This window comes from Quercus lobata, chromosome 3, assembly GCF_001633185.2.
Source record: "Quercus lobata isolate SW786 chromosome 3, ValleyOak3.0 Primary Assembly, whole genome shotgun sequence".
Lineage (NCBI taxonomy): Eukaryota > Viridiplantae > Streptophyta > Magnoliopsida > Fagales > Fagaceae > Quercus > Quercus lobata.
In genome coordinates, this window is record NC_044906.1 from 14301801 (window position 1) to 14373889 (window position 72089).

The window sequence follows — 72089 nt, forward strand, 5'->3', positions numbered from 1 at the left end:
TGTTTGAGAAATTTTGGCTCTTTCTTTGTATTCAATATTTGAAGTTAGGGTATGTAGATTAGTAGATATATAGTTTAGTGATCTAGGGAGGTGGATGAAAATTGTGACTAAGATACTTGGAAGATTCTTCCAAACATTGTGCTTTCAACCGGGGTGAGTAATTGGTTGCCATACATAGAGCTGAACTTGGAAATTGGTACTGAAATATGTTCGAAGAACTTCATCTTTGAGACTTATTTAAGTTTTTATGTCGCTCCTCTTTCAGATAATGATTCAAAGTAGTTGATTCTTCAAATGGTTTTTATTTGAAACTGATGTAAATTACTTATAGTTTTTTATAACGTTTTAGAGAAAAAGAATGATTGAACTTTTACTTTTAGTTTTAATATAGAGCTATATTCCATTTGCAATGGGATGCTGACTCATATTCCATTGACGACTTACATTAGTCCCCTCTCTATACCTGTCATCAATAAGTTATTTATGGAATGTTTTCCATATTATCATTTGACCCTTTTCAAGTTTTATACAGGTAATTTCCATTATTAGCAAGTATGCAGCCATGAAATGCAACAATGACTTTTGTTCATGAGCTACAATGCCACTTGGGTTGATTACTTGATGGACAAAGTAGTCTCTTAATAGTTCTTTTAGCATTTTCTTTTACTATGAGGTTGATTAATTATCTTTTTATTTAACTATCCCGTGCATCGCACGGGTTAACGACTAGTTATCAATTAATAGCTAGCATTGATCGATCAAAGTTCTTTATGTGTCTATTAATTTCCACAATTAAATGTTTGCTAAAAATTAAAAATTCCAAACATGCATAACTAAATGAATTCCAGTAAACATTAAAAACTATTGTCTGTAAATCACATCCAGCACTTTTACTTTTAGTTAACTTTGTAACATGGTAGAGTGCTCCTAACTGTCCACTGCAATGTTGTCACAGGTATGAAAGGACACACCAAAAAAATTGACAAATTTTCATGATGGAAACAGAAATTGCTTTCAATGCAGTATCTATACATTCATGTGGTTAGTCCAAAGTCTTTTGGACTCTGGAATTCCAGTCAGGTTTCTGCGATTACTTTATTTTTTTTATTTATATATAATCCTGCCACTGTAATGACCTCAGAGAACTTATAATTTATATCTCATGGCTGGAACTATATTCCTGATTCACAGGAAGCTGTGAATCTTTAGTCTGAGTAGTAACTCACAACTCACCAGTTAGAACTATGGCTTTGATTGGGACATTATCTCAAAAATCTTTTCATTGGCACTATGATGATGAGACATTACAATCTATGTTTCTAGTTAATTCCTTCATTTAGGAACTCGGCATAGAGTATGTGTCCAGAACTAAGATGTGGGTTGCAGGATTTTCCTAATTTGATAATTTTTTTTTTTAAATTATTACCTTTTTTACTCATGATTATTTTTATAAGTACGAAAAGAGAGAGAGCTTAGATAGCAAAGCAAACAAGTCTGGTCGGTGACTTAGGGGTGTTTGTTAGTATTATTTAAACAATAGTTTTCAACAGTTAAATAATATTTTCACACATTTTTTTCAACTTACTCGTATTTCCACAAAACAACAACTACAACAACGTTACTATAAATTTTTTTGCAAACGTGCCCCCTAAGTGTCGGTTGGTTAGTGCCAAATAGGAGGAAATTCCAAATCAACTTTTGAAACAAAGTTTAACCAACAACACCCAAATCTCCTATCAAAATAATAAAAATAAAAAACCCAAATCAATTAATGGCATTAGTGGATTAGTAACAATGAATAAAACTAAAGACAAATCATGCGTTGATAGGCAAAGAAACGTTAATAATTCGTATATTAGTAGTAAAATCAATTTAGTCTGAGAGAAAGACAAAGACAAAGACAAAGACAAATCTATTTCTAATATCGTCGCCGGGGAAGAGAATGGCTGGTACTGTTTCTTTCTTTGAGTTTTGTTCAGTTGCCCTGGGTTCTTGTGGTTGATTAGTAAAAGAAGAAGCCAGATAAACCGAAACCGAAGCGTGATAGAGAGAAGCAGAGGCGTAGAGAGAATTTTGTTTTTGAGAAGGAGAGGCGCATAGTGAATGGTGAATACTGGCTTTTTTTTTCCTTTCCTTTCTTCGCTTTAATTTTTAGGATTTAGTCATGAATTTAACAAAGTCCATACCATTAATCTAATAAGGTCATTTTTTCTATCCCAAAAAAAAAAAAAAAAAAAAAAAAAAATTTTTTTTTTAAAAAAAAAAAAATAGGGTTAAAATTGTAATTTAACAAAAATTAAAAAAAAAATTACCAAAGAAACTTTTTTTACTTAAAAATTAACACACTTTCTATCTAAACATGAGAGGTGCTACGTCTACAATATTTTCACAACAAATCATAGGTGTTTAATTGTTATTGATTCAAATTTGAAACTAACACTAAGATTTATCTATCTTTGGAATGAGGGAAAAAATGGGTTTATAGAGTAATGGTAGAAAAAATATGAATAGAATGACATTTAATGAGAGTTGACAAAGGATTAAAGAAAATAATGAACCTAGACTCTATTTCAAACTTTAGGGAAAGCTGATGCAATAAATTTGGGGGTTGGTGGGAGTGATGAGCAAGAAAAATGTTTAACTTCTCGGTTTTTCCCGTAGCTCCTATAACATTTTTTAGAGCTAATTTCGAAAAATCATATTTGTCTCAATTCGGATTTGAATTGTCTCATTCTTGTACTCAAATTGATGCCCTAGATGTCTAGTTTTTGGAAATATTAACCTCACTCACAAATTCAAAATATTCTGAGAGATATCAATGAAATGATGAACAGAGGTCATTTGTTGGAAAAAATTTCAGCACAACCTATATATCTATATATATAATAATAGGTGAAGTTAAGAGAAACTCAAATTAGAATTCCAAATTAGAGTTATCACTTTTGTGTCATGTGTCTAGATTTATGTGGGAGCCCACACTATAATTAACTAGTATGTAACCCGTGCCACCGCACGGGAATGGATATAATTAAATAAGACAATGAAAAAAAAAATTGCATTTTATTAGTTAAGTGTTACTATTGGTTTTTTTTTTTTTTAATTATTAATCATGAGTTTATTCATGTTTAGAAGGCTTAGTTAAGTCTAAATTCATATTATTAACCAGAAAATTTTATTAACAAAACTTAGCATTATGTACATTGGGCGTATATGAAATGCTGTTTGTATTGTCTATCTTCTAGCTTAGATGAGTATAGTTTGATAGAATTCGTATAATTGATTTCTGGGAGGTATGTGATGTGTGATCAGTGGATGGTTTCCTTTTATTTTTTTATTATTATTGTGTGGTTCCACATGAGTATGGTTCAGTGTCATCACAGTGACATAAAATATGCTTTGGACAAGAAAGATTGTGCTTTATTATTTAGTAGGTATTGTTTGGTAGATTAGATGTATAAATTCGGAGATTTTAAGTTACAAATGATGGTTCTAATTTATGATTTAGCAAACTTTATTAGAAAATGCAGATGATTCAAATTTTATGGTTCTAGCCTGTAACCCCATGCATATGCATGGATATACTTAAAAAATACACATTGAGGTGCATAGTATAATTCCTATATATATAATTTAAATACTATTGATATATAGTTATTCTTATTTTTTGTTAACTCTTTAAAAAATCTTGTAAGAATATTATTAGGTAGAAAATGTAAATTGTCCATATTGTTTTTTAAAAAAATTTATTAATTCTTAATTTTTGATATTGTGAAGCACTTTTTTTTTCTTTTTTTGCTTGCTTATTTTCTAAGTGATAATTGCCTGCTTCATAATGTTTTTTTAATTATTATTTATATATAATTCAAAAACAAAATTTTCACAAAAAGAAAGGAAAACGTTTACTCACCTTTTCTTAGGAGTGTGTGATTTGTTTTGTTAACGGAGACTCTGCTTTTTTGATCTTCATCATACCACTAAAAAAAAAAACGATTGCACAAATTGCAGCCCAAATTGGGGAAAACATAAGAATATGAAAGCAAGGGAGATAGAGAGAAACTACCTTCAATGCCTTTAAAAACTCAGAGAAAAGATTATGCATTTGAGAAATAGACGAAAGTTAAATGTGAAGATCTATGCGAGAGTGAAAGTTTGTGTTAGTTTTAACTTTTAAGTGGTGAAGGCGTAGGAATTTTTTTTTTTTTTTGGTGGAAAATGTGGCTGAATGTTTTTGGAAGGTTGTATGTTTATGCTTATATGAACAATGAATGGGATGGTAGGGATTTTTATAGTGTGCAAGTTAAATGTTTTTGCTTAGGTGAATGAACTTGATTATTGTGGTTTTCTAACTTCCGTGTTAGGTGTTAATGCATGCACAAAAATTTAAAATTTTAGATAAAATACATGATGCAAAATTAACTATCCAATTTAGAATTTAAATTATATTTTCTCTTAGTTTTGATTTTATAAATATATATATTCCTTTGGCACAAAAAATTAGAAAGGATTTTAGCGTGATTGGGATTGATAAAAAAAAAAAAAAAACAACGTGAAGAGCCAAGAGACAGAGAGAGTCATTAAAGACTCCTACGTGATTTGAGGAAATTTGTATATTTATGTATGGTGTGGTCTTCACTTGACACCTAAATTTAGAAAAATATATTGGGACACATGGCTTAAAATTAGAACTCTAATTTGGAATTCTATATTTGAATTTAATTGAAAAATCTAATGTAATGTACTTAAGATATTGTACATAAATTTTACCCTATTTAAAAATATTTTAAAAAATCCTTACCATCATCTAATTGATGAAAAATGTTGACATATATAGTAAATGAAATTCATGAAGCCAAGGTCACTTTGACAACTGAAAGTATGAAGAAATATTTTACTGTATAAGAATGGGTTTGAAATAAGAGTAAAGGTGGAAGACCAAATTTTTAATTTTTTAGCATAGAACTAATGGCTTCCTTTTTACTATTAAGTACAAACGAAAAATTGCATTTTATTGCTCAGTGACAATAGTTGTATGTGTATTGTTACTAATTAATCGCTTGTATTGTTATTTTAAGTATTCAAACAAAAGTACCAAACATAAGTTCTAAGGCATACCATGTTTGTGAAGGACTCCCTTCTGGGGTAAGAAATGAGACCCAATATTGCCCAATACTTTGTCCATTAACCCAAGCTTCCCCTTTTCCCATAGAACCAAGGTTTAATGCAACAGGGTCATTTCCTTTGGGTGCATCAAATTGAGTCTATAAAGACAATCCATGAAGATAAGGTTAGTGCTGATTAAGTATACAGAAATAGTTCAGGCAAGAATAATTAGCATGACAAAGCATTAGCAGAATTTATACCTTGTACCATGTGAGTCTTTGATGATTAGAGTTTCCAAACCTTCTCCATTGAATATTACTTGACCCTTGTTCTGTGTGAATATTTAATTTCTCTCCTGACAGCCCAACCTCCATGAAATTATTGCATGGAATTAGCTAGTTCGAGATCATAATCTCATTAGTTATAAACTTTGTAGATGAAAAATGGGTTATGACAATCTTTGAGTGAGCACTTGATATGAAAGAATAATATGAAAATATAATTTGTGGATAAATAAAGCATTACAGATTGAAAATACAAATATAATATAAGAAATGAACCTGGTATCCCCATGTATAGTCTGTGAAATCTTGGCATCATTTTTGTTTAGTATCCTTACTCTACGTAATCCAAGTAACTCTTCTCTCAAGAAATGATCCTGAGTCCTTCATGCCACAAATAAAAAGTAACTCAATACAATTTTTGAACTCGAAAGCATATATATAAGATAAATGTTACAGAATATACACTGATGGGGATGAAACAATAAAGGCATGACTGGATGCAATTTTCTGAAAAAATGGAATCTAACGAAAACTTAATTCTCCTCATTCATGTGGCTGAATGTTTCTGGAAGGTTGTATGTTTATGCTTATATGAACAATGAATGGGATGGTAGGGATTTTTATAGTGTGCAAGTTAAATGTTTTTGCTTAGGTGAATGAACTTGATTATTGTGGTTTTCTAACTTCCGTGTTAGGTGTTAATGCATGCACAAAAATTTAAAATTTTAGATAAGATACATGATGCAAAATTAATTATCCAATTTAGAATTTAAATTATATTTTCTCTCAGCTTTGATTTTATAAATATATATATATATATATATATATATAATTCCTTTGGCACAAAAATTAAGAAAGGATTTTAGAGTGATTGGGACTGATGTAAAAAAAAAAAAAAAAAACAAATGTGAAAAGCCAAGAGACGAGAGAGTCATTAAAAACTCCCACGTGATTTGAGGAAATTTGTATATGTATGTATGGTGTGGTCTTCACTTGACACCTAAATTTAGAAAAATATATTGCGACACATGGCTCAAAATTAGACTCTAATTTCATATTGAAATTAGTGTGATCCTCACATAAATCTAGACACATGTCACACAATTAGAGTTCTAATTTGGAATTGCAATCTGGACACGTGGAACAAAATTAAAGTTCTAATTTGAAATAACAATTTGAGTTTCTCTATGCTTCACCTATTATTTTATATATAGATTATCCACTTAAGTTTATGTCATATGTCCACTTAAGTTTTTTAATCTTTGTGCCAAGTGATTTAATGAGTGCAAAATACTAAGAATCAAATATTAATAAACTATAAAATTTAAAATAAAAAACTAATCACATATAATCAATAAAAATTACTACACATTCTATCTTATTAAAAATTAGAAAAATTTTTTTATCATAAGTAGTATTAAATTATAATATGTGACTAATTACGTTTACTTTTTAAAAAAAATATATAATTTGACTAATTATTTATATTTTTATGATAAAAATTGTATTTAATTTAAATGTATCCATACATATGCATGTGTTACATGTTATTTTTTAAAAATAATTTGACTAATTATTTATATTTTTATAATAAAAATTGTGTCTAAATTTATGCGGGAACCATACTATAATTATTCACTTAAGTTTGTATCATGTATCCACCTAAGTTTTTTAATCTTTGTATTAAGTAAGTTAATGAGTGCAAAATATTAAGAATCTAATATTAATGAGCTATGAAAAAAAAAAAAAAAAAAAAAACAATCACATATACTTCTATAGATGTAATAATAGATGAACCTGAGAAAAACTCAAATTTGAATTTCAATTTAGAGTTTCCAATTTTGTGTCATGTGTCTAGATTTATGTGGGGATCACACTATAATTAATTATCCACTTAAGTTTGTTTCATATGTCCACTTAAGTTTTTTAATCTTTATGCCAAGTGAGTTAATAAGTGCAAAATACTAAGAATCTAATATTAATGAATTATAAAATTTAAAATAAAAAAACTAATCACATATACTCAATAAAAATCACTACACATTCTATCTTATTAAAAATTAGAAAAAAAAATTATCATAAGTAGTATTAAATTATAATATGTGACTAATTACGTTTACTTTTTAAAAATATATATAATTTGACTAATTATTTATATTTTTATAATAAAAATTGTGTCTAAATTTATGCGAGAACCACACTATAATTATTCACTTAAGTTTGTGTCATGTGTTTACTTAAGTTTTTTAATCTTTGTATCAAGTGAATTAATGAGTGCAAAATATTATGTATCTAATATTAATGAGCTATGAAATAAAAAAAAATAAAAAATAAAAAACAATCACATATACTCAATAAAAATCACCACATTACAAAAATTACCACACGTTCTATCTTATTAAAAATTAGAAAAAAAATGATCATAAGTATTATTAAATTTAGGTAAAAATTTTAATATGTGACTAATTACGTACATTTACGTTTTTAAAAATAATAATTTGACTAATTATCTATATTTTTATGATAAAAATTATGTTTAATCATAAATGTAACTATATGTATGCATTAATGGATGTGTTGGATTCAGATCCTCTAGATTTCCTAGGGTACTCTACCAAATAGATTTCTTTAAATCTTAACCATTCTTTAATGATTTAATGGTTTAGATTCTGCCATGTCAGCATTCCACTAACAATAATCTTAATTGTTTTGTTTGCAACATTATTTTATTATTTTAAGAATATTGTTACTGGAATGCTGACATGACAGAATCTAGACCATTAAATCATTAAAAAGTGGTTAGGATTTAAGGAAATCTACTAGTAGAGTTCCCTAGGAAATCTAGAGGATCTAAATCCTGGATGTCTTACATGCTATTTTTTAATAATAATTTGGCTAATTATTTATATTTTTATAATAAAAATTGTGTTTAATTTTATATGTATCCATGTGTTTGCATGGGTTACACGCCAATATATATATAGGTAAACCTTAGATAAAATTCAATTAGATTTCAATTGGATTTTTAATTTTGTGCCACATGGATCACCTAATTTTTAATTTTTGTGCCAAATTCAATTAGAATCCAAATTGAGAGTCCAATTTTATGCCACTTATCTTGTTATTTTTCTTAATCTTGTTGCAAAGTATTTATATTGAATTCAAAAACCGAGGAGTCAAATGAAACAAAACTTAAATGAAACTCTAGAGAAGAGGGAAAAAGCAGAGAGAGATAAGAGAAATGGTCAACTCTTCATTAGCTTTTGTATAAGTTTAAATTTCAAACTCTTTATGTTTATACAAAACTCTTCATGTGTATCTGTACAAAACAACCCTATAAATGAGATAATTATATATTCATGAGCCTTAACCATAGTATGGTAAGGCAACACAATAACAATTTGTTTTCAACTTTTACACAAGGCCAGCACAACACGTAGTCGACTAAGTCTCACTGAGAAAATTGGAGGTGCTTATTCTGATCTGCCTACTAATTATGTTGTTTCAAAGTGGTTCCGTTGTTGAAGAAAATGGAACAATCACCGCCTATTGTGGTGACAGTACAAAGACGAAACAACTTTTGATCTTCACTCCTTTTTTTTCTTTTTCTTTTTGGCCTAGATTACAGATATCCACTTTTGGTTCAACATTTGGAGAGAGACATCAAAGAGGCAGAGGTTTGGAAGGCCTATAGAAATATTTGTTTTCATAGTTTTACACTTTTACTCCTACATCCTAACATTTTCTTTTATTATACAAACTAACCTCAATTCACAAGAAAATGCTTGAAATCATTATTACCCTTTTTGTTTTCTAGGCTGTTGGATAACTCTTAAGTTGAAATGGATATCTATTGTGTTACCAATTTGTTAATGTTGCACCTGAGAATTTGACTTAGTTTGCAATTCATCAAAGTTAATTTTGCAGCTCTAGAGCAATTTCCATTGTTATTGATGATGCCAAATATATCACCAATAAGTCTCATAGCACTCGCGACTCAAAGTAGACCTGCACAACAACAAAATAATAGAAGACCTTAGAGAGCACCGGTGTGATGCTGGCCAAATACCCTCTGAAGGTCAAGTTAGAATTATTCTCACAACTCTAGAGTGCTAGAGAGGGTAAATTATGCGTACCTTCACTTGTGAGGGTATTGGGCTTTTTCTAGTAGTAGATGATCAGCTACTCCTCCTTGGTGCGAAAGTCTTTTCCTTATAGAACTCTACTTGAATATTTCCGAGCGTGGTGAGCAAGGTTTTTCCTTGTAGAGGAGATATTCCTTTAGTATGCGTATCTTCTAGAATCCTCCTTGTGTTAGGATTTCCACTTTGAGATTCTAGAGTAATTCTGAAGTAAGCAATAGAGACCTTAGATCAAGGGCCCTTATTGTATCCATCAGTGATGGACTTTACCGAGTGCTGGACCAGCTCCATATTGGCCCAAAGAACCGGATCCGTCAGGCCCATTACAACAGGGCCGTCAGGTCATATTTTATCCTCTTCAGTTATATTTCAAATAAATATATTATTGTAATGGATTGACAAATTTTTTTCAATATATTGATGAAAAAGTAGTAGAACTCTTTGTATAATTTAAAGGATGCTTTTATTCACACTCTCTGTTGCATTAACATTTTTATTTGAGACTTTAAAGACAAATTCGAAAGGAGGAGTAAAAGAAGTAGTCGTTACTAATCTTTTTTGAGTGAAGACTGAAGAAATCTAATCTTCTTGGAGTGAAGAAGTCTATGGAGTAAGATCCATCAGTTTTGATTTTTTTTTTTTTTTTTTTTTTTTTTTTGTGTGTGTTTCTTTTATTTTGGAATAAATAGATTTGTATAGTAGCAAATATATGTTTATCTTATTTTTTTATCGTAGCAAATCTATGTTTATCTTATCTCTAGCTATACCTCTACTTTTTCCACCACTCCTACACCTTCTAAAAAACCAAAATAACTCAATGACATCATTTAATGCAACCTCTTTTAAATTAAATAATTGACATAATAAAAAATGATGAAAAATATCATAACTTTGTGATGAAATTCAAACATTTGGCAATTCAAACGCAGGCTCTCACTCACCAGGGGCAACGATAGTTGCAATAAGAGGCACAATTGAATTGTTACATTTCGGCTCAGTGTGTAACGCCATCACTAAGCACTATCCTTGTGAAAAACTTAAATCATGAGTCTGATTTCGAGGCCAATCCAATAATAGCCTAAACAAACTGTTTTGTGTACCTAAGAACAACAACAAAAATTCACTAATTATCAAAACAATTAAACAACCGAAAAGGAAAACAATTTCTTTCAAACTGAATAAACAGCCCCTTTGGAAATGCAGTAAACGAAGAAGAAGTAACAGAAAATCCTTTTGGAAACTAATTATAAATCAAAACCTTAATTAAAACCAAATCTAACACTTAAGAGAGCAGTGATTAATTGCCACTGACACCAAGAAATGTGCCAAGTGTATAAGACAAACACTAAACTTTATACTCAATGAATGACAGTTTCACCATCTATATAAAAATAAACTTCTTTTATATGTATAGAAAACAAACAAATCATTAGTCACAAAAATAGACACACAGAGTGCATAGTAATTGTAAAGAGACAAACAAATATAGACTGAGAGAGAAATCGTCAAAGTGTCAGACTACCATCCATTGGCAAGGCAGTCTCTTACCAACATCAGACCGCCTAAACCACTACCAGTAATATTTTTAAAAACAAATCTGGTAATTAAAAGGTAACAAAAAAATAAATACACTTGGGTTAGATTTAGATTTTTTTTTTTTTTAAACTAAGGTCTTTGGGTTAGAATTGATTTTGTTTTAGTAGAAGAGATTGAAACGATGTCACCTCAAAGTAAACTATTCATCTTCTACATAGAAATCTCCCTCCCACACAGAATAGAAGAAGAAGAAAGTTCCACAAACGAAAAGGTGTCTTAACTTTTTTTTAAATAAAATAAATAAATAAATACGAAAAAGAAACAACAGTGATTTATGAATGTCAAGAGACGAAGCCCACGTAGAATTTAATCTTCTATAGGGTTTCCCTAGGTTCAACGAAGCCAACATCGTATAAATCCGTAGTTGATAGCAAACCCTCATCTTAGAGAATTTATAAACAAAGTAGAATCTTTACTTTAATGAAATTTGGAACTCTAACTTCAGATTGTTACTTATCTGACCTTAAATTGTAGAGACATTGAAAGTTGAGAGAGACTTGGGGGTTGTGTGAGGATTTGAATAGGATTGGAGTGATCGGTGTTTGTGTGAGATTTTGAATATGTTTTGGAGAGAGGCTGTGGTTGTGTAAGATTAGACTCGCAAAAAAATAGTGGTTTGTGGGAAGGAGTAATGAAACACCCAAAAGTCAAAATTTATAAAACACTGGGTCTAATAGTTTTTTTTTTTTTTTTGGATAGAGGGTCTAATAGTTTTTAATATCTATTTCTTTGGTTATTTATCAAAAAAAAAAAAAATATATATATATATATATATACATACATATGGGTCCATTTGAATACAATTTATTTTTACTGAAAACACTGTAGCAAAATAATTTTTAAATATATGAATAGTACCATGAGACCCATTTTTAATAAAAAAGTAGCTGAAAAGTGAAGTTTGTAGGACCTGTGAACAGTGCATGGGTGCACTGTTCACAAGAGAATAGTCAAAAGTTGCGGCTTAAAAAAAAAAAAAAGGAAAAAAAGAACAAAACGTGATGTAAAATGCAAATGCGCAAATAAGTCGAATCCAAACACTCACTATATCTCTTTCTCTAGTAGTTTTTTCTTTGTTTGTTTCAATATATACCTTATGCCAAACGTTACAAGTTAGTGAAACTGAATAAGCAAACCATCGAAAAGACACCATTGTTAATGGCCTGTTTGGATGGAGGGAGGAAGGAGAGGAAGTAAAGGGGAGTAGAGTAGAGTTGGCTAAAAATAACCTAATTTTGTGCTAATTCTATTCTACTCTACTCTATTCCCCATCTCTCTCCCTCAATCCAAACGGACTATTATGGCATGTTTGGATGGAGGGGGGAAGGAGAGAGAGTAGAGGAGAGTAGAGTAGAGTAAATTTGGCTAAAAATAAGCTAATTTTATACTAAATCTACTCTACTCTACTCTACTCCCCCTCCCTCTCCCTCAATCCAAACGAACCATTAGTGTTTTAAAGAGAATGTGGCAGTAAGTTATGTAATCAAGTGGCGTAATGAGTAATGGTCAACAAAAAGTCAAACGTTTCGGCTATTAGTTATTATCTATACTATTATTTAAGGGGCTTCTCTTATTTGGATTCCTCATTTGTTTGTTCAAAAATGCCCCTACACTCCTATATTTAAGTAGAGACAAAATTAAAGGACAATTTAGTAAAAATACAACTCTAACTCCCACTAAAATATTGCCTAAAAAATAAAGTCACTCTCCTAATAATTTTAAAATTGCTTTATCCACTTATAAATTAAATTTCAAAAAAAAAATTATATATAAAATAGAGTCACTCTCCTATTATTATTATTATGCATGTGTTTGTATAAAGGGTTGGAAAACTGTGTTTTGAATTTAATATCTCTACTATTTGTAGGGGTGATAGGCTCAGGAGCCCATATCTATGTATATATTGGGCAAGGGGCCCAATCCGAGGATGTTAGGCAATCTGAGGACGGGTAAACACTTTCATAAGGACCCGTGTTAGTAAGTAAAGAAGTGAGGTCCGATCAAAATTGTCTAGAGGGGTGGTCCAAGGAGGAATACCTTCTCGGCTGAGCAAAGCCGAGGTCAGAGGGTGTGGTCTACCATCAAGAGTAATATTCTCGATCATTCCATTGATGAGGATAAGTACTAAGAAGGAACGGGACAGAGGAAAGCTACGAAATATCTAAGGAAATGTTGCTACCACCGTATTGAATGTCCTGCAGCTAACTCTCTGGCCAGATTAATGAGGAAATGACACTTGAACAATAGTTTTCAACCTTACAACTATTACCCAAAGATTTCAGGAGGGTGCTGATGTGACAAAGACCAACACCAACAATCTAATCTACATGTGGAGGGTAGAGATGAAATGAAAAGATAGTATAAAATATAAGAGAGACCCTAAGAGAGAGGAATCAAGAAATTAAGAGAAAAACACTATAGCAATCAAGAATTGAACTTGTAATTAAACTTAAGAGAAATATATAAGAATTAATCTCCTCAGACTGTGCCGAGGACGATTTTATTTAGAATAAACTAGTCTATCTTATTTTTCTTGTCATCTGAATCCACTTTACTTGTTGTCTGATTTATTAAAGCCTAGTTTTCCAACCTACTCTCTACAAATTCATTGTATTGGGTTTTTAGAGCCTAAGTTCATTTATCATTTGGGTTAGGGACTCAAATTGCGTCCTTACAATTATTATTATTATTATTATGCGTGTGTTTATATAAAGGGTTGGAAAACTGTGTTTTGAATTTAATATGAGTGTTTGTTAAAAAAAAAGTATAAACAATTGCGGTTGCAAAACAAAGTTTTGAGTTTTAAAAATGCTATTTTAAACTCCCAAAATGCCTAATAAAATGGACCCCATATATCATGAGCGATACAAAAATGGACCAAGTATTCTATATATATATAATTCTCATGGTTGAATAATTTTTTAATTTTTTCCCACCTAACATGGATTCTTATGTTATTTTATTTTATTTTTTCTGTTCTTTAATTTTGGTGGTGGACTAGCTAGTTTAGATTTTTTTCCTCATAAGTTTTTGTCCATCATAGCTGATGCAAAGATAATAGAAACAATAATTTATAGGGTAAATTGCAAATTACACCCCTAAAATTTGGGGTTGTTTAGATTTTATACCCTCAAGTTTCAAAATTTGAAATTTACCATTAAATTTTGCGGGTGTCCGAATTTTACAGGCACTTCAAAATTTGGATTTTTCCTCCTAAAGTTTCTTAAAGTTTTGGGGTATTTGGATTTTACATCCCAAATTTTGAAACTTTAGGATATAAAATCCAAACACTCCCAAACTTTAGGAGTAAAATCCAAACACCCTTGAAATTTAGGGGGTAAGATCCAAATTTTGAAATATTAGGGTATAAAACCCAACCAACCCCAAACTTTAGAGGTGTAATTTGCAATTTACCCTATAAATCATTGTATTTGTGCTAGTTCTTCACCACAAACATTGTGCTACCTTTACCCCTAAAATTTACAACCGTATTATCAAAAACAAGATTCATTAAAGTGGAAAAAAATAGAACCCATTATCAACCAAAGTTTAATAGAGAAAAAAAATATATAAATAAAAACTCACATGGATTGAAATTGAAGTTGGAGAATGCATGTGAGGGTGCAAAAACAAATGGGTATGGAATAAGCAGAAAAGGGAGAGAGATATGAGAGTGATGGATGTGGGAGTTTTCATTTAGAAAAATGATCCAACCAAATTGTGGCAATACGGTTAGCAATTTGAAAACCAATAGGGGAGTAGTAGTGTCTAAATTTAAGGGATATGGACGAAAAATTATGGTAATAGTTTTATGGTATGAGTGTTTTTTTTTTTTCCTCTCTTCAATTTCTAAATAATAAGAATTGTTATAAAAAAAAAAAAGAATTGTTATAAAAAAATTAAATAAAGAAGATTTTATTTGGAAAAAAAAAATGTGAGATATTGTATTAGGGAGTATTTTTTTTTTTTTTTTTTTTTTTGAGAAACAAACACACACACACAAGGGAGAGGGAATGTATTAGGGAGTAGGAGTAAGGGAAATCATATCATATCATATTATTATATATAATAAAAGTTGAGTTTAGACGCCGTGGTTTGCCAAGTGGTGGCACCAAATTGTAAAATTTTCTTAGATTTTTAGATTTTAAGAAAAAAAAAAAAAAAATATATATATATATATATATATATAAGTTTTCTTCAACTATAATTTCTAAGTGGATAAAAATCTAATTTGATTAAAGTTGAATTACACTGGTTGTATTTCTAGGTGGATAAAAATACAACAACGTAGTGTTTAATTTTCTCTTTTCTTTAGTTTGTTTTGTCAAAGGTTGCAATGTAGTGTTTAGAATTTTTGTTTATAAAATTCTATTCAATTAATATTAGTTTTAGACTTTTTGTTCATATAAAATGCTTCAATGTGGATATATAAGTATTTCTAAGTGGATAAAAATATAGCAAAGGTACTGTTTAATTATAATTTCTAACTCGAATTATTGAGTCTTAGATATAAATCATATTTAACGTGCATATGACCTCAAATATTAATATGTTTTATTTATTAATTTGTAAAAATTAATATATATTAATAAAAATTACAATGGATAAGGAACTATTTTCTATTAACGTTAATTTTTATATTAATTGAAGAGGATAAAATATGACCTGACGGGCCTGTTGTAATGGGCTTGACAGATCTGGTTCTTTGGGCCGATATGGAGCTGGTCCAGCACTCGGTAAAGTCCATCACTGATGGATACAGTAAGAGCCCTTGATCTAAGGTCTCTGTTGCTTACTTCAGAATCACCCTAGAATCTCAAAGTGGAAATCCTAGCACAAAGAGGATTCTAGAAGATACGCATACTAAAGGAATATCTCCTCTACAAGGAAAGACCTTACTCACCACGCTCGGAAATATTCAAATAGAATTCTATAAGGAAAAGACTTCCACACCAAGGAGAAGTAGCAGATCATCTACTACTATAAAAACCCCAATACCCTCGCAAGTGAAGGTACACATAATTTACCATCTCTAGCACTCTAGAGTTGTGAGAATAATTTTAGCTTGACCTTCAGAGGGTATTTGGCCAGCATCACACCAGTGCTCTTCGAGGTCTTCTATTATTTTGTTATTGTGCAGGTCTACTTTGAGTTGCGAGTGCTGTGAGACTTATTGGTGATATATTCGGCATCATCAGTTGGCGCCGTCTATGGGAAACGTAGCACATTATCGCGTCCCAGACCAAAAAGTTACATGGTACTCACACGCTCAATGGCGACTACTAACGACGTTCAAGAAGAAGAAACCCCCACGACTGCACTTAAGAAGCAGGTCAGGACGCTCGCCACAGCCGTGGAGCGCCTCACCAAACAAAACCGCTACCTGGAAGAGCAGCTGAACCAGAAAAATGCGGCACCCAATAACCAAGGAGCAGATCAAGAAGGAACCAGCGCTGAAAGGAGGAATCAAGAGGGACCACAGGCTAGCAACGCCCCAAGCAGACCAGAGCGACGGGATACGAGCCTTCCCTCTCTCGCAGATACGGCTCTATCGCCTATCATCGCGGAGATGCAGGCGATAAAGGAATAGATGGAAGTAATGATGAACGCTCTTAAGGGACGAGTGTCCAGCGACCTTGACGACCTTGTCAACCGAACTGACTTGCCATTTACCACCACCGTCAACTCCTTCCCCCTGCCGAGTAAGTTCCGCATGCCACATATGGATAGTTACGATGGGGTCAAGGACCCTCTAGACCACCTAGAGACCTTTAAGACCTTGATGCACCTTCAAAGAGTGGCAGATGCAATTATGTGCAGGGCCTTCCCTGCAACCCTAAAGGGTGCGGCAAGGATTTGGTTCAGTAGGCTAGCACCCAACTCCATCAGCACCTTCAAGGAGCTAAGTGCTTAATTTATTACGCACTTCATCAGAGGACATCTATATAAGAAGTCTACAGCTTGCTTAATGAATATCAAGCAGCGAGAGGACGAAACGCTAAGGGCCTACATATCCCGCTTCAATAAGGAGGCGCTCTCGATCGACGAAGCTGACGACAAGATACTTGTAGAGGCATTCACGAATGGGCTGAAGGGGGGTAAGTTTTTGTTCTCCCTGTACAAAAACGACCCAAAGACTATGTCGGAGGTCCTTTACAGGGCCACCAAATATATGAACGCTAAAGACGCGCTGTTGGCCCGAGAAGAAAGGCCCAAGAAAGGAGAGAGGCAAGAAGACACCTGACAAGACCAGGGTCGAAAGAAAGGAAGGGTAGGAGATCGAAGGGAGGAGAGACGCCTTAAGCCCATGGGGGGAAGATTCACAAGTTTCACCCCATTAACCGCCCCAATAGATCAAGTCCTAATACAAATTAAGGACGAAAGGGTCCTGACGTTCCCTGGAAAGTTGAAGAGTGATCCCAACAAACGATCTAGGGATAAATATTGCCGCTTCCACCGTGACCAAGGTCATGACACAACCGATTGCTACGACTTGAAGCAGCAAATTGAAGCCCTTATCAGACAAGAAAAGCTGCAAAAGTTCGTCAGCAAGGAGAGAACAGATCCACCCCCACAAGAACAGCACCTTTGACAAGAGAACGAGCGACCAAGACCCCCCATAGAAGACATAAGGATGATAGTTAGAGGAACAGCTGTAGCCAGGTCTTCAAAAAAGGCTCGCAAAACTTACCTCAGGATGGTACAGAGTGTTCAGCTGACGGGCACCGTGCCGAAGATAGCAAGAAGAGAAGGCCCCATTATCGGGTTCTCAAAAGAGGATGCGCGACGCCTACACCATCCACATGACGATGCACTCGTCGTCAGCATAAGGGCAGGAGACTATAACATGCACCGGGTGTTGGTCGACAACGGTAGCTCAGCAGATATCTTATATTATCTAGCGTTCCAACAAATGAGGATTGATAAGGAGCGATTAATTCCGACGAACTCCCCGCTCGTTGGTTTCGGAGGAAGCCGGGTATTCCATTTGGGCGCGGTCACATTATCCGTGATGGTAAGAGATTACCCCCAGCAAATCACCAAGGACATAGCATTCCTAGTGGTCAATTGCTCATCTGCCTACAACGCTATCCTCGGACGACCTACGCTCAACTCGTGAAAAGCGGTAACCTCAACTTATCACCTGATGATCAAATTCCCTATCGATTATGGAGTGGGAGAGCTGCGCGGAAGTCAAATGGCCACACGGGAATGCTATGTAGCCATGATGGAGATGGAAGACCAGGTCCAAGCCCTGAACATAGAAGAGCACCGAATGGTGACGGAACCAATAGAGAAACTAGAGGAGATAACCCTTAACAGCTCCAATCCTGACCGAACAACCAAGATCAAAACGCTCGCTAACCCCGCAATCCGTCAAGAACTCATAACTTTCCTGAAGAACAATCAAGACGTGTTTGCCTGGAGTCATGATGACATGCTAGGAGTAGACCCTTCGATCATGGTACACAGGTTGAACGTGTTGTCCTCCTTTTCACCCGTCCGACAGAAGAAGAGAGTGCTTGCTCTAGAAGAAGACCAAGCAATAGCGAAAGAAGTTTGCAAACTACAAGAGGCAAGCTTCATTAGGGAAGTCTACTACCCCGATTGGCTGGCGAACGTAGTAATAGTTAAAAAAGCAAACGGCAAGTGGCGATGTGCGTGGATTTCACCGATCTTAACAAAGCATGTCCTAAGGATAGCTATCCCCTCCCAAAAGTCAACGTCCTAGTAGACTCGACGGCTCAACACCAGCTACTAAGCTTCATGGACGCTTTCTCAGGTTATAACTAGATTTGAATGCACGAAACTGATCAGGAGAAGACTTCATTCGTAACCAGTCAAGGCCTCTTATGCTACAAAGTAATGCCATTCGGACTGAAAAACCGGTCGCAACGTACCAAAGGCTGATGAACAAGATGTTCGTGCAGCAGATTGGGAGAAATGTCCAGGTCTATGTTGGTGACATACTAGTGAAGAGCCGAAGGGAGGAGGATCACCTGGAAGACCTTAGAGAAACATTTGGCACTCTTCGTTCCTATAACATGAAGCTCAATCCAGGGAAGTGCGCCTTCGGCATGACAACTGGAAAATTCCTAGGATTCGTGGTATCTTAAAGGGGGATTGAAGCCAACTCGGACAAGATCCAAGCCATAATGGAGATGGCTCCCCCGAGAAAAGTGAAGGAAGTACAAAGCCTCAACGGCAAGATAGCGGCATTAAATAGATTCGTGTCGAGAGCCACAGACAAGTGCTTGCCCTTCTTTCGCACGTTGAAGAAGTCTTTTGAGTGGACGGCCGAGTGTCAGCGAGCATTCGAGGAGTTAAAAGCCTATCTATCTTCACCACCGTTGCTGAGTCCCTCGCAACTAGGTGAAGAACTCTTCCTCTACCTGGCTATCTCCCCTGCTGTAGTCAGCACAGCCTTAATTAGAGAAGAGGACAGGGTGCAGAAACCCGTATACTACGCCAGCCGGGTGCTCTGCGGTGCCAAAGAAAGATACCCACCTATGGAGAAACTTGCCTTTGCATTAGTCACGGCGGTTTGCAAGCTCAAGCCATACTTTCAAGTCCATACGGTGAACGTCATGACCGACAAGCCCTTACGACGGGCAATGAACAATCCTGAGGCTGCAGGTCAGCTGACGTTGTGGGCTATAGATTTAAGCGAGTTTGATATCAAGTACCACCCACAGACCGCCATCAAAGGATAAATTGTAGCCGACTTCATAACAGAATTTACTTATGACGAGGACAAGGGGACAGAAGAGTCCCCTCAGTGTAGCATATATACTGACGGATCATCCAATAGACAAGCCGGGGGTGCCGGCATCGTACTGCTCTCACCCGAAGGAGACAAGGTTGAATGTATGGTCCGTCTTGACTTCCCAACCACCAACAATGAAGTGGAATACGAAGAATTAGTAGCAGGCCTCGACCTCACCAAAGCTGCAGGAGCCACAAGCGTAGTCATTTACTATGACTCTCAGGTCGTAGCCAATCAAGTGAATGGAGATTATGAATGCAAGGGTGAAAAGATGAAGAGATACCTTGATCAAGTAAGGGCAAGAGTTGACGACCTAGAAGCCAAAATCATCCAAATCCCTAGAGAAGAAAATGAGCACGCCGACCGTCTAGCCAAGACCTCTTCAGCAGAGCATATGATAACCCCTGGTAATGTACTCTCTTTTGTTCAGCTTTTTCCACTAATAGATTTTGGCAACATGTAAGAGATAGGCTCCGAAAGCACCTGGACCACACCGTTAGTTTCATACTTAAAGAATGGGGTATTACCAGACGAGAAGGAGGCAGTAAGAAAACTGAAGGTCCAGGCGGCAAGGTTCGTCTTGATAAAAGACGTCCTGTACAAAAGAGGCTTCTCTCGTCCATATCTGAGATGCGTGGGTACTGAAGAAGCAGACTATGTTATGAGGGAGGTACACGAAGGAATTTGCGGAAACCATTCAGGGTCGAGGTTGTTGGTGCACAAGCTAGTACGAGTTGGGTATTACTGGCCAACCATGCAAAAAGATGTCGAGTCTTTTGTTAAAAGCTGTGACAAATGACAAAGATTCAGCAATATTATCAGGCAACCAACCGAAGAACTGACCCCGATGACGGCCCCATGGCCGTTCGCTCAATGAAGACTAGACATTATGGGAACTTTCCCTACAGCGGTACGACAGCTGAAGTTCCTGGTAGTGGGTATTGACTACTTTACAAAATGGGTAGAAGCAGAAGCTTTGGCCACCATTACGGAGAAAAACATACGAAATTTCATTTGGAGGTGCATCATATGCAGGTTTGGTATTCCTAAAGTCCTAGTCTCGAATAACGGGAGGCAATTCGACAACGACTACTTCTAGGATTTCTGCTTACAACTGGAGATAAAGAACCACTACTCATCCCCTGCCTATCCTCAGGCTAATGGCCAAGTCGAAGTCATGAACCGATCCTTACTTAAGATTATCAAGACTCAGCTCGAGGGGGCAAAGGACATATGGCCTGAAGAATTGCCAAGCATACTATAGGCATACAGGACAACGACAAGGGCCCCCACAGGAGAGACACCATTCCGACTTACGTACGGGAGCGAAGCGGTCATCCCGGCCGAAGTTGGGCTCATGAGTTACAGGGTGCACAACCATGACGAGAACAAGAACGACGAAACAATGCAACTACAACTAGACCTAGTAGACGAGATTAGGACGGCGGCGGAACAAAGGCTCGCTAGATACCAAGACCACATGGCCAAACACTACAACTCTCGGGTCCGACATAGAGACTTCCAAGTTGGAGACCTTGTACTCAGAATGGTCATGGGCGCCATTAGAGACCCTACCTAAGGGAAGCTTGGGCCCAATTGGGAAGGACCTTACCGAGTTACGTCGTGGCAGAGGAAAGGCACTTACCACCTGGAGATGTTAGACGGACAATATTAGCTATTAAAATAAGATACATAACTTGTCAAGATTAGGACGACGGGCTTACTCCTTCGAATCTGTTCCTCGTACTTGACGACTGCTGGCGTTGGTTCTGGTCCATCACAATACCAATGGATGGTCTTAAGCGACACCAATTTCGCCCAAGTCCTTTCCTCCGGCTGGGTCTTTGAGAAAATTTTCTCAAGGAAGGCAAACTCCTTAATATCCACTTGGGGGCATCGTCTAACTGCAAAGGATGAAGGACAGTTAAATTGGTCAACAAAAATAATATATAAAAATAAACAAATTAAGAAATGAGCGGTTACAAATTCTAAATATATTAGGATGGGGTCATACTAGACGGGTGTAATATGTCCCAAGTCGTGTCAACAAGCATATAATCCATGTCTCCTAGATGACACATCCAACTGTCACCCTTTAGAAAGAAGTAACGGCTCTTCCAATCCTTATTTGAGTCCGGCGTGTCATAAATGACCTTCAATAATGGACTCCGAGGAACAAAGCTATATATTCCCCTGGACCTATCAATTTCATCCGGGCGGTAGCAATGAAGGAACTCCCTGACCGTTAGCCTTTTGGCACCGTCGGACATTGCGCCGTACAGGATCTCCATCACTATGAAGACCCTCCAGGCATTGGGAGAGATTTGGTTGACGGATAGTCCCAAGTATTGGAGGAGCTCACGGTGAAGTGAACTCAGTGGAAACCTGAGTTTGGCCTTCAACATTTGCTCGTATACTCCGACACCCTCTACCCCATCATAATAACATCTTTCTGACTTATATGGCAGACGGATGGAAATTCTGTCTGGGATTTGATAGTTATCTCTAAATATTTTGAAGTACTTTTCTTTGATAATAGATGTGAATAATTCACCGTCCACTCTGGTAGCATGACGAACTCCCTGAGCCCGTCAGCACCGACGACGGATCTAACTATCTGTCCCTCACCGTCATCGAAGCCCTCTTCTTGTTCAACCACCTCCGCGTCCTCATATGTTGAGGACGAGGAGGAGGAAGACGGACTCCTATCATCGCCCGGACTCTCTTGTTCTTTGTGACCGGACAGATATACTTCCTCGTAATCCAGCCCGTCACGGACAACTGATTGATTATTGGACGCACTAGACATTTCCTACATGAAACGACAAAAACCTAAAACTTTGACGGAACTATATATTTATGATGAGTGTGTAGAGTTAGGTGGATTAAAACAAAATTGGTCTTTGGAAAAAGAGCACTTACCAAATTTATGAGTGAAAGGAGGAAGTACGACGCTGACGATCGAAGCAACTAGACGGTTCGGTCTCTGACAAGTATGACGGATGCGCTCTGACAAGTGAATTTCAACTGAAAATGGAGAAATGAGAAGGAAGACTCTCTTACTTATAAGGAAGATGCACGGAAGTCGAAGCGACGCTTCGATCCGAGTAAGACCCAATCAAATTATGACGCGTGTCATCATCATTAATGACTAACTTACAGCCTGTCAGTAGTTGGTGTGGTCGACGGTGTCCTCATTTGCACCGTCACCTTAACTGGCATGAATCCGTCAACTTGTTATAGTGGTAACCTCAAATCCTTTGCTTTAATCAACTCCTTGGTCTCATCTCGTCATCAAAAACTATTTGTCACGCCCTTAACTTAGGATCGTCACCCCATGGTTCCTTTGTTCTTGAATGACGGACCTTTGGGGTGAAGGAGGCAACTAAAGAGGATAAAATATGACCTGACGGGCTTGTTGTAATGGGCCTGACATATCTAGTTCTTTGGGTCGATATGGAGCTGGTCCAGCACTCGGTAAAGTCCATCACTGATAGATACAGTAAGGGCCCTTGATCTAAGGTCTCTGTTGCTTACTTTAGAATCACCCTAGAATCTCAAAGTGGAAATCCTAGCACAAGGAGGATTCTAGAAGATATACATACTAAAGGAATATCTCCTCTACAAGGAAAGACCTTGCTCACCATGCTCGGAAATATTCAAGTAGAGTTCTATAAGGAAAAGACTTCCGCACCAAGGAGGAGTAGCCGATCATCTGCTACTATAAAAACCCCAATACCCTCGCAAGTAAAGGTACGCATAATTTACCCTCTCTAGCACTCTAGAGTTGTGAGAATAATTCTAACTTGACCTTCGGAGGGTATTTGGCCGACACCACATTGGTGCTCTCTGAGGTCTTCTATTATTTTGTTGTTGTGCAGGTCTACTTTGAATCGCGAGTGTTGTGAGACTTATTGGTGATATATTCGGCATCATCATTAATAAGTATAAATTATCATTTATTTATCATGTATTAATTATATTAATAAGTATATTAATATATAATTATCGTACATGATTTTTTGTAAATTAAATGATTTATATTTTGATATGTATAAGTTGATAAATCTAATATTTCACATGCATCGTACATGAAATTTTTGATATAAATCACTTAGATTTTTAGATTTAATATAAATATATATAATTTTTCTTCTCCTATAATTTCTAAGTTGATAAAAATCTTAATTTGATTATAATCCAAATTCTTCATTTAACCCATCTAATCTTTATTTTTTAGTGTAGTGTGTTATAATCCAAATTCTTTATCAAATCCATCTAATCTTTTTTCTTTTTTAAATACGTATAGTGTATTATAAAAAAAGTGGCAACTTTTTTTTTTTTTTAGTTACTGCACTGCACGTAAAAAGAAAACATTTATATAAAATAAAAATAAAAAACGACTTTCATTGGGAGGATATTCACACAAGGAGGAATTGCTAATAAATTTGTTATCTACTTTTTTTTTTTCTAATTTATTTTGTTTTAATTTATTTTTTTGGATAAATATCAAATTTTGGGATTAAAAAAAGCTAATAACAACATGATTTTCACAATATAATAGAAAAAAAATTGTAATTAAAGTTAACAACTTGATTTTTATGGTATTTGATATTTGTTTAATTTTGTTTTTTTTTTTATTATTCATTTTTTTTCAGGAAGTTTCCTTGAGATTTCAAAGCACTCGATCAAACAATACTCTTGGTACTGAGTTTTTCTCAAAAAAATTTCTTGAAGTTTATATTTACACATTTTGTTTTGATAGGTGAAATTTGGTGCCTCCTACCTCACTTTCAAAGACAAAAATTCAATTATTATGTAAGATTATCTACTTCATTTTTTAATGTTTAGCAATTTGGATTCTTCATAATTCTTAACTATTACATTGAGATTACCACTTAAATATGCTTTCAATTATTTTTTTAAAATTATTGAATTCAAGGTTTTTCATTTAAATATGCACTTGAGCTTTAATTATGCAAACCCACTTTATATTTTTTTAGGCATCTGCTTTTATATTAGTTGCATAGCTATCTACCATATTCCATTCAATTAATTTTGGACTTATATATGATTTTATTTCTTTATAAAAACATTTTTTTTAGGTGAATTTATTTATAAAAACTTTTTTTTTTTGAGAAACAAACACACACACACACACACACACAAAAGAGAGAGGGAAAGAGATTCTAATACAAAAGCACACCACAATTTCACTCAAAAGTCATGATAACTTTTAAGAGAGGATGAGGCAAGTTATACTACACACAACATACTTTCTTAAACAATGTGGGACAATTACCCATTCTTTTTTTTTTTTAGAAACAAACACACACACATACACACACACACAAGAGAGAGGGAAAGAGATTCTAACACAAAGGCACACCACAATTCCACTCAAAAGTCAAGATAACTTTTAAGGGAGGGTAGAGCAAGTTATATTACACACAACATACTCTCTTAAACAATGTGGGACAATTACCCATTCTTTTTTTTGAGAAACAAACACACACACACAAGGGAGAGGGAAATGGATTCTAACATAAACGCACACCACAACTCCACTCAAAACTTAATCTCACATAATATGCATTCATTATATAACTTAAAGTAAAATGTTACTTTGTTTTAAAAAAAGAAAGTAAAAGATTACTTTATTTTTATTATCAATTTTATTTTATTTAAAATAATTTTTTTCATTAATTTACACATGATTCTTAATTAAGCAGTGCATCGCATGGGCATAATACTAGTGTGATAATTTTTGCCGAGGTTCGAACCCACTAAAAACATCTTAATTTTTAATATTACATATTAAATATTAATTTGTACAAATTATACCAAGAAAGTTCTAGGTATCCTAGTGCCAAGGACATGCACCATGGTTGTCAAAATCGTGATCTGGATTGTAGGATCGCACGATTTTACGATCCCACCTTACCAAAATATTTAGGATCGCACTAGGATCGTAAAAATGGTATGATCATATGTAGGATTGTATGGGATCTTACCAATCCTACCAAAAACATAAATTTTTGGTTTTTTTTTTTTATGGGACAAATTTTTTTTTTTTTTTTTTTTTTATGAAGCTTTAAGGGTTTTTATATTTTATTTTTATGTTGTGATGGTGTGACTTTTTATTTTTTATTTTATAAAATTATGTTAACCTAAGCAAATGTTTTCTAATTTCTAGTTCACTTGTAATTAAAATAAAGGAATGCTTTATCATTTCTAAATGAAGAATTTGATGTTGGCTTTGCTACCTTTTAAGCTGTAATATTGTTAAATTTGTTTGATCAATATACTAATTTGTGTTCTAATATTCCTAAAATGTTTTTTTATATATAATTTTATCAGTTATGCTTGTATTTGTATATTGATTGATTGGTTTTTTTAAGCGTGCTCTTTAATTGTTGATGAGTGGTATAACTTAAATAGTTGAGTATGAAATTGTATCTTGATGCCTTTTACAGCTCTAGCATACAAATATATAATGTCTACATAGATGATGAAATAGATGATGATGATTAGGAATTTAGAACGGTGATTATAAGAACCTTAGAATGTGAATAATTAAATGTTCACTTCACCTTAATATTCATCTTGCTTTTAGATTTCATATTGTAGTTAGCTAGTTTCAATTTGCTAACTTATTTTGGATTTCAAACTTGGAATGTAGAACTTGAAAAATATTTTCCATATGTTTTGATAAATATTTTGGTAATTTGGTTGCTACTTAAACATTTATTGAACTTTTTAGATATATTGGGTCAAAATTTAAATATATTTGTTTTGTTAGTATAGACTTAGCGATGTATGGTATGCAAATTACATCATATAATACAAATCTAAGTATTTTTATGGATGAATTTATAATTTATATGATTATTCAACATATAAAGTCATTATCAATGTATTTTTTGCTTTAAATTTGAAAATATGTAGAATTTTACGATTCACGATCCGATCCTACAATTTACAATCTCAACTACCTTCAACGATCCTACGTAGGATCCCGATTTTGACAACCTTGTTACGTACAGTCCCACCAGTTAGCCCAGGTTCAACCCCATAGTAAGACCTTTTTTATTTTTTCTCTTCTTATTACCAAAACTATGTCATTTTGGGTACTATTCCTATTTTTTAGACATGACAAAATGGGTCAGAATTTTCTAATCCGACCCAATCCGACTCGAAAAAATATCTGACTTGAACTCGATTTTTTTGACTTGAAGCAAAAACGGGTTGACCCGTGACCCGACCCCTTTTTTTTTTTTTGTTAACTCGACTCAACCCGAACCCAAACCATTTTTTTAAAACCTTTTTTCTTTTTTGGGTAAAAAAAATAGTAAAATTAAGATAATATTGGTTTAATTATTTATTGTGAGTTTTAAGAAAACAATTGATATATTTACATAACTGCATGCAAATTAATTGAAAGATAAATGGTTGAGTATTCTATAATGAGTAAGTATTTTTAGATATCAAATAGTAAAGTACATGCCAAGATAATTTGGTTACAGTAGAGTTAAAAGCATAGATTTAAAATTATAGAAATGTGTAAGAAACATTCACAAGTGTGAAAATAGTGAAGCCAAAGTATCAAATTAACATAAATTATGAATGCTTAGACCTATTTTTCTAACAATTTATGTCTAAAATAAATGGCTTTTCAAAATAAATTATGATATTTCCTATAGTGTGTGTTACTTAACAATGATATGATATTCATAAAAGAGACCATGTATAAATAAGTAAGCAATCAAACTTTAATGTATTTCTCAATTGAAATAGAGTACCAACTACAATTAATAATGTAAGGACACGATTCGTAACGAACCGTAACATAGTTGGGTTCGCACGTAAAAAGGCCCAAACAATATCATTTGTAGAGCGTGGGTTTGAAAGGCTAGGCCTTAGTCACCTGGTGGTGGGCTTTTCGTGGTGGTCATGCGTGGTTAAGTTTTCTTCACCCCTGGAACCTTTCTCCTGGAGGTGGGCTGGGAGGCTCTGGTTTTTGGCCCTTCTTCCCAGCCTCCTCCCTAGGTCACTCATTTTTCCTTTTATACTGGCCTGTGTTCGCTGTCCTTCGTCTACGTGTAGGGTCAAATTTTCCAAGACTAATACTTGTCCCATCAACCCATACTCAAAGTCGTTGGGGGTGATGGTAAAAGCCAAAGAATGCGGCTCTGTCAGGTGCAGAGCATTGAATGGCAGTAAGGGCAGCTTTCCCCGGATATTCTAGATTTTCTTTCAAACTTAGTCCTATACCGTTTTTGCCCTTCTCTTCGGTGGGACTTTGGGTTTGCCGAGGACTGAGCGGTCCTCGGCAGTACCTCAAGGCTATCCTATGCTTTACATTATTGGGCTTGGGCCACAGCCCTCTTCGGCTTGGACCTCTGGACTCCCTACGAGTAAACGGGCCTGGTCCATAAACTATTGGGCCCCACAAATAACATATTATAAAATTAATTTTCAAGATTATAAATTTCTTATATGTTTTTACTCTTTATCAAATGAGTTATCCAATAAGTCATTTGTAATTTTGTTTTATATTTTAGAATGTTGATATTATGTAGAAATAAAATGTGTGTATTTGTTTTACTTATTTTTATATTATTTTATTTTAGATAGTAATATTAGGATTTGTATAATTATTAAATTATTGAATAAGTATTAATAAGTTTAATTAAGTTTCTTCTTGATATAAGTGGTGAATTCAAAATAATACATTTTATATCAAGTACTTTGTTGCATAACTCAAATACAAGTTGTTTTCTTTATAAAATTAAAAAAAAAAAAAAAAATTCTTGTGGAAAATACAGATCAACCTAACCCAACTCAATTCGACCTGTAACCCGATTGACTCGAACCCTTATTTAACCCGCTTAAAATAACTCGTTAGACCTGTGACCCGTTAGAGCCGCAGCCGATAAACCCAACCCGTTACGCCCATTTTGCCATGTCTGTACTTTTCAGCATTTAGTCTCTGACTTCAACAGCCGTTCTCCCCTTTCCCTCTCCAGTCATTATCTTCCTCCCCTTTCGATCATCCATGGCCGACCGCACCGACTCCGATTCCCGCCTCCACAACCACCACCACCTCTCCGTCACGCCGCCACCCCAGCAGATCTCCAAAGGTATTGTTTCGTGTTCCAATTCTCCGATGCTTCAAATCTTGTTCGTTTTCGATTCTTTCTTTTGTTGTCTTTTTCTTGAATTTTATGCTACACTAAATGTCACTGCATTGGAAAGATCGGTTTTAATTTTTTTTTTTTTTTTTGGTTGTTACTTACGGGTTTTACTAAGCTGATCGTCTTGTTTGATTTTCGGAAGTTGCAACATTACTGTTTCTGCCAGTGCATTAAGTCCATCTCTACAACTCGTGAAATATATATACGCTTAGCGATGATCTTACTAGAGAGTTGTTATTGAGAAGTATGTGAGTATGTTAAAGTGGGGACTTTTTTGGGGTGGGTTGGACCTTAACTCGTCTAATAATGCAATATGATGGTATACTTATTTGGGGTGTTATATTAATGCAAATAATTTGTGATATAAAGATATTGAGTAGTGGTTATAGTGCTACTTATTTGGGATGTTACATTAAATCAATGGTGAGTTTGATGTGGGTTCATTACCCGATGATGGTTTAATCCTTGAAGTTTTAGTCTCCACAATCATCACATTCTAATGAGCAAGATACTGCCTTTATTAGTTTTTTTATTTCCATGTTAGAACCTTTTTTGGTTAACAAATTTGTGCCAATGCCAAACAGTGGCCCTAAGAAAACTGTGTCTTGCAGTATTGCCGACCTTGAAAGTGAGCCTGGCCTATTTATATATCAAACAAAGAGGTGCTTATATTGTTAAACTTTTTCTCAGAATTGAGATTTATTATATGGCCTATGTGTTGCTTCCATCCAATTTCCTTAACAGAAAAATTCATTCCTTTCGGCGGAAAGTATTTGTGGAGGCTGATGCAATGGCAAGGAAGTACAGGGAAAAGCTACCTTCTGGTTTGCCTCTCATAAATCAGAACTCCCTCCAACCAATGCTTTACCCTTTGAGAATGAGGTAAGAATGAATGCAAATTGGAAGTGGTTCAAATTTGAAAGAGAATATGAACAAGCGTGACCCTTAAGGTTGCCCTGTGACACCATCAAATTAGAAAAAAGGGAGGGCTCAGATCTTGCTATCCTCCCCTAACCCACATACACCCCATAATGAAAAAAAAGTAAATATCTCTCAAATCTCAACAAGGCCATTATACTCTTGAATTCACAAAAATCAAGTTATTTAGCTTGTATTGCACTTAGATCACAAGCCATTGAAAATCTATGGAGACATGAGCATATGTTCTTGCTGTTGACATAGTTTTCCACTTTATTATTCCATACAAATACGTAATATGATGAGTCAAAATATTCTCAGTTGTAGTTGCAAACCTTGTCCTTAGTGTTGTTTTTTGTTTTCCTATGGAAATGATTAGATTCAGTTTCTTCTGATTCAGTTTGTAGCTGTACATAGAAAGCATCGCTCTCCATTGTGTACCCAAACAATGTATGATTTAGTTCTCCGTTGTATACCCAAACAATGTATGATTTATTTCAAGGCCGTTGTTTGACTGGAATTAGGCTGCTACTTACTGTTTGGCATACCAAAAAAAATTCATTTTGATCCTAACTAATTGGGTTGAGTCTATGTTGAATTGAATTTATTATTTGGTATTATTTGCTGTTCAAGACAAATTTTTGTCAAGTCCATTGCCATATATTTTTAGCATATCGAAACAACGGTTTCTTTGTCATTCAACACCATGGAGATGGCAAAGACAGTAGTTTAGTGTCATCTTTTGCATTATCTTCTAAGCAATAAGCCCATAGTTGGCAAAGTGTAGCCTCCCTTTTGTAGAAATAGGCTCCACCTTCAACTCAGAGCAGTACTAGGGGGTATGAATATGATTTCTAACATCAGTCTTATATCTTAATTAAAGCCAAAAGTGCTTTGTTTTGTTTTATTTTTTTTATTCCGTAACTATTAGAAGATGATCTTACTATTGCAAATCTTTAAGGAATTAAACTTTCAAATCAGCAACTATATAACCTATGCCACGAGCCTCCTTCACATATCTCTCTCTCTCTCTCTCTCTCTCTCTCTCTCTCTCTCTCTCTCTCTCTTTTTTGCATGGTAGTGTTGATTTTTGTTTCGTTTGGTTATGCTATAATTTATTAGAGCTTTGTAGACTGTTTTGTTGTATGCAATTTTATTTTATTTTATTTTATTTTTGACTTTGGATAGCTTGTAAAAGGGTTTGGTTAGGGTTTTGGTGGTGTGCTTGTATTTTGTGGTCCCAAAAATTTGGGAAAATTGCTGATAATTATTTTTCTATAATTGATGTGAGATTATTAAAACAGAAAAAGGAGAGAGAAAATCATATTCTCGAAAATTGAAATGCAATACATCTTTTATCTTGTTCGAGAATATGTGTCCTTAAGATATATTTTTATGTATTTATGTGTTTTTTTTTTTAATTTTTTTGTGTTTATATATCCAATATTTTTTGGGTATTAATTCTTAACAAACCTTGTCCTTAGTGTTGTCTTTGTTTTCCTATGGAAATGATTAGATTCAGTTTCTTCTGATTCAGTTTGTAGCTGTACATAGAAAGCATCGTTCTCCATTGTATACCCAAACAATGTATGATTCATTTCAAGGCCGTTGTTTGACTGGAATTAGGCTGCTACTTACTGTTTGGCATACCCAAAAAAAAAATATATATATATATATATATATCATTTTGATCCTAACTAATTGGGTTGAGTCTATGTTGAATTGAATTTATTATTTGGTATTATTTTCTGTTCAAGATAAATTTTAGTCAAGTCCATTGCCATATATTTTTAGCATATCGAAACAACGGTTTCTTTGTCATTCAACACAATGCAGATGGCAAAGACAGTAGTTTAGTGTCATCTTTTGCATTATCTTCTAAGCAATAAGCCCATAGTTGGCAAAGTGTAGCTCCCCCTTTTGTAGAAATAGGCTTCACCTTCAACTCAGAGCAGTACTAGGGGGTATGAATATGATTTCTAACATCAGTCTTATATCTTAATTAAAGCCAAAAGTGTTTTGTTTTGTTTTATTTGTTTTATTCCGTAACTATTAGAAGATGATCTTACTATTGCAAATCTTTAAGGAATTAAACTTTCAAATCAGCAACTATATAACCTATGCCATGAGCCTCCTTCACGTATTTCTCTCTCTCTCTCTCTCTCTCTCTCTCTCTTTTGCATGGTAGTGTTGATTTTTGTTTCATTTGGTTATACTATAATTTATTTGAGCTTTGTAGACTGTTTTGTTGTATGCATTTTTTTTTTTTTTTTGGGACTTTGGATAGCTTGTAAAAGGGTTTGGTTAGGGTTTTGGTGGTGTGCTTGTGTTTTGTGGTCCCAAAAATTTGGGAAAATTGCTGATAATTATTTTTCTATAATTGATGTGAGATTATTAAGATAGAAAAAAGAGAGAGAAAATCATTTTCTAGAAAATTGAAATGCAATACATTTTTTATCTTGTTCGAGAATATGTGTCCTTAGATATATTTTTATGTATTTATGTGTTTTTTTTTTTTTTTTGGTTTATATATCCAATATTTTTTGGGTATTAATTCTTAACCACACATGAATCCTTTTTATTGTAGCCAAGCAAACTAATCAAAGGTCACATGTAATTCCATTAAATTTCATAAAGACTACGAACTTAAGTGTGGAATTATATGTTGGTAGGCTTGTTTTACACTCCTGCATCATCATTAGGCTTTCTTTGGCACCAAAAGGACATGCCATATTTAATGCTTCTTTAGAGTCAGTGGAAGATGCACTTTTTCCTTTCTGTCAATACTTTGTTAATTATGCTTTTGAAATGAAATTATATGGTGGAATTCTTCCATGTACATGTTCATCTTCCAATATAGATACTGTGAGTAAATTGAATGACATACCTTTGCGAAATAAAATTAATTATTCACCTTGTTAACCAAAAAATGAGTTAATCTCTTGATGGAAAGAAAGTGATTATGTGAAACATGTTGTGTGATTGGGTATCTGTATTTACACTCAGATTTTGTGTTTTTCACTGCTTTTGATTCCTGCTGGCTTGGATATTTCCAAGACATGTATCTGCAATTGTTGGTCCTTAAGTGGCTATTTAGATTTTGGATTTTCAAGTAGATAATTTTAACCATGTGGGGCAGAGAAGAGAAATTTGGTATTTTAGATAGACGAAGGAAAAGGCTGATAAATACATATAGGTAAATAGGAGGAGGGGGGCTGGTGAAATTTGAACCCCAGTTCCTAGGCACTACAAGAGGTGCTGGGCCATTGAGAGGAAAAGGCTGATAAATGAACCTACAATTGCAAAAAGTTATTTAATTAGATACATATGGTGGATTGTTCCAGTTGTGTCTTTTTGGGTCCATACCTGGTTAGGTGTTACAACTTGACCCTGAATTTTCCCTATTATTGATAGGGTGATTTTACTACAACACCTAGGAACCATACTCAACTAAGGATGATAGATTAGTTTGGTCACTTATGTAACATTTCTCTCCTATCTTTTCATTATTGTACAATTGAAATAGTAGGAAGTTCCATCTTTTTACAAATTCAAGGGAGTCAGACTAGATTTATTTGGTAACAATATGTTCAATGTACTGATTTACATCTTTATGTTATATTTGTTCATCGTATCATGGTTATAGTGCTATAATTATACAGAGGTGTTATTTGCAAATTTAAGGGTCAATGCCAAAATGAATTGACCAATACTATTTTTAGTTCTTTTGGATTCCATGTTAATCTGTTTGACATTAATATGCTTTGTGAATTGTCCCTATTATTCTTGACTCACTAATAAAGATAATGATGCCTCATCAGTTTTTATGTGTACTAATGGCCTTCCGGCTTAGTGGCATGTCCACCTTTTCGGTGGTTCAATGTTTGGGGTTCAATCTCTAGTAACTTTACCTATAAAAAAAAAGCGTATTTTTGCAAGGCGTTTATATTTTAGAGATTTCAAAATGGCACTTAGGGCAATGCTAGTATTCTTTATCATGAGTTAGCTAATATGGTTGCGCATGCTGTCAATTTTTGTGTTGTTGGTCGTGTTGAAGGTACTTAAGCAGTTTAATTTGCCACCTGATACTCCAATTTTTCTTGTAAAAGGAGATATTGATAGGGTAAGCCGACCTTGGAAGATCCTACCTGCTGGTCACAAAATTGGGACACCAGAGCCATTGTTTAAGGAATTGGTGTAACTCTTCTACTTCTATGATTTGTCTTGTGAATTGTGATGGAAATTTTTTGTTTGGAATTGAGGGCTTTTTGTTTCATTATTAAAATCTGCACAAGGCTTAAAACAAGATGTTGGGAGATAATTTCCTTTAAAGGAAAGTTAGATAGTGTCCTTTCATCTGCACATATTCATTGTTTCCCTTGGATCATTTTGGAACTAAGAGAGGAGTGTTGGAGATAGTGTCACGATTACTCTGTTCATTTATGTCACTGGATTAGTAAAATATATTTGCACCTAACCCTCATCATTTGGTTATGTTTTACTTGGAATCTTCCTTTTGCCATATGGTCAGGAAAAAAAAAAAAAAACTATAGCTGTGTTTTAAAAACTAATATATGATAATAATGGCAAGGATCGATGCTATAAATTTTACTCTAAACATCTTACTTACCAATGTGTCAATATTTGTACACAATACAAAAAATTAAAAATTAAAAGATTTATTTATTATGTTGTTTATATGTTAGACTACATTCAATGTTACACTAATTTATATATATTTTTTAAGATTGTAGCCCAATTGGTTGAGTAAGACTTAGGTATACTACTTAAGTGCTGTTCCTACAAAAATATTGACACATTGGTAAGTAAGATGTTTAGAGTAAAATTATAGCATCGATCCTTACCATTATTATCATATATTAGTCTGTAATTTTAGTAAAATGTGTAATACTTAACATATTCCAAGTAAAATTGGATACATATGAAATTGAAATGCGTGGTGAAAAGGTCAAGGTAAGTGTAGTCAACAATCCTGCTATGGTTTCTGCTAAGATATATAAAGTTAAAATCTTTATTACAAACTTTACAAAGGCATGTTGTTGGAATCGACATTAAGTTTGTCAAAATTTATGGAAATTCATATCTTGCTAAGCTTTTGCTTCTGTGTTGTGGGGCTCGTTGCTTGATCATCCAATTAAGCCGCTTGGACCTTTTTCCTGAAACACTCATGCAGTTTCTATCTGATGAGACTATTTGTTTTCTAGGAAAAGGAATGAGTACCATAATCAATGAGCTAAATGGCAGTCATTTTTTTTCTAGAAGATCAGAAGAAATATATTAAGCGTTGGACAGGTGTTGAAGTTGGCTATATGGCTGCTAAATTTCTGAAGAAAACCAACATTGAAAGGTATGGATTAGTTGAGTTGGCATGTGAAGTTGGTCTGGATATAAAGGAATCCATTCGTGAATGCCCTAACTGGGATGCTGAAGTGTTCTCAGATGAAGAGATCAAGTATGCAATGCACAAGGCCTATACTTCCTATGTCATTGGGAAGAAGCTCTTGGATATGCACTAAGCCTCTAAGCCACTTGGGCAATCCTGTCTATGGGTTTCAAAGCTTTCTATCTTATGTTGGTGTCCACATTAGAGCTATGCTACATAGGATTTGTGTTACTTTGTGATTCGAAATATTTTGAATCTTTGATAAAAATTCTGCTTGTGTTTGGTTTGTGTTGCATGATTTATAATAAATGTATATTCTGCTTCAATCTTCTCTATCTATCCTTGCAGTTATTTTGACTCTGATGCAACACACTGGCCCAAGCTTTACACTTTCCCTGCATTATAACGTCTCCTTATCATATAGCAAAGAGCTTTGTAGCTCTGACACCTGATATCTTCATTGTCATTTGTTTTTATTATATATAAAAATACAATAGTATTTCAAATTTATAGTGTTCTCTCTAGATATAATAATGTTTTTTATCATCTGACCAAAACACCAATTAGTTTTTGGTTTAGACAGGGATTGAATCTCAAATGTCTTATTTGATAATAAAAAACTTTATCAGTTAAGTTAACTAGTCGCTAACCCGTGCGATGCACGGGAAAGCTATTGATAACTTCCCTAATATGAAAAAAAGAAATCAATATCATAGTATAAATTATATACCAAACTAATAAAACCTATCATTTAGAAAGTAATAAAATCTATCACATACAATGAAATATCGTGATAACCAAGAGCTTGAGATCATATTTAGAGATATCGTGATAACCAAAAGCTTGAGATCATATTTAGAAAATATATAATTGATTCAATACAATTAATTACACAAATATAGTTAATTCAATACTCATTCAATCAAATATCTTTCATAAATTACATTAATCATTCTTGATGTCCAAGATGTATCTAAATTCTAACATTGCCAGTAAACAAAGATTCTAGACCTCAATGGGATTGAAAAGGAACCATAATGCCAATTTACACAATTGCTGAAATCATCACTTTCCACTATTGAGAGAGAGGTGGCTATTGTGTTGCATCTCTTAAGAAGAATCTACCTTGTACATTTTTTTTGATATGTAATCGACCCATAACAAAATAGATGTACCACATTCAAAGTATGCACATTTTGGAGAATAAAAGAAAAGGAAAATGAGAAAATGAACCCACCTAAAGTTTTTTGCTCTGCCTCTTGATGTTGACTTTTCCAGCATCATCCAGAATCAAATTTATGTACTCCTCAAAGCCCTGTAAGGAATAAAAATTAGCATTTGAACAAATTTACATGTATTCACTTAAAATCGTGAAAGATGCTAAAAATTAGGTTTATATCAACCTTTTAACCAAAATTCAACATTTTAATGATCTCACATAAATCGGCAATTTTGCCATTGTTAGTTGCAAAATATATCTTTTTTATTTGTGACAAATATGGTGAAATTTTGACAATCAAATTTTACTCAAAGCTAGGATTAGACAACCTCAATCCTACATTGCTCCAAGAAATCGGTAGAATCCTTACCCTAAAATCAAAAAGAACATGCCACAACCATAGATAAGAGGCAGAACAATAAAATTAGTTGTTCACAAAGATTTCAAAGTTCTCAAGATGTAAATTTGACAATATCACCCCTAAACTTGCTTAACATACATAACATATAGCAAAAATACTCATCATAAATGTGATTAAAACACTCAAGCACTAAATTACAACCCTCTCCATGTATATATAGAACTATCCTTAACATTTTATCTTCAAAACATTATAACAGGGAATGCTGCAAAAATTTGGAATGATTTACCTATATATAGCTTAACCATACTTGCTACTCCATATAATTCAAATCAAGACGTTTGATTTTTCCCCTCATCACTCAAACAGATGATCAACTAAAATTTTAAGAATAGCATTACATGCAAAACCCAGAAAAGCCCAACACTAAATAGTACAAAATCAATAATTAAAAGTCTCTAAAAAACATTACCACTATCATGCAATATTTTCTATGCAGTAAAAAATATACCGTATCTAAACAGAAGTTAAAGAGAGACAAAAGCATTAAGAGAACTGAATAAACAACCTTGTATCATTGAGGAACACCAAAATATCTTGCAATGAAAAGCAAGCATACCAAAACCACCACAATGGTGGAAGCTGTGACTTTTGTGTGTACCAGTAAACAACGGTGTCTTGCTATAAAGAGTATAAACTGTCTGTTAGGAGGATATTCTTCTTAGTAATATCAGGCTCACTTACCAATCAACAGCTTTTGAGTGTGACTTTTTCCAAAAAATAAAAGAAGTGATATATAGGGGAAAAAATTTAGAACCCAAAATGGCATTGATTTGAATAGGGAAAAAAAATTCACAAAATCAAAGCTAATCTACAAAAATCTGTAAAACCAAATCAAACACAAAGTCAATAATTTATTTAATGCATTTTTTTTTTAAATTCAGTAATTAAAATAACAGCAAATGACTAACATCAAGATCCTTTTGAAAACCAATTCTAAATAGTTCAAGGCTTCCAAATTTTGAGACTTTCAAGTTTCTTCTAGATTAGATAACTCTTAAGTTGGGCTGATTATTCTCTTTTGGTTGTATTGCCAGGCAAATCTACTGTTCAAACATTACAATGGTTCCAAATTAACCCTTCAATATTCTATCATCAACGTGGAATTCGGCCGGTAGCTTTGAAAAGAATTTGACTTGCAAAGGAAGCTTATAAAGGTCTTAATATCATCCAACAATATTCCCCAACTATCTTTCTTCACTTAGACGCCAATACCAATATTAATAGTTTAATACAAACTTGGAGTCTCCTTCCACAATTCTCGGGTTATAGTAATTCCTTTATTTGTTGGATTACCCAAAGAAGTGATCTAGTCGGCCCAGACTTTATTTGCTTTTTGCTCCAATCCCTCGTTCATCAAACACAATTCTCGGGTTATAGTGTTTTTAATTTTATTTGCTTCTTCCTTTCATGTAATACCTAAGCAGTAAAACAGACGTAATACCCTTTTGTCGAATGTTGATTGCAGATTTTCTAACCAAACCTAACATGTGCAAATCAAATGGCAGAGAACCAAAGTCTGATGAGTCTGATTTATGGATTCAACAACACATCAAACCATAACAAAACCAATTACAACAAAACTTAAATCTCACCATAAAACCATAACAGAAAAAACCAAAAAAAAACCGAAAATTAAACATGCATAACGGAATGAACAACACATATTCATTACAGAGCAAACAAAAAATCAAAATTAAATTGCTGAAAAACCATAACAGAACAAAAGGGCCTAAAACAAAATTGGAACAGAAAATTAGTAATTCCGTAAGACCCAAAACTGTAAGCAACCTTTTTTGTAATTTTCATAATCTATAAAATAGCTTGACTTGACTATGAAAAGAGAGAAACAAAAAATTATATGAAATCAACATGTTCTCCAGAACCAAATAGGATTACGAAAACGTACCAAGCTTTAGAGGCCAAGACTTGAGCCAACAAAGGCTACGAACAGAGAGAGCGAGACTGAGAGAAGAGGAATGCTCTGCGTTTACGCCAAAGAGAAAGGGATGAGGGGGCAGCGTGAAGAGAGGAGAAAACCTGCGTGCTGAGTTTGTGTTTGTGTCATCCGGTTTTGTTTATTTTAAAGATAAGTATCAGGTTTTAACACCAAAAAAAAAAAAAAAAAAAAAAAAAAAAAAAAAAAAAAAAAAAACCGGGTTTTGTTTTGGTGAGAAAAAAGTGTTTTTATTTTTATTTTTTAAATATTGTGCTGACGTGGAAAAATGTGGGAGTTTCAGAGGTTTCGGTTTTATATATATATATATAGATTAGAATATATATAAGGCGTCATTATTAATAAATAAGCTCAAAACCATAACTAGCTAAATTTTGCCTATTTTAGAAACATCAAGTTTAGCTTGATTGGTATTCCGTGATTCTTTCTTTTTCTTGAGGACTACTCTAGCTTATGTCATTATATCTTTGAAAACAAATTTGAACATAAACCCTTTTGAGGTATACTCAAATACAAAACTCTCTCTCTCTAATATTCACTTACAAAATTTTACTGAGTTTACTTGTTACATACTAGGGGATGATAGGTAAGTTATAGAACTATTGGATGCTCACTTATTATTTACTTAATAAAAGCAAATTCACAAGTTTCTTAAGTTACTAATATGTTTTGCTATTATAGGTTTGTTAGAAAGAGATGAGTGGACAAGACAATAGATACCATAACAAATTATAAAGAATCGTCAATTTTTTGTTGGACTATAAAAGAACTCAAATATTTACATATTAGGGTTCTTATATATCTTTTCATACAAAATATTCGTAGTTTTGATGGTAATGAAGTGGGGTTATATAGTTGAAGCATAAAATATTTTGTAAGTAAAAATTTTATATGCAAAACATTTTTAGTAAAACATTTTCAAGTATTTGGTATATTAAATAAAAATTTTCAAGCAAACCATCAAAATCAATGGCTCAACCACCAAAGCCACTAGTGTTGAAAGTTCGGTGATTGGACCACCAAAATAGTTGCTTTGGCAATGGCATAGCCAGTGATCATTGTTGGTGCTAAAGCTAAAAATTTTAGCACCCAAGCTATAGTAAATTTCCAAAAATGATAGCCTATTGTGGCTACAAAGTTATAAAAAAATAATTATTATGTTCTCTTTCTTCTTCTCTTAAAGAATTTTTGTTTCTCTCTTCTTTCTTCTCCAATTCTCTCTCTTTTTTCCCTCTTTTTTTTTTTTTTTTCCTTTATTTGCTCTATTTTCTTCTCCTCTTACTCAAATTCTCTAAAATAAAATTTGCATAGAGATCAACCCCGGCGTGGGTGAACGGTGGTGATTGAGAACGGCAACGATGTGGGTGTGTGATGGTGGTTTGGGTTTTTGGGGTTTTTGAGTTTTCGATCTATTGGTGGTTTTTTGGTTTTTGTTGGCAATGGTTGGTGAAATTTGGGTGTTCTAAGCTAGGTTTTCTTAGGTGTATGTTCATATGTGTTTGTGTTTGACTGGATGTGGGTTTGGTGGTTGTGGTGCTGGTAATTGATTTTAAGTTGTGGGGTTGGTGGCTGTGATGGTGATGGTTGATTTTGTGTTGTAGGTGTGGAGTTGTGTGTACCTTTTTGGTGGGGGGGGGGGGGTCATGGCCCCCCAAATTTTTTTTGAAAATGTTGTAGGTAAAATTAATGCCCCAATTTTGTCTTTTCATGATCTGGTCATCCCAGCACAAGATTTGGCCCCCCTAACTTGTATATGCCCATTAGTTTTTTACATGTTTTCACTTTTTGCCCATTAGTTTTTTGCCATCTCCCTCTCCACATGCCAGCCACCCATATTTTTACTAGCTTCTTTAGTCGAAATTTTCCAAAAATACTTTATAGCTTTTTCCTTTTGGTCACCCAAAAAAATTTTATCGCTCAATACTCTCACATTCTCTTCAATTACTTCATTAAAACTCTTCCTTAACAAAGCATATCCTAAGAAAGAAAAAATAATAATTCTTCCTTAACAAGGATTTTTATAATATGAAGCTATGTGGATTTTGAGAGGTACACGTTTTACCTTTTCATTTCTATTATAGTTCTATCTTTATTTACTAATCTTATGATTATGGTTTATGGTTTTCTTATTAAGTTAAATTTCTATATATTTGAGAGGTATAAAAGTGACCTTGATTTTATTTTTTTTCACTATAGTAACCTAATTTGGTTGATTTTTGATTCAATTTAATTTATGGTTGCTAACAATTATTTTGTTATATTTAATTTCTATTAATATTATATGTTCTTGCAATGTAGTCTAGCTTTATTATATACTTATATTTTATTTCTATAAATGTTATGGACTTATAACTGTTTAAAAGAATAGGAGAAACTCAAGTAAAAAATGGCCTTAAAATGATCAATTGGTTGTTTAGTTTTATTAGTATTTTAGGTACTAATAAGAATTACATTGATTAAAAATTTCTGACAAAAATTTTGCACTATTATACATACTTGATCCTTCCAAGTAAATTGAAACACTTTTCTTCTTTCCTTTTTTTGAAAACTAATGCATGACATATTTATGAGAAAGATTATAAATACAAAAAATTTCACATTTATTGATGTGACTAATTGTTAGTTATGGTCCAAAAAATAATGTTAATAGTGGGTGTAGGCCTAAAAGAGAACTAATAAACACTAATATGATAGTTTTGCCTCGGTCCTCTCAAAGCAAAATGACCACCATTGTGAATGATTTAAGGATAGAATAATGCTATAGTCACAAACTATTTTACAATATTTTTACAAAATATTGATGTGGCAAACCTCTTATTAGTTTTCATCTAGGCTCACAAGTAATATCACTTTTTTCATGTACTAATAATCATTCACCACATCAGCAGTTTGTAAAGTTTTTCTGTAAAATTGTTTGTATCTCTAACATTATTCTTAAGGATATCGATTAACATGACTCATAATAATATCAAACAAAAAAAAAAATCTAAAATATATATATATATATATATATATATATTTTTTGTTTGGGCTCTTTTAACTACTTCCAATATTTTTTTCAAAAAGTAATGGGTTTGAATAGTTTTCCAAATAACAAACCATTCTCTCACTCTTAGTCTCTCACTATTAAAATAATAATTATAAATTTTAATTTACATTAAATAATTCCAGATCAACTTTTAAAATAAATATAAAAAAAAAGTCACTTTTTGCTCAAAACTTTTCAAATTGTAAACATCTCACCACTACTCAATCCCCTCTTGCAAGGTCTTACTAGTCATATCAACTTTGATGCTCTACTCTACCATTATGAATCGCATTTCATCTAGAGTGTTAAATTGGCGATTCTTCAAAATTTCCACCAAGGGTTTCATGATTTTGGTGTATACTAGATTGAGGACTTTTTTTTTTTTTTTCTTTTTTTTCATCGAATCTTATTTTGCCAATCTAACCTGTAGTTGTTGGGTTTGGGACAGACAATTGGACATGCGAAGCTTATAAGCTCCAACTAGGGTAATAATTTCATGACCAACATGCCTTTGGTTAGGTTATGTGCATGTTCTGTTCTTTATAAAATAGGATAACATGTAACTAATTCATAATTTTGAGTTTTGATAGGTAGTTCATAGGTATTCAATTTTTCTGATCGTTATTTATAAGATAAAGTTTAGCTACGAAAATTGTCGTCGCCTAAGACTACAACCTTACTCAATATCATTAACATTACTACATATTTTAAAAATCTAACCATTGGATTGAATATTCTTTATGCTCTTAAAACACATATCAAATTTTATGCCAATTGAATATTTACTATATAATCTATAAGATTACATTTTATGCATAATTTTAAGTCACAAAAACTTGCAATTTAAATAATTTCAAAGCCTTAGGTTACAACTAATTTCGTAACTAACTTTGTAATTGTCTATATTTGTTTAGATCCATTATTTCATCTATTTTTGTTAAAATCATTAATGAAATTAGGCACATGAGATGCATGCACTCACTCAAGAACGGTTATTATTATTATTATTATCAAACTCCTTTTAGTATCAAACTATTCTCATTAAACTGATTTCCAATATTCCATTAATCATTTTAAAAGGATTGTGCATGGAAGCTTTCATAATGAGAATAATTTCCAATCCATTCATTATGGGTTTTACCCCCACTCTTGGATCCCAACTATTAAGTGCCAGTTTGGGCTTCTTTCCAATGAAATTTATAATCTTTTTCATAAGTGCGAGTTTGGGCCTCATTCTAATGATATTTATAATTTTACCAACATATAAATTTATAATATTTTTTGTCACAATTTTTGTGTGATGATCTTGTTCATCCAAAATATTTGGAGTTTGGTAGCAATGAAGCTTATGTTTTGCACGTGCCAAGTGAGTTTTGTGGGTTTTTTTTTTTTTTTTTTAATTAAAATCATGCCTTGTGTTATGACTTATTAGTATTATTATTTTTTTATTTATGAGAATATTGTAACTTTATTAAGAAGAAGATAAGTTCATACATTTTAAGCCAACACAGATACAATCATATTAAAATTTTCTTCGATCTAAATTACGTGTCAGTCAAATCTGTTGGCATACTGAGCCAATATATTTCATTTGTTGGTGAATTGCCTTCCCTCTTCACATGTGAAATTTGCACAAATCTAAAATCTTGTAACCTCTAGCATATCACTGAGATGATGTTGTAAATGGCTACTGGTGGGCTGTTTGAGTTGCTTCCTCCAATGTCTTTTTCATTAAATTACAGCATTAGGCCCACGATGTTTAGGGACATTAAAAAAAAAAAAAAAAAAAAAAATTTATAACAGACCAAAAGTCACCAAATCAACCATGAGAAGTCCACCATGTTCGCTTACTTAAATTGTGATTCCAAAGCCACTCAACAGATCAAAGTATACAACTGCCTATGCCTATGTTGGATAGCAGCTTAGATAATTTAATTGGGATGAGGCTTGAAAAAGGAAAATTTTGAAACTATTATTAATCTTATTTTTAAATAAAACTTATAAATTGATGAAACAATGAACGCGATTAATAACACAAACATCATAAAATAAATCTCTTTATTGTTATTTATTGTACTTAATTTGTTAAAAAAATTGATATGTAAGTAAAATGTATGTAGTAGAATTTATAATATTTCTAGCATTACAAAAAAAAAAAAATTATTTGTTATTTTGTTAATAAAAATTAATCACACATTATCATATTAGTTTGTAATTATTTTTTAGTGAAATTCGTAATACTTAATATTAGTTTGTAATCTTCATTGGCATCCATGTTTTGAGAGAATTCTTTTGCCACACTATGCAATGAATTCAAGAATAGTCCTGTAATTAACAAACAAATATACAAAAAATCAACTATTATAAATATAGAAGAATGAATGTTTTTCATTAAAAATAAAAACTGAAAATTTGTGTACCAATATTGTGCTTATCATATATAAGAATTACAACAAACTAATATATAATCATGAGAGATGATGACTCAATTGATAAAGGGTAGTTTCAAGCTAATTTTTTTTTTAAGAAACGGTTAAAGTGTATCATAACTATACAAAGAAAAACTTTCAATTATCAAAATTTTATCTCTAAAAAAAATTATCAAGATTTTTTATCCCTATGACAATAAATTTTTATCACTAAATTCTGACTGCAAACTTGAAAGGCAGAAATTAAAATACTATAGTTTAAATACAATGAGGAACTAAAAGCATAGAATTCAAGCAATGTAATAGTAAAATAGGAATTTTGTACATCTGGGTTTTATCCATACGAGCTTTAGCAAGCCAATTTATTGATTCAATCATCTTCTTTGATTTATCCCATATTATCCATTTCGTTCTTGTAAGAATGTTCCTATCATTTTATGAAAACACTTTTTTTTTTTTTTTTTTTTTATATATGAATATTATTCTGTATAAGGAACCTGAAACAACATGAAGAATCCAATGCAAACAAGAATGAACATTTATGTCTCTTTTCTTTTGGTGTGAACTTGTGATGGCTAAGTATTATTATACTATTATTAAAATAAAATTAATCAGACAAAACTTGATAGGATAAAGATTTGTATGGAGGAAGTGAAAGAAAAGGTCAGGGCTGAAACAGTGGGCGGGCTGGGCCGTGAAATTTTTTAAGGGTAAAATAGTCTTTTTGTTATTTGGTAAGGTGTCAAAGATTTAAGCCATTAGATTAAATCTATGGCTGAGAATTTAGGTATTGCAACGGGGTGTCATGTTTTTAGATATATAGAAACACCAAGTAGGTGAAACATCATCTACCTACCTTCCCGTCAAAAGAGAAAAAGGGCTCTGAACGAAGTTCGAATTCCTTGCTTCGCTCTCTGATCTGCCACTCCACCACCATAATTACTCCTTTAGAAGCTAGGCCGAGACCAAACCCGCCCAATTTGGTGTAGCTGAGACTGTGCGTCGTCATTGTGAAATGGGTAAATCAACATCCTCTCTGCTTCTTATATGCAATCGTTTGATTATTAGAGTAAGCCTTCCATTTCGTACTTTTACTTCTCATTATTGTTCTACTATTAGAGAAAATGTGAAAACCCCATATCAGAATCGGAATCAGTTGTTGAATTCTGTGAGAGATCACTCCAAATCTGGAACCTTTAAGAATCTTGATCATGCCTTAGTTCTGTTTGATACAATGCTTCACATGGACCCTTTGCCTTTCATTGGAGATTTTACTCTATTGTTGGGTGCCATTGCAAGAATGAAGCATTACTCTGTAGTCGTTACTCTAATTAAACGAATGGAATCATTCGGAATCGCTCCCAGTGATTATACTCTCCCTGTTTTGATTAATTGCTTCTGCCGTTTGAGACGGGTTGATTTTGGGTTCTCTGTCTTAGCAACAATTTTGAAACTTGGTTATCAGCCTACCCAACCTACTCTAAACACTCTTCTTAATGGTCTCTGTCATCAAGTTAATATTTTTAGAGCTGTGTGGATGGCAGAGGAAATGGTGAAGAAAGGGTATGAGCCGAATGTGATTACTTGTGGAACAATAGTAAACGGTCTGTGTAAGATTGGCCGGACTGGTTTGGCTATTAGGTTGCTCAGGTCGATGGAGAAAGGGGGTTGTGAACCCGATGTGGTACTGTATAACACAATCATTGACAGTTTGTGTAAGGACAAATTGATAACTGAGGCTTTGAATCTTTTTTCTGAAATGATGAGTAAAGGCATTCAGCCAAGTGTTATCACTTACAATTGCATAATTCAAGGACTATGCAAATTTGGCCGGTGGAGGGAGGCGGCTACCTTGTTGAATGAGATGGGGCAATGCAAGGTCATGCAAAATGTGCGAACCTTCAACATACTGGTGGACACACTAAGCAAGAAAGGAATGTTGAGTGAGGCAAGAAAAGTTTTTGAAGTGATGATTCAAAGAGGCATTGATCCCAACCAAGTCACTTACAATTCTTTGATTGATGGTTATTTTTTGCAAAACCAAATAGATGGGGCAGTTAAGACATTTAATATGATGGTTGAGAAGGGTTGTTCACCCAATGTGATTAGCTATAACATATTGATCAATGGATATTGCAAAAGTAAAAAAATTGATGAGGCAATGCGTATCTTTCATGAAATGTCCAACAAGGGAGTGATTCCTAATGTTGTGACTTACAACACTCTTATCAATGGGTTTTTCAGAGTGGAGAGACCCCAGGCTGCAATGGAGCTATTCCATAAGATGCAAGCTTGTGGCCAACATCCAGATCCCCAAACCTATAACATCTTGTTAGATGGATTTTGTAAGAACAAACAAATTGGTGAGGCGATGACAATGTTTCAAGAGATGGAAGACAAAAGGTTAGACCATGATATTGTGTTTTACAACATCTTAATTGACGGTTTCTGCAATGTTGGGGAACTTACAATTGCAAGAGAAATCTTTAGTGGTCTTTCTGCAAAAGGATTGCATCCTAATGTTTGGACTTACAATATAATGATCAATGGATTTTGCAAGAACGGACTAGTTGATGAAGCGAGTGAGCTGCTTGAGAAAATGGATAGCAATGGTTGTTCTCCTGACCATCACACATATAATTCATTAATCCAAGGGTTTTTGCAACATAGAGAGACATCAAAGGCAATGAAATATCACAAAATGATGGTTGTCAATGGATTTCCAGCAAACGCAACAACTGTTGCCATGTTTATTGACTTACTACCGTCTAATCAAGTAGATGAATATTTTCAAAAGCTGCTTTCAAAGTTTGGGTAAAGGTAATTTAGTTTCTCAAGATCAAAGAAAACTTTTATATTTTAACCTATCAATTGTCAGTATGTGAGTGGCATATTTGGTTTGAGTAAAATTCTATACTTTTTATGAGATTGTATTTCTTTTCATTTATGTTTGTTTATTCCTTTTACTGTTCGATATTTTGTCGCAATTTTCTTGTGCACGCATGTTGTTGCCAAACTTTTTGACCAGCCATTGGGTGTATTATACTGCCCTCTTAGGTGGATACTCAAAAGTCCCAGTTTGAGACTAGAGATATTTGAAATCATTTAATTCTAACATAAAAAATGCTTCAAAATTATGCATCAAGTTTGTTTCTTTGTACCTTTTCTTATTTATTTAATTTTTTGTTTTATTTCAGATTGTGAGAGTTTAAATTCTCTTTATATAGGTTATGGATTTGTCATTGTTGGAGGATTTGTTTTAGTTTCTTTATGCAATCTTTTTCATTCAATTTAAATTTTGTCAAAGGATAGTCCGAGCATCCTAAGAGTCACTTTGTTCAATGTAGCCTTATTTTGGGAAGACAAGATTGATTGAAAATTGAGACTACCGTGGGTATTCATTTTGGTAGGTGCTGCATTAAAAAGCTTCTAATTTTAAGTTCATGAATCTGAGTCCTAATTTTTAAGTAATGACCATTATTGTTGACTTTGCAGGATATTGCCAACTTTTAGAAAACTAAATATCAGGAAAGCTATTAATTTGTAGTGGTTGGTCTTGCACTTTTTTCCTTTTTAAAGACCAAGTTGTTGTTTCTCAAAAAAAAAAAAGTCCAAGTTGTTCAATTCTCTACAGGTCCACCAAGTTTCTATCTGTTTCTTATCTTGTGCTTCTTAATGAAGTTTAGGTGAATACCTAGTTGCTTATTTTGGATTTTGAATTGTTATTCAGCTTCCTTTGCATTAGAATCAATAAATATAGGTATTTCTTTGGTGTATTTGTAAACTTGTAATGTAAGCCTACTGTGGGAATTTGATTGCGCTTCTAATTTCGTTGCGTTCATTTGGTTGATGATATTGGTGGATATATGCCAATATTTTGCATCATATTTCTGCTTTTTAGAGGGAAAGATACTATCTTCAGGTTCTTTTAAGTTTTATATGATGTTAGTTGCTGTATTAAGTTGGTCTGAATTTTGATAATAAATCATATTAACAATGGTAGTTAAGGTGTTACATGTGTTTTATGCAGTTTAGCATCTTGAAAGTATGTTTTTGGAGTTGCAATATCATTCATATTTTTGTGGGAAGATAGTATCTTGACATTCTTTGGAGCTTCATATTACATTGGTTGTTGTATTTAGTTAGTTTAATTTTTATTGGTTTTTTAAGGTCAATCTTTGTTTTCCTTTTAAATATATCAGTGAACATGTTGGGAATGAATTGCGGTTTGGGGGTTTATGTGATGAGGACTAAATTAATGACTTTTCCATGTAAATTTGCAATAAATTTAGATTATCGTCACTTCTAAATACAAAGTTTCAAGATTAGGACAAGAAAGCCCAATATTTAATGGAAGATTTCCGTACAAAGAATTTTCCATTAAGGAGATCCCTTGTAGAGAGGAAATGTTTGTTGACTAATTCCTTTCTTGCAAAATTGTTGAACCTTATATTGTAAGTGAAATAGCTAAACTGACCATGGTTGTGATCAATTACTGCTTCCACCTTTGCTAGGTCTAGAATAAGCTTGGTTTATAATAAAACTTTTCATGGAAGAAGAAGAAGAAGAAGAAAAAGAAGATTGACCTTTGAGAACTCTCAAACCCGCAATATGCATGGAATAAAAGAGCAAGAGGGTGAAGATGATGATGAAAATGATATTGAAAGCCCATGTAAGAGAATGTCCCTTCATTATTTTTAGTAATCTTGGAGGCTTAAAGGTTTTTGGTGTGTTATAGACTATAGAGTGAAAGGAGTCTAATATATAAGGTGATAGAGAGGAGAGGATAGGAGAGGTGAGGTGAGTTGTTAAAAGGTGTGAGTCTAATATCCAACTTCCTTTTCACATTAAGAGGTTTGTCAAACACGTGCAACCCTTAAATGAGCATTTTAATGTTTTGACAACTGACCAGTCACTAAAATGGGACAAATAATTCAGTGTACATAGCCATACTTTGCGTTTCATATAGGATTTATGTCCACCTAGCTAAGAAATTGACATGTTTTACCAATTACCATAAAATATTAGCAATGATATAAACCATAAAAATTTTATTAAAAAGAAAAATCTGAGTTAATGGTATTGATTTCTCATCTATGTCTTTCCTTTCAATTTTTTTTTCCTCTTCAATTCATTAATTAAAAAAATATCACATTTTTCAATATAATTATTTTAAAATATAATGTTGCTAGTATTAATTTGACCCTCCTCATTCCTCACCATGATCTAGGTTGCTAAATCTTTGCCTAAAATCATGTAACTTAAGAAGCCGGAGAATGCTACCACTACCTTTAAGCCAAGAATTTGGTGAGAGAGAATCATAGATTTCTATTAATCAGCAAAATGACCACAAACACGTGGATACTTTTATTTGTGTAAAATGATGAACACATGGGCAAAAACAAAGAAATGTTTGTACAAAGTCAAAGGCCAAAGCCACACTAACCAATATTCACACTAGTAAAGAGCAAAAAAGTCATCAAGACACGTATTAGAAGTTGTTACTTGCATGCAATGTTTTAAGAATCTTATCAAGGAGGTCCCATCTCTGTCTCAGGAACTTCAATAGGACAAAAAAAAAAATTTTAATTAAGGTCTCTAATTTTACCTACAAATATGATAAACTTAATTTATTTATGAGTTGGAATGTGAACCTGTTGTGCTTGGATTGGGCTCAGTTATGAAGTTAATGAAGCTGAAGCTTGGGCCTAATATAGCTTATTTCGAAAACGAGCTCAACGCTTGAATTGTCTTGTCTAGCTCATAGGCTCGCAAGCGTAACACTTTCATATAGGCCTCCAATTTATGGTTTTCTGTCATCCAAAATTTTATAAGATTTATAAAAACAAAATGCCCTGAATAGGGTAAAAGTCTGTGTGTGTGTGTGTGAACAAAAAAGGCCTAAAGGACATGTATTTCAAATTGACAGGTTATGTCATCAAAGATAGAGTACAATCAACCATATTCTAAGATCTTTTGAATTTTAAATACATAGTAATAAAAAATTGACACAAGCTACGAGTGATTGATTTTAACAAACCGAGCAGATCTGGCTATCTTATCAAGCTTCAACAAACTGAATTAAGCATTGATTGTTGGCAACAGTTTAGCTCAAGGTCTTTGAATTATAAATAGTCAACTGGTACTATTCACCTTGGCTCATTTGCATCTCTAAAGCTAATGTTTTTTTTTATTAAAAAAATTGGTAAGTTACACATACTCAGTGGGTTTAGAACCCACAACTTCACCCTCCAACCAATTATTATGGGAGAAGGAAGTGGCAGTTGAGCAATTGCTAATTGATCATCCCTAAAGCTAAAAGTTAAAAGATTTTGATGGCAAAAATCACATTACCACAGATGAGTTCAGTGATTTATCTAACAAATAGGGGGGAAAGGATAAAAATTTTGATGCATAGTAGGAGAAAAAATCACAATTCTTTTTTTTTTTTTTAAATATAAAAATATAAATCACAACTCTATAAATTACATAATGATTTAAAGGTTACATGTAACTAAACATCCATGTTTAGTTTCTTTTAATGCTTCTCCACTTGAATATGAAATAAAAGTAAATGATTTCACTTAAAAATAAAAGAAAACATACATGAGTAAAGAATAAAATATTATGGGGTAGGACATGAAGATTTCAATATAATGAAAATGTTAGTCAAAAATAAAGTGGAGAGACAAAAAGATTCATAAAATTTGCGTAGCCAACCCCAAGTACATAGAATGGACATAATCCTCCGTAAATCTTGGCATGTATTTCCACCACAAGCGCAGTCCTTAATGATTGCAACATAAAATTTCAAGTTTCAATATATGATGCACATACAATTAGAATGATTAGAAAACTAACCAAGGTAATGCATTGATAAACTCATATATATATATATATATATATATATTTGATAAACTCGTATATATATATATATATATATATATCTAAATCATTAAGAAAATTGGTAAGTATATTTCTCAAGAAATCTTGCCACTCCCCAAATTTTGCATTGTGGTTAAAAGGTAATTATCCCTCATGAATTGCACAGTGCACTGCTTGGACACTAGAACAAGGTTAATCAAGCAGAGAATCACACAATAAGTGCAGCATTAATCCTTCAATGACATATGCAAGTTTCTTCCATAGTTTTCTCCAACCAATGCCTGCAGGGTTGAGTTCCAGAAGGGGAAAAAAAAATTAGAATCTTTAAATATCATCTCTTAATAGAATAGGAAATAAATGTTAGGCACACGAATACTGTGGGTGTGGGTGTGGGTGTGGGTGTGTGAGAGAGAGATTATGAGGAAATTAAGCTTCAAATCCAACACTAACAAATGAATGCAGATGATACAAAAGCATACTGAAATCAAAATTTAAGACTCACACCATCTATACTACATTTGTATTCCCGATGAAAATGTATATTTAGGAATAGATGGGTTATCATGCATTAATATATGCTCCAAAGGATCCTGAGCATGATTTACAGTAATGGTATAACCCCTTTACCAGTTCATAATTAAGACAATATGAACACCTGAGGACATAGATTTATCATATCAAGAAAGCAGTACAGTGTTTACCAAATAGCAAGAGAGCAACTTAGGCAGTTACAAATTTATGCCTATTTTTATTTAAACCAAAATGTAGAGCACAGTATTCAACTTGTATGAATCTCTTTACAGAAGTACAATAGATCCCTTCAGAAAAAGATTTCTTTAAAACATACACCAAGTCCAAATATGGATGGTATTTCCGAGGTGACACAATTGTAAGATAAATCTATGAACTATTAAGCCTGTAACAACACAGAGAAACCACAAAACACAGATGCCGTTAACAACCCAGTCCACTTCTGTCTTTCAACACACTTTAGTTTTTACGACAAATTTGTACAAAAATATTGCCCAGTTTTTTCTATTTATTATTTATAAATATAAATCAAGGCCGCAAACTAGCAAATAGAAAACTTACGACATAGGAAATACTTTTGGGAGCGAGTATAAGGCAGTGATCCTAGCAGCTAAAGACACAAAAGTGTTTTACATGTATGTGAGTAGATGCTTGGGGACAGCCTCAACATTAACAAGCATTCACTAAAAATCAGAACTGTTCCTGAAATGCCACAATTTTTACAACTTCCGAGATATTCCTTATGATTATCATTACCCCCAGTAACCAGTTTTATCCTCCACTGCTATAGGAATGGAGGTGACATACAATATTTATGATATTAATCTCCAAGCCAAACCACAAGCCTCTACAAGGGTCAAGAGTTTCATTTTTCATTACCACAAAAAGGACAATAGGTATTAATAAAATTTTTCCTTCTTGAGAGTTCAAATCTAATAAGTAGTACATTTTCTACAAATATTCCAAACAAAATAATAGATTTTGCTTGGAATGCTAGATGCTTTGAGGATTGTGAACGGTCTATTTTTGACATTAAATCTTTCTTTTTCCGTACTCTCCTTCATTGGAGTGTAGTTTTGCCTTTTTATTCTAGTTTTTCTCTCTCCAATTTTATTGATTGTTGTAATCTAGGTTCTTGATAATAAGTAGTGCCTTTTGTACAAATATTCCAAACAAATTAATAGATTTCTGTTTAACTATTGAACCTCCATGACCTTAACCATTTTCACTCAATACTATCTCCAATCATGGTTTGGTTTTAACCTCCCTCAGTCAATTGTCTACAAAAGAGGAAATATCTGAAGATTTCATAGTTCATACTATTACTTTCATTTTCTAGAATAAGGATAGATTGCATTAACTTTACATTAGAGATTGGAGGGCCATCGGGTGTCATTTTCAAATTTTTTTTTTTTATATATAATTTCAAAAAGCTGATATAGTAGCAGAGGAGTGAACGTTAAAAAGCTTCTGCAACTTAAAAGCTCTTTAGAAGGCTCTTCAACACACTACTAGATAGGCCCTAAGTGTTTCATATAGAAAGGAATTTTGGAATTATAAAACCCAGCACTGCTCCTACACCCAAGGTCCACCCTCTCCTAGTCAAGCATCGAGTTTTTCAACTCAAAAAGCTAGCTGTAGTGAGAATTTTGGAATTTTCCTTTTGCTGCAAGTATGACCCCATCAGAATTCACAGGTTTTCCAATCAAGAGTTTCTAAACAAGAAAAGAGATAAAGGGGATTAATTAGAGTTAGCCTACCAGCCTGGTTAAAAGCTTGGCCTTCTAGTTGTGGAGTTTGTTAGAGATTTTGTCCACTGACTTTAAACACTACAGATCTTTTCTCAAAATTTAGATGTAAGTCCAAAAACTTACAAAGACTTGTCAATTCTCCTTCCAATGAGCTCAAGCTCAACTGCTACCTCCTCCCCTTCCCACATAATATCACCAATTGCAAACAACTTTCTATCATTTCATAAAAGCATCAAACTAATTCCATTTTTCCCTACTTTCATTTCACAACTATTCAGAACCCATTTTTTGTGTGACACGCGACAATCGTCCATTTGGCAAATAAATATTGGGTCTTTCGCATATAAAGTCCGAGCTGGATGGTCACATGTGATTTGGACAACTAGCGGTTTGTGATAGGTTAGCTTTGAATGATGGTTGGAACATAGTAATGCTAGCTGTAGTGAGAAAGAAGCTATATGAAGTTATGAACCAAGTATATATTAGTATTCTTGAGTATCACACCTAAAGGTTAGGCTACATGCAATTCTTCTAAAAAATTCCAAAACCAGAAATATTATATTAGAGCCCCTTACATAGACAATCATAAGAGGTTACTTGAATGGTTAGTAAACTGCCAGGAAAATAAGCTATTCACTAAGTAACTAGTCTTCCTTAAATTTTAACATTACAAAATGCCAAATCTGTTCCTCACAATAACAAACTGTTTTTATTGATAAGTTACACACCTCGTGGATCTTGAACCCAAGACCTTACCCTCCATCCCATAATTAAAGGAGGAGGAATTGTCATTTGGGATAAAACTCATTAACTTTTCAAAATAACAACCATAACATATTGAATATTCTCCAACCACTAGTCAAGCTCCAATGTCAGCACTTTTTCTATTACATGCCAAATAAAAAACAGTTTTCATGTTTCTTTTTCTTTTTTTAAAGCATCTACCACATTCATAAAAGATATTGACACTAGATTTCATGATCAACAAACTATCACGTTACTTTTGTACCAGAATGAAATCTAAATTTCCTATCTTCTAGTTGATGGACAAAGAAGCAACTTCCTTAATTTGAGAAGCTATTCAAGCTACACTGGTCTAAATCGGTTCCTATGAAAGTAGGCTACGTTCAGCTTAGAAATATGAGTAAGGCATTCACAGCACCTTATCATAGAGAATAATATATAACGTTTAAGCATAATATATAGTTTCTTGAATTACATTTTAACATGCAACAGCTAGATTTTTTTTGTTTTTTAATAAGAAATTTTTTATTGAAAATAGGACTACTTCATGCAAAAAGGACACAAAGCAGCAAACAAAGTACAAAGAAAAACTCAATACTATGTACATAAGAGAAGATAATCTATAAACACTAAAAGGGAATCACTGGATGTGAGTCTCAAACACATTAATTCGAGTAGCCAATGTACATATAACATATAACTACAAAAAATGCCACACTTTACAGGATAACACTTAGCAATTGCCAATCAACCAAAATTTGAAAAACAATATTGGTGAAATTAGGTTCAAAGCAATAAAATGAGTGCACGACAAAATTGCAACAAAAGATGAAACTATTAAAGGAACAAATAGTCTTATGGACATAAATGGAAAGATATATCAACTTGTTTTATATGAAGCCAATACACATCACTTACATATTGAGTTGTGATGAGTAAAAATAAGAAAGTTGCCCCTGATATTGATCTTGATAAACTAAAAAACCTTCACACAAACTTCTGAAGCAATTCTTGAATATTTTTATCAGCATGACTAGATGATAGCCTATCATCATAGTCCCAATACAATGACACCCACCATCAAGGATAGCCACTCCCAAAACATGCCCCCCAAGTATCTTGTAGTTTTTGAACATTCTAATTTCTTAACCATATTCCTTCCATTTGACAGCCTCTGTTTCATACATCCATCACGACTGCTTGCATTTTGCTATCTAGGAAGCCTTGTATTCTACCATAAGACCACTGCTTCAACATTAGCTAGAAGAGTAATAACCTTATATATCCCTCATTTTCTGTTGCCTCCAGAGCTTCTTTCATAGCCAAACAGATGATTGCCACCTCGGTAGCTAGCTAAGATTCTTTTGTCTTCCTCGATCTCTGCAAACAAAACCTAGCCCTGCTTATATTTTATTCTTTGATCTACAATCTGACACTAATAAAATACCTTGTTAGCTCATACATTCCACAAGGCCTTGATTTAGCTTCCCCTTTATAGATTATTGTTGCCTATCAAAGGCTTCCTTGCAAGTGCAAAAACAAAAATTATGCAGAAGACTGGGACAACCTCAACATTGATGCGCATTCACTAAAAATCAGATTTGTCCCTAAAACACCACAAGTTTTATAACTTCCCCTGCAAAATGAATGAATAATCAAGATATTCCTTACAATTATCATTACCCCCATTAGTCAGTTTTATCCTCCACTGATATAGGGATGGAAGTGATGTACAATATTTATGATAATGATCTCCAAGCCAAAACACAAGGCTCAAGCTTAGTATAATTTTTTTTTTTCCTTCTTGCAGATCTAATAAGTATTGCCTTTTGTACAAATATTCCAAACAAATTAATAGATTTCTCTTTAACTATTGAACCTCCACAACCTTAACCATTTTCAATCAATACTAGCGCCAAACATGGTTTGGTTTCAACCTCCCTTAGTCAATTGTCTACAGAAGAGGAAATATCTAAAGACTTCATAGTTCATACTATTACTATCATTTTCTAGAATAAGGATAGATTTGCTTGTCTACAAGGCCATTCTAGCATTGGTAGGTCTCATTAATCATTAGTCAATATGTTGATATGATTACAGTACAAAGTAAAACAATAAATTTTCTCCATTATAGAGATGGCTTTATCCCAAAGAGAGGGAGGCATGAAGCAACCAAAGAGCCAGACTAATTATTATTTGTTAAAAAAATAAATAAAATTTCTAATGATGGCATTCTTACTTTAAAACTATTATCCTATGTACCCTCAAATGGATAAAGTTTCAAGAACCCCTAGTAACACTCAAATAGTGGAAAGTGCAAATAGGACAGGAATCAAAATTAGTAAGGGTTGACACAAATTTCATCTAGCATTTTGACAAAAGGAAACTAATAGATATGAAAGTGAAACATAAGGTATCTTAAACTGATTGATATTGCATAGGTCTGACAACTTAATCCATAGTTGTTTTAAGACAATAGTTTAACTTGCAAGCACCCATGACCTTTTTAAGACTAAAGTTGATTAGCTAATTACAACCGGATTACTTTTGTAAAACTGAAACTGATTCAAGATATAATTTGGTCCAGAACCTAATCACACTAAGCATTCAAGAATTTTGGGGCTGGTTTGGGAAGAGGAGGATACCAATTGAAAGTTTGATATTTAGGCTATATTTGAATTGGAATACTAGTTTTTATGATTGGAAAACTTTGAATAAGGGTTGGAACATAGTACAAGAAATAAGATCTATCTAGTTTAAGAGTTAAGCATTTTTTAAGTCATAGATTAGTTTTACACTCTCTCTCTTTTAATTTTTAAGTTTACAATTTTTTATATACACATGATTTTACTATCTTTTTTTGTCCTTTATTAAATTTTTGATGGTTTATTTACATTATAATATTCGTCTTTTGCACAGCATTATAACTCACGTAGAAATTTAAAAAAAAAAAAAACTTAGAAAGGACCTGTGACGTAAAATTAGATAACAATTGGAATCTGATTTAGAATTTAATTGAATTTTCTCTCAACATTGACTTTAATTATTTATAAAGTCATAGATGAGTTTATACTCTCTCTCTCTAATTTTTTATTTTATTTTTATTTTTGGATATGTCCATGAGTTTATTCTTTTTATTTATTTATTTATTTATTTATTATTATTGGGTTTTTTTTATGATTTATTTACATTAGACTCTTCGTCTTTTGCACAACATTAACTCACTTATAACAAAAATATTAAAAAGTTAGATAGGACATTGAAGCAAAATTAGACAATGATTGGAATCTAATTTAGAATTAAATTAGATTTTCTCCCAGTTTCAACTTTAATTATATATATATATATATATATATATATATAGATTACAATTACACATATATAGGTTCAAATTATATTTGGTGTAAGAGTTAAACATTTTTTAAGTCATAAATGAGTTTTACTTACTCTCTTTTAACTTTTAATTTTTGTTATTTTTATATACACATGAGTTTACTCTTTCTTTCTCTCTTTTACTTTATTGGGTTTTTGACTTATTTATTTATTATATACACTTCTCATTTTTTTGCACAACATGAACAAAAATTTCAAAAAATTTTAGATAGGACACGTGCAGTAAAACAAGATATATAATTTTACAATTTTTTTAATATTTTTTTGGGGTCAAAAAGGGCCCTGAATGACAGAACAAGTTTCCAATTAATTAAGAAATACAAAGCATTCTCATTCGTACTCACTGCTTCGCTCTCCGATTTGCCACTCCACCACCATGACTTCTCCTCAGAAATGGAATTAGTTGTTGAATTCTGTGAGAGATCACTGCAAATCTGGAACCTTTAAGAATCTTGTTCATGCCTTAGGCCTGTTTGATACAATGCTTCACATGCACCCTTTGCGTTCCATTGTCGATTTTACTCAGTTGTTGGGTGCCATTGCAAGAATGAAGCATTACTCTGTAATCGTTACTCTAATTAGAGATATGGGCTCCTTTGGAATTACTCCCAATGTTTATATTCTCAATGTTTTGATTAATTGCTACAGCCATTTGAACCGGGTCGATTTTGGTTTCTCTGTCTTAGCAACAATTTTGAAACTTGGTTATCAGCCTACCCAACCTACTCTAAACACTCTCCTTAAAGGTCTCTGTCTTCAAGGTAATATTTCTGGAGCTGTGAGTTTGGTAGAGGAAATGGAGAACAAAGGGTACCAACCTGATGCAATTACTTGTGGAACAATAGTAAACGGTCTGTGTAAGATTGGCCAGACTGGTTTGGCTATTAGGTTGCTCAGGACACTTGAAAATAGGAATTTTGAACAAGATGTGGTGCTCTATAGCACGGTCATTGACACTTTATTTAAGGACAAATTGGTAATTGAGGATTTGAACCTTTAATCTGAAATGACGAGTAAAGGCATTCAACCAGATATTGTCACTTACAGTTCCTTAGTTCAAGGACCATGCAATTTTGGCCGGTGGCGGGAGGCGGCTACTTTGTTGAATGAGATGATGCAAAGGAAGATCATGCCAAATGTGTGAACCTTTAGCATATTGGTGGACACACTTTGCAAAGAAGGGATGTTGGTGGAGGCAAAAGAAGTATTTGAAGTGATGATTCAAAGAGGCATTGATCCTGCCAAAGTCACTTACAATTCTTTGATTGATGGTTGTTGTTTGCAAAACCAAATGGATGAGGTAGTTAAGACATACGATGGTTGAGAAGGGTTGTTCACCCAATGTGGTTAGCTATACCATATTGATAAATGGATATTGTAAAAATAAAAAAAATTTGATGAGGCAATGTGTATCTTTCATGAAATGTCCAACAAGGGAGTGATTCTTGATGTTGTGACTCACAACACTCTTATTGGTGGGTTTTGTCAAGTGGAGAGAGTCCAGGCTGCACTAGAGCTATTCAATTCGATGCAAGCTTATGGCCAACATCCAGATCCCCAAACCTATGCCATCTTGTTAGATGAATTTTGTAAGAATAGACGAATTGCTAAGGCAATGGCATTGTTTCAGGAGATGGAAGAAAAAAAAGTTGGACCACAATATTGTGTTTTACAACATCTTGATTGAGAGTATGCGCAATGCTGGGGAGTTTACAACTGCAAGAGAAATCTTTAGTAGTCTTCTTGCAAAAGGATTGCAACTTGATGTTTGGACTTACACTATAATGGTCAAAGGGTTTTGCAAAGAGGGGCTAATTGATGAAGTGATTGAGCTGCTTGAGAAAATGGAAGGCAGTGGTTATTCACCTAACGAGCACACATATAACACAATAATCCAAGGGTTATTGCAACATGGTGAGACAGCAAAGGCAATGAAATATCTCAAAATGATGGTTGACAAGGGATTTTCAGCAAATGCAACAGCTGCTGCCATGTTTATTGACTTGCTATCGTCTAATCAAGTCGATGAAAATATTTGAGAGTTGCTTTTAAAGTCTAGGTGAAGGTAATTTAGTTTCTCAAGATCAAAGACAGCTCTTATATTTTAATCTATCACTAGTCATTATGTGAGTGGTATATTTGCTTTGAGTAAAATTCTATACTTTTTACGAGATGGTATTTCTTTTCATTTATGTGCCCAAGATTGTTTATTCCTTTTACTGTTCGATCTTTTGTGGCGATTTTGTTGTGTACTCATTTTGTTGCATTAAACCCTTTCTCATGGATAGGTGTTTCAAATTTTTTATAATGTAATGTTAATGTGAAATATCATACCCCTTGTATAAGTATGTACTTCCTAAACCAGCCCCAAAATTTTTAAACTCTTAGTGATTAGGTCTGCACCAAATTAGTTCTTCAGTCAGTTTCAGTTTTACAAAAGTAGCCTGGTTGTAATTTGCTTATCAAATTTAGTTTTAAAGCAGGTTATGGGTGCTTGTAAGTTAAACTATTATTTTAAAACCACAATAGATTGAGCTGTCAGACTTCTGAAATACCAATTAGTTTAAGTTACTGTCTCTTTCACTTTCATGCCTCTTAGTTATCATTTGCCAAAAGGAAGGATCTATTTTGTGTCCAACCTTCATAATTCTGATGTCCTGTTTGTGCTTACTACGATTTGAGTGTTACTAGAGATTCTTGAACCTTTATTCATTTGAGGGTATGTAGGATAGCTATTCTAAAGTAAGAGTGCCATTATTAGTAAATTTTGTTATTTATTTATTTTTTCATGATGAGGAACCTCACCAAGGGAAGGCCCTTTGGACCCACCCTTGGGGACAAATTTAGTTATTTTTTATATAACACAGGGACAACAGTGAAACAAATAGTGTAATTAGTTTGGCTCTTTTGGTTGCTTCATGCCTCCCTCCCTCCCCCATTAGATAAAGCTATATTGGAGTAAACTTATTGTTTTACTTTGCACTGTATGTAATCATATCAACATATTGACTAATGATTAAGGACTAGGTATTTTCATTGCAAGTTATTCTTTTACCTTGGTGATATTTATTTTCTTGTATTGGCACTAGGTTGTTTGTTGCTATTCTAGTTTTGTTATCTTTCCTTGGAACTATGTTGAGCACTAGTGTTGTAAATTTGAAATTATTTTTGTGAAAATTATCTTGAACTTCAGTTGATGCAACATTGTGAACATGCAATTAGTTTTATGTATTTGTGAAATGACAGAATAATTTGTTTGTAATTGGTTATGCTCATGGGGTAATTTTGGTGCTCGTGATAGGTCAATTGAATATCAGCCAAAGACCATTGATACCAGTAGATTTTCCTTACTTAGTAGTTAATATTGGAGATCATCTTCTTTCTACTACCACTAATATTCTGACCTTCAATGGATTTGGCATACCTGCAATCCCCCTGTTATTATTACTTACCTCATATGTAGAGCTTTTTTTTTTTCTCACTAAATTTGTCATTATAGTTTATACACATTTTAGAATAAAAAATAGGTAGGATATACATTCATCCTAAATTGTCAGATCAAATCTTTTGATACAATATTATGAAAATGTACAATGGAGAGTTGTTTAGTTTGAAACTGGAATAGAGTTTATGGGTTGGGAAAGAGGGAAAAGGTTAGAAGATTGAAATAAAATGTGAATGTGTGTGAATCTGTTAGATTATTTGTTGCAATTTTGTTGCACTCGTGTTGTTGCATTAAACCTTTTTCCATGGATTGGTATTTCAAAATATTTTTCGATGTAAACTTAATTCTAAGTATCATTATGTATTGGCATTGGACTCAAAAGTTGGAACCAATATAGAAATGAAGTTACTTCTTTGTTCATTGAGTAGAAGATAAGAAACTTTGGTAGAATTATGGTATAATGGTAACCTGATGGTTTGTTGATCATGAAATCCAATGTTTTTATGAATTATGAAAGTTGTGGATGCAGGATGCTTTAACAAGTGTATAAATGAAGAAATTTTTTTCTATTTTGCATAGAATGGAAGAGGAGCTTACAGCACTTGACTAGTGGCATAATCATATTTACTAATCTTAGTTTATTATTTTGTGGAACAAATGAGACATTTAGTAACAATTAAATTTATGAAAGACTGGTAAGGACAGTAGCTTTTGTATTGTAGTAAGTTACTTAGCCATTTAAGTGATTCCTCAGTTTTTCTATATAAGGCTGTAATTTAGTATTTCTCATAATGAAACTATTGCTAAGAATTATAGTCACACTAGCCATTGGGTGCATTATACTGCCCTCTTAGGTGGATACTCGAGAGTCCTAGTTTGAGACTAGATTCATAGATCTTCTTTCTTGTACTAGTTACCTTTACTATGTTCCAACCATTATTCAAAGTTTTCCAATTATAGAAAACTAGTATTCCAATTCAAATATAGCCTATATATGAAACCTTCTATAGGTATGCTCCTCTCCCCAAGCCAGCCCCAAAATTCTTAAATCCTTAGTGATTAGGTTTTGGATCAAATTAGATCTTGAATCAATTTTAGTTTTACAAAAGTAATCCGGTTGTAATTAGCTCATCAAATTTAGTTTTAAAGCAGATCATGGATCCTTGCAAGTTAAACTATTGTTTTATTTTTTATTTATAAGTAACGTAAGAAATTTTATTAGAAAAAACCAACCAAGTACACTGGAAGTGTACTAGAGTGGCACAAATGAAGAGCCCAGATTACAATGATCAATAAGATAGGAAAGAGAAAAACAAGAACAAAAAGGCAAAACTACACTCAAATCAAGGAGAGTACAGAAAAAGAAAGATTTAATGTCAAAAATAGACCGTTCACAATCCTCAAAGCATCTAGCATTCCAAGCGAAATCTATTATTTTGTTTGGAATGTTTGTTGAAAAGGTTCTACTTATTAGATCTGAACTCTCAAGAAGGAAAAATTATATTAATACCTATTGTCCTTTTTGTGGTAGTGAAAAATGAAACTCTTGACCCTTGTAGAGGCTTGTGGTTTGGCTTGGAGATTAATATCATAAATATTGTATGTCACCTCCATCTCTACAGCAGTGGAGGATAAAACTAATTACTGGGGGTAATGATAATCGTAAGGAATATCTTGATTTTTCATTCATTTTTGCAGGGGGAAGTTGTAAAAATTGTGGCATTTCAGGAACAATTCTGATTTTTAGTGAAAGCTTGCCAATGTTGAGGCTGTCCCCAAGCAGCTACTCACATACATGTAAAACACTTTTGTGTCTTTAGCTGCTAGGATCACTGCCTTATACTCACTTCCAAAAGTATTTCCTATGCCTTAAGTTTTCAGTTTGCTAATTTGTGGCCTTGACTTATATTTATAAATAATAAATAGAAAAAACTGGGTAATATTTTTGTACAAATTTGTGGTAAAAACTAAAGTGTGTTGTAAGACAGAAGTGGACTGGGTTGTTAACGGCATCAGTGTTTTGTGGTTTCTCCGGGTTGTTACAGGCTTAATAGTTCATAGATTTATCTTACAATTGTGTCACCTCGGAAATACTATCCATATTTGGACTTAGTGTATGTTTTAAAGAAATTTTTTCTGAAGGGATCTATTGTACCTCTATAAAGAGATTCATACAAGTTGAATACTGTCCTCTACATTTTGGTTTCAATAAAAATATGCATAAACTTTTAACTGCCTAAGTTGCTTTCTTGCTATTAGGTAAACACTGTACTGCTTTCTTGATATGATAAATCTATGTCATCATGTGTTCATATTGTCTTAATTATTAATTAGTAGAGGGGATACACCATTACTGTAAATCATGCTCAGGACCCTTTGGAGCATATATTTATGCATGATAACCCAATTATTGCTAAATATACATTTTCATGGAGACTACAAATGTAGTATAGCTGGTGTGAGTCTTAAATTTTGACTTCAGCATGCTTTTGTATCATCTGCATTCATCTTTTAGTGTTGAATTTGAAGCTTAATTTCTCCATAATCTCTCTCTCACACACACCCACACCCAAAGTATTCATGTGCCTAACATTTATTTCCTATTCTATTAAGAGATGATATTTAAAGATTCTGATTTTTTTTTTTTTTTCCCTTCTGGAACTCAACCCTGCAGGCATTGGTTGGAGAAAACTATGGAGGAAACTTGCATATGTCATTGAAGGATTAATGCTGCACTTATTGTGTGATTCTCTGCTTGATTAACCTTGTTCCAGTGTCCAACCAGTGCACTGTGCAATTCATGAGGGATAATTACCTTTAAACTACAAAGCAAAATTTGGGGAGTGGTAAGATTTCTTGAGAAATATACTTACCAATTTTCTTAATGATTTAAATAAATAAATATATATATATTTATATAAAATGCTGCACCATACATTCCATCCAAAGAGGAGGGGGGGGGGGGGTGGAGAGGGAGAGAGAGGTTGTGTCCTACATTTTTGATAATCAATATGGTTCGCTAAATGTGGATCCACCATCTAGTCATTGACCCTAGCTGAGGTTTGGCGCCTAAAGTAGATGACTGTGAGCTGTCTGACCTGGTGGCTTTAAAAACCGAATAAGAATTTAGCATGTAATATTAACGCTCAAAGTAAATCTTTCAGACATTGGTACTGATATCTTAGCTTTTTGATGTGTCAGATGGTAAATAAAGGGATCATCCTAGTTGCATTGCTACTAAGCTACAAGTGAGGGCTAAATGCATAATACGATTTTCTTATTGTTTTAACTGTTAATACCATTATCTGGTAATGTATGGCTTGAATTGATTTTCAAAAATATAACATTGTATTGTTTATAGTTGAGAGCATGAAAAAAAGTCAGTTATGTAAATGTCCTTATCTATAACTGTATTTGGACTTATCCAAACAAGAAAACTGTATTTGTTTTGTTATTGAAATTGGTGTTGAAGTTTGAATTTATTCTCACTTCATGTTATCAGGAAGTCGAAACAATCTATACACACCATCAAAAAACTGTAATTGTGGATGCTGATGCTGGAAATTTTAGAAGAAAAATCATCGCTTTTGTTGGAGGACTTGATTTATGTGATGGGCGATATGATACTCCATAGCACCCTATATTTAGGACACTACGAACAGTCCACAAGGATGACTATCACAATCCTAATTACGCGGTAATCTCTTAATCCCTATCCTAATACTGGTTGAACAATTTTCGGTAGCTATATAGTTCTGCAGTACCATATTGTTTGTTTGGCACATTGATAACTTTTGTTATTAATGCACAGAACTTCTATAAGAGTTGAGATTTGTGTTTACAAGTACCAGAACTAATGACTTAAAAAACAAACCCTATACTGTATCATGAGATCCTACCTGTGATATGATACATGGGGCAAATTAGTCTCATTTCAAGTGCTAAGAAATTGAAACCAGAGAAAAAAATTTGCAAGTAACATGTGGAATATTGTGGCATAAACCTATCTGATATCCTGATCCCATTTAGTCATTGGAAGGTGCAAAGAAACACAGCTTGAACAAATGTACTTGCAACAAATATCCTAAATTCCTGAATTTGGTTTTTGAAGTCAAGCAACTGAAAATCTTGGTGGAATGTTCAGCTAAATGGATATGGAAATGCTATATTAATATAAAATTTTCTTCCGATAAAATTGCAAATATATGCAACAAATATTGTAATACTTTTAATTTATAGTTGTCTTTTAAAGTAATCAACCAAGTTTTTATATGGTGGGTTATTACCTCAACAGGGTAACACTGCTGGTTGTCCACGAGAGCCATGGCATGACTTGCACTCTAGAATTGATGGTCCAGCGGCATATGATGTCCTGACTAACTTTGAGGACCGCTGGCTTAAGGCTGCAAAACCCCGTGGGATTAAAAAACTGAAAATGTAATATGATGATGCGTTGCTCAGGCTAGAAATAATTCAGGAGATTATTGGACTCACAGATGCTCCTTGGACTAATGATAATGATCCAGAAGCTTGGCATGTTCAAGTAAGATGGTCTTAATTGCCCTAGGGCCTTGGCTCAGGTCGAAAAGGAGTGTTGATTCGCAATTTGTTTTTGTAGTGTGTATTAGCTTATTGATTAAATTATCTTATTCATTTTCTGTGGCTTGCAACTGCAGATTTTTCGTTCTATTGATTCAAATTCTGTTAAAGGGTTCCCTAAGGATCCAAGAGATGCCACAAGCAAGGTGAGGTGAAACTTCGTGATTACCTTTATGAATTTTCGCTAATTTCAGTTTACCTCCCTTTCTCTCTTTTCATGTGCCTGAAAGTTAATTAATTACTTTGTTGTAACAGAACCTGGTGTGTGGGAAGAACTTGCAGATTGACATGAGCATAAATACGGCATATGTAAAGGTCATTCGTGCTGCCCAGCATTTCATTTATATAGAGAACCAGTATTTCATTGGATCTTCATACAATTGGAGTTCACATAAAGATATAGGTGAGAAAACTTTAATTTTAACATAAATGGATCACACTGATAGCCATGATATGTAGAGGAACTATTATCTTTGATCTTATAAAAATTTAGAACAAAAAAAATTATTTATTAAATTATTTTTCCAAAAAAAAAAAAATTTAGAACTTGTTGCTGTCTGATGGTGTCATAATTTCCACAACCAACAGAAATCCACATGAGCTGTGCATTTGTATGAGGTTAAAGTTAATGGAATCAGATTTATTCTCGGTGAATAGCAGGTCCACAGTTAGAATCTGAAAGTTGGACATGCATAAAGGAGGTTCAAATAAAAAGTAACCTACCATTTCCATTGTTTGGTCAAGTTTAGCCTACGCATATACTTAATGGATGGCTAGAAATAGAAACTAATCAATTAAAATTTTAAATTGCCTTTCAGTGATAAAGGCACTTACGCAGGTATTTAAGAAAGATGATGAATAAAGAATGGTGATGAAGTCAAGAAAAGAGCTTTAATTCTTTTCAATAGCTAATCAGTTGCAAGTCACAAATTGGGATTGGCAGAATTAGAACTGATTATAGTAGGTGTTATATGTAGTTATTTACTGTTTTTGACAAAATACTCTCACTGTGCTGCTCCATTTTAAATGACTGCATTTTTGTGCTATTATCTTCCCGGGAAATCACTTACTGGATAATAAGGTGTCTCATGATTTCATTTTCTTGTTTTGTTTGCTGAATTTTGCTCATACTGTTTTTCTGCAGGCGCTAATAATTTGATTCCAATGGAAATTGCCCTTAAGATTGCTGAGAAAATTAGAGCAAATGAGAGATTTTCTGAATATATATTGTTATCCCAATGTGGCCAGATGGTGCTGCTACTCAGAGGATTCTATGTTGGCAGGTAGATTCCAATTAGTGACTGAGAATTGCAACCTATGTTCAGTCAGGGAAGGCTTTTGCTATTATACTTAGCATTCTGAATGACATAGACCCCTACTGGTATCCCTTTTTCATCTTTTTCCCTATCTCTTCATCCTCACATCTTTTATTAGCTAAGTGCCTTATAGTAAAAAGCTTTGCCAGAAGGTTCTCCATATGCAGCCAAGGGCGTAGCCAGGAATTCGTACTTGGGGGGCCAAGTTGTAATATTGATAGAAAAATCATAATTCATAAATATATAAATACAAAATTATCAACTTTGATATATTGTTATATTCTTAAATATTAATGGAAGTACAAAAAGCAGTCTATTTTACCATACACATACAAAAATTTGCATACTATTATTTTAAGCACCAACAACCCATCAATATCCATAATATTGAAAATTTTCTTATTTTTTAATGAATTATTCAGCTCCTAATTTCAAATTTAAAAAAAATATGATGATATGGAAAGAGATATAATATATTATCATATAGAAATGCAAAAAATTGAACAACTTAATAAACAAAGCATATTCATAAAATTAAATGCCCATTATCATATATATAAAAATCATAAATCTAAATGCCCATATGATGTTGAAGAAACAAACAAACCTGAAATACTGAGACACAAGAAGAAGCTAGAACTGAAAGCAAATATGGATAATTTTTTTTTAGATGAAAGGAGTTTATTTGATTTCTACCCTTGTTGAGAAGAGAGTTAATGTGTTTAGAGCAATCAACAATGAGAGGAAAAAAACATGGGGCAGTGTGGGCTTTTACCAGGAGAAAAAGTAGCAGTGATAAATTCTATTTTCTTTGAGAATCCTGTAGGTGGCTTCTTGAGATTGAGAATGATGGAAAAAAAGAGTAAATTTTTGTTTGAAAATGAGTGGTAAAAGATGATATTTTGAGAGTGTGGATTATTGTCTATTAGCTATTTGGATTGACAACAAATCATTTGGACAATTGGGAGAGCTAACTAGTATTTTATTTAAGGACTTTGGGTTATCTATTGGACTAAGTAGATATCCTAGAAAGAATTGGGGGGGCCGGTCATTATTTTCAAGGGGACCGTAGCCTTTTACTTATTTTTTGCTATCAGACTCATAGCATAACAATAGAAGAAATCAAAATTTTGGGGGGGCCATGTAGCTCCGCCCCTGTAATAATGCAGCAATTCTATTAAAGCTAATTTGTGTAACTTAAAGGGTGAAAGAAGTTTTTGTTGTTACCCAGAAATATGTATCTTTTGTTTGTTGGTATTAGGAAAGATATACTTTGGTCATTTAAGATAGAGTTGACACGGCCTTGGGGGTGAGGGTCTGTGATGGGGTTATTTGAAAATTGTAAATGCCACTGTTTTCATTGGTAAGTTTACACACATGCCCAATGGATTTGAACCTACAATCTTACTCCACCCTTTATTATGCTAGGAGGTGGTAGTGTTTGAGCTAGAGCTCAATGGCAGATTTCTGTAAATGCCAGTCTAGAGATTCTTTTTTTTTTTTTTTTTTTTCCATGAGGAATTCAAACTGGAGTTTTTCTCCTGTAAGTCCTCATGGCTGTGTCACCAAATTGTTTTGCCACAAAATATGGCTCTCATGCTACTAACTCATACACAATTCTCAACCCACCCATGACCCTCCATCTTTCCTGGACAAAAGATTTTAGAAAGTGGAAGCTTCACTCCAGCATATCAAACTTCTTAATTCATTGAATTCTATAGTGGGACCAAGGAACATTCTCGATAGGAATTGATTTGTTTCATATGTAGGATTCCAGTATGGAATTTTGATAGTTTATATGAAGAGATATTTTATTCAGAGATATTTTTTTTTTTCTTCTTTTTTGAGATGATTCAGAAAATATTGGATTGTTATTTTTTCTGCTTATCTTTATACTGCATCATTCCGTTATTCCAAAAATAGATTTGAAAAGAAGCAGGCCCCCGCGGGGGGGTGGGGGGGGGGGGCGCGCGGCAAAGAGGGGGATCCAAAGAAGAGGACTCATTTCAGTGTTATAGAAATGTGTATTCCAAAATGGACTCATCAATTTTTAACTATATGGACTGGGCATCAAATGGCCCCATTTCTAGTAAAATTTATAGCATTTTTTAGTGGCTGATAAATGCATTTCTTGATCTTGAGTTATTGATTATTGCAGAATAAAACAATGCAAATGATGTATGAGACCATCTACAAGGCTTTGGTGGAGGTTGGGCTTGAGGAAGCATACTCACCACAAGATTATCTGAACTTCTTCTGCCTCGGCAATTGTGAAGCCATAGATGGATATGACACTACAGTGCCTGGAAATCCTACTCCAGCTAACACTCCTCAGATCTCTCTTCCTCTAAAAGTAATTAATATTTTAGCCATCATTTTTAGTACCACTTGTTCTTATACACAGGAGAGACCTTCTTCTAGTGTATAAGTAGAGAATCTTTCAGATTCTGTATGTGATGTTTCATACATATATTATATAATGTACATATAATCATTGAACTTTTGTCTGGAGCATGTTTGAACTCCAGATACTTCTTTGATCCTTGAAAACACTCCTAACTATTGTTCTTCTGGTTCCTCAGAGTCTCAGACATGCTCTTATTCAGTAAATGTACTAATATATGAGTTGTATATTGGTGTTGCCAGGCACAGAGTCAAACAAACCGACGATTTATGATTTATGTTCATTCAAAGGGCATGATAGTTGATGACGAATACATAATAGTGGGTTCTGCAAATATCAACCAGCGCTCCATGGAGGGCACAAGAGACACTGAGATTGCAATGGGAGCATATCAACCGAATCATACCTGTGCAAGAAAATATTCTGATCCACATGGACAGGTAACCTTAGTTACTTAAGGAGCTGTTTGATCATAGAAACACTTTTTTTTTTCTTTTGGCTTTGCATTCAAATGCAGAAACTCAACAGTGGTAATTTATTTACAGAAAAAGGGACTGTTAATATACAAAAAAACATACAAACAAAACAAAACAAAACAAAAAAGAGAAAAATTAAAAAGTATTATGTTTTCTCAAATGTTGATATCCTCTCCCCAACCCCCCCCCCCCCCCCTTTTTCCCCTTTCTCAAAAAAAGAAAAGGAAAAAAAAGAAAGAGCATTTCAATTTAAACAAATTCTGGGAAAAGCAAATAAAACCTTTCCTCTTTGCCATAAAAAGGTTAGGAAGATTCATTTCCAAGGTTTTTCAGGGGAAGGGTATATCTTTTTGTCTGAAAGTTTAGATATAGATAATAACTGATTATGTTTTTCACTGGAATGTTGTTTGGTTGAAATAGAAAGATATCGGAGACAAGCTTATTCAGCAGCTTCTGATTTGCTATTTGTGTTGATAAAAAGAACTGCTTCTTTTACATGTAGTAGATTATGTCGTTCCTAGATGTTATGAATTACTTTTAAACCCTTTATTAACTTTCTACAAAAATTGCAATACCAGAAAAGCATTCATCGTAACAGAAATATTGAAATACAACAATTTCATATCTGCATGGGATCTCAAACTTTAGGACCATCTTTAAGCGTAATTGAACACTCAACAGAATCATTTATTTTATTGTTGTATCCTTAAGCTGATATAATTTTGGCTCTTCAAATTTTTTTTTTTTTTTTTGGAAACCTTTTGGCTCTTCATTTTCAATTGCATGGAACTGGAAATATTTTGGAATTAACCAGGAACAGCTTAAAATTTTAGATTTCTTGAAAATAAAAGATAATTTTTTCTGTTTAAAATGTAAAAATATCAAAAAAATCGTTTAGTAGTTCAGTTACTATGTAAGTCACATGATCACATGGACATAAGATCTAGGGGAAGCAAGAAGGCCTACATCCATAAAATTTAATAAAGCTTCAATCTTTAAAAAGTGTGATATGATTTTCCAATTAGATGCATAATCAATGGTTTATTTAACCATAGACATTTCTTAAAAAATTTCTCTTTTAGAGAACCTACACTGGCACACATTGAAAAAGTTTTCAGTTGTGACATTGTGATTTCAATCAAAATGTACCAAACTCATTAAACCACAATGATGGAGTGAATACTGTTTCCTAGAGTAAATGCATTCATTTTTTTCTTGAAGTTACTTGAGCAGTTTGATGTACCAGTGAATATCATTTCTTGTTTAACCAAAGGGTGAAAAATTACAGAGGATTCTCCTAAAAAAATTACATAATCAAAAGATTATAATCGCAAAGAGAGAAAATCAATAAAATCTGCAACATAAATGCATGTCATTTTCACCAAAGCATGCAGGACCACTCGAACAACAATCTTAAATTCACTGACTTCAACCCAATAGCAAAGAGCTCCACACCATTGAATGTTCAATTATTCCTCTCCCTCCATATGGTCAATTTTAAACAAAGAGGAGCTGTATTGCAAGCAAAAGAACTTCTATGCTTGCTATATCAGCTTCTTCAGCCATGCATTTGCACATATAAGATCAATCCACCAAATAATACATCTTTCAATAAGGTAATTCCCAGCCAATAATTTTCTCCAAAGCTGAGGGTACCAGGGAATGATTTTTTTTTTTTTTTTTTTTTTTTTTTTTTTCAGTAAAGTTACTTAAAATTTTCTAGATTGGACTGATATGAAAAACAAAAGTAGTGTCAATTCCAAGAAAGGTGGTACTGCCACAAAAAATTATGAAATTTATAACAGCCTAGATATACCAAAAACAATGAGTAGTAAAACTTTTAAGAGATATGAAAGAACTTAATTTGTTTGTTGCTCAACTAAATGCTACTATTTCATCACTCTTACTGGTTTTTAACTAGACTTACAGTAACTGACTTTCTATTTCATGTGAATGTGTATTTCATAGATTTATGGATATAGGATGTCATTATGGGCAGAACATCTTGGATTTACTGAAGACTGCTTCAAACAACTAGAATCTCTTGATTGTGTGAGAAGAGTAAGATCACTGGGAGAGATGA

At 33.3% G+C, this 72089-nt stretch overlaps 4 protein-coding genes, 1 long non-coding RNA gene and 1 pseudogene across 7 annotated transcripts; 4 read left to right on the forward strand and 2 right to left on the reverse strand.

Annotated features, from left to right (window-relative positions):
• Positions 1–3913: 3913 nt before the first annotated feature.
• On the reverse strand, positions 3914–5639 carry LOC115980384 (beta-galactosidase 16-like). Its single transcript, XM_031102637.1, has 3 exons — positions 5361–5639; positions 5113–5258; positions 3914–3974 (listed from the first exon to the last, which is right to left on the reverse strand). The coding sequence occupies exons 1-3, from the start codon at positions 5472–5474 to the stop codon at positions 3914–3916; spliced, it is 321 nt and encodes a 106-aa protein (XP_030958497.1). The 5' UTR covers positions 5475–5639.
• Positions 5640–18320: 12681 nt separating this feature from the next.
• Positions 18321–20988, forward strand: LOC115980385. Its single transcript, XM_031102638.1, has 7 exons — positions 18321–18768; positions 18941–19230; positions 19402–19759; positions 19859–20296; positions 20420–20559; positions 20712–20827; positions 20925–20988. Exons 1-7 carry the CDS (start codon positions 18321–18323, stop codon positions 20986–20988), a joined length of 1854 nt encoding a protein of 617 aa, XP_030958498.1.
• Positions 20989–28790: 7802 nt separating this feature from the next.
• LOC115979344 lies at positions 28791–35731 on the forward strand. Of its 3 annotated transcripts, none has more exons than XR_004089033.1 (2): positions 28791–29032; positions 29831–30288. XR_004089033.1 is itself a non-coding variant. In XM_031101364.1 (2 exons), the coding sequence occupies exons 1-2, from the start codon at positions 28948–28950 to the stop codon at positions 35539–35541; spliced, it is 342 nt and encodes a 113-aa protein (XP_030957224.1). In that variant the 5' UTR covers positions 28791–28947; the 3' UTR covers positions 35542–35731. The 3 variants fall into 3 exon arrangements, 1 of the variants encoding a protein (XP_030957224.1); XR_004089034.1 differs by lacking the exon at positions 29831–30288 and adding an exon at positions 29698–29748; XM_031101364.1 differs by lacking the exon at positions 29831–30288 and adding an exon at positions 35285–35731.
• Positions 35732–36305: 574 nt separating this feature from the next.
• LOC115979348 lies at positions 36306–39102 on the reverse strand. The gene is made up of 2 exons (XR_004089037.1): positions 38958–39102; positions 36306–36723 (listed from the first exon to the last, which is right to left on the reverse strand). It is a non-coding gene; the product is annotated as an uncharacterized LOC115979348 (long non-coding RNA).
• A 6375-nt stretch (positions 39103–45477) lies between these two features.
• Positions 45478–47293, forward strand: LOC115980386 (putative pentatricopeptide repeat-containing protein At1g12700, mitochondrial). Its single transcript, XM_031102639.1, has one exon. The coding sequence runs from the start codon at positions 45478–45480 to the stop codon at positions 47278–47280; it is 1803 nt and encodes a 600-aa protein (XP_030958499.1). The 3' UTR covers positions 47281–47293.
• A 12164-nt stretch (positions 47294–59457) lies between these two features.
• The window catches only part of LOC115980387, a 12795-nt pseudogene continuing 163 nt past the window's right edge, over positions 59458–72089 (forward strand).

Bases quoted from the DNA above. Each gene is read 5' to 3' on its own strand.
- LOC115980386 (XM_031102639.1), top strand. From the start codon at position 45,478: ATGGGTAAATCAACATCCTCTCTGCTTCTTATATGCAATCGTTTGATT.
- LOC115980384 (XM_031102637.1), bottom strand. From the start codon at position 5,474: ATGGAGGTTGGGCTGTCAGGAGAGAAATTAAATATTCACACAGAACAA. The intron at 5,259-5,360 runs GTATAAATTCTG...TTGTCTTTATAG, and splicing joins AAAGACTCACATGGTACAAG to ACTCAATTTGATGCACCCAA. The intron at 3,975-5,112 runs GTATGCCTTAGA...TTTTTTTTTTAG, and splicing joins GGGAGTCCTTCACAAACATG to TGGTATGATGAAGATCAAAA.
- LOC115980385 (XM_031102638.1), top strand. From the start codon at position 18,321: ATGGCCACACGGGAATGCTATGTAGCCATGATGGAGATGGAAGACCAG. The intron at 20,297-20,419 runs GTAATGTACTCT...GGGTATTACCAG, and splicing joins AGAGCATATGATAACCCCTG to ACGAGAAGGAGGCAGTAAGA. The intron at 20,560-20,711 runs GTACACGAAGGA...CAATATTATCAG, and splicing joins CAGACTATGTTATGAGGGAG to GCAACCAACCGAAGAACTGA.
- LOC115979344 (XM_031101364.1), top strand. From the start codon at position 28,948: ATGGCCGACCGCACCGACTCCGATTCCCGCCTCCACAACCACCACCAC. The intron at 29,033-35,284 runs GTATTGTTTCGT...TTTTTTTTCTAG, and splicing joins ACCCCAGCAGATCTCCAAAG to AAGATCAGAAGAAATATATT.